This window comes from Phaseolus vulgaris, chromosome 10, assembly GCF_000499845.2.
Source record: "Phaseolus vulgaris cultivar G19833 chromosome 10, P. vulgaris v2.0, whole genome shotgun sequence".
In the NCBI taxonomy this organism is placed as follows: Eukaryota; Viridiplantae; Streptophyta; class Magnoliopsida; order Fabales; family Fabaceae; genus Phaseolus; species Phaseolus vulgaris.
This window is the reverse complement of record NC_023750.2, coordinates 13,924,660-13,996,748: the sequence shown is the minus strand read 5'-3', so window position 1 is coordinate 13,996,748 and position 72,089 is coordinate 13,924,660. Positions and strand designations below refer to the sequence as shown.

General features: G+C 41.4%; 3 protein-coding genes and 1 long non-coding RNA gene across 4 annotated transcripts in view; 1 reads left to right on the top strand and 3 right to left on the bottom strand.

Moving 5' to 3' along the window:
- Positions 1 to 1,313, bottom strand: part of LOC137819476 (uncharacterized) — a 2,310-nt gene extending 997 nt beyond the window's left edge. The window contains exon 1 of the long non-coding RNA XR_011082309.1: positions 714 to 1,313. This is a non-coding gene — a long non-coding RNA (uncharacterized lncRNA). The remainder of the gene's footprint in view (positions 1 to 713) is intronic.
- Positions 1,314 to 8,708: 7,395 nt separating this feature from the next.
- LOC137819629 (SPX domain-containing protein 3) lies at positions 8,709 to 17,117 on the bottom strand. The gene is made up of 3 exons (XM_068623531.1): positions 16,693 to 17,117; positions 9,840 to 10,005; positions 8,709 to 9,402 (listed from the first exon to the last, which is right to left on the bottom strand). Exons 1-3 carry the CDS (start codon positions 16,936 to 16,938, stop codon positions 9,032 to 9,034), a joined length of 783 nt encoding a protein of 260 aa, XP_068479632.1. The 5' UTR covers positions 16,939 to 17,117; the 3' UTR covers positions 8,709 to 9,031.
- A 9,751-nt stretch (positions 17,118 to 26,868) lies between these two features.
- LOC137815067 (uncharacterized) lies at positions 26,869 to 51,154 on the top strand. The gene is made up of 2 exons (XM_068618101.1): positions 26,869 to 27,390; positions 50,852 to 51,154. Exons 1-2 carry the CDS (start codon positions 26,869 to 26,871, stop codon positions 51,152 to 51,154), a joined length of 825 nt encoding a protein of 274 aa, XP_068474202.1.
- A 12,514-nt stretch (positions 51,155 to 63,668) lies between these two features.
- Positions 63,669 to 64,314, bottom strand: LOC137815050 (uncharacterized). Its single transcript, XM_068618078.1, has 2 exons — positions 64,162 to 64,314; positions 63,669 to 64,046 (listed from the first exon to the last, which is right to left on the bottom strand). Exons 1-2 carry the CDS (start codon positions 64,312 to 64,314, stop codon positions 63,669 to 63,671), a joined length of 531 nt encoding a protein of 176 aa, XP_068474179.1.
- Positions 64,315 to 72,089: the final 7,775 nt, after the last annotated feature.

The window sequence follows — 72,089 nt, the reverse complement described above, 5'->3', positions numbered from 1 at the left end:
TGTTTTCCATATAGAAATTGACATAATATGATGTTTGGTATTAATATATTTGCATGTTTCTTTCGCCTGCTTCTTCTGGTTTTCTTCTATGGATCTATTTTCCGCTATCATCCAAAATGGTGTGCTAACTTGTAATTAGATCATAGCAATTAAAACATTACTTTAGCCATGGATGAAATTTAAACTCGTTTTATTATCTTTGCACTGTGGTTTTATCATTCTCATGAGTTTTGGGCAAGATATTGATCAGATAGTCTGTAGTTCATAATCGAAGATGCTGTCTTCTAATTCTACTTGATATATCGGTACTCTGCTATGCTCTTAGACCATACAATGATTCCTGTCAGCAGGATCTAGCTTTATAGGATGTCTACCCTGAAACCAATATATAGTTTTGCCCTGTAAATTACTCTCTTCTTTTGCCCTATAAATTAGCCCTACTAATTGAGAAAATATATGGAATATAGAATGGGATAAAGTAAAAAAACAATTCCTACAGCATTGTCATATATTTATTAGTTTACACTAATACAAATTTAGTGTTAGTAATCCAATTTTAAATACAATAAAACCAAGCATATAAAATAGAAACCTATGCTGCAGCTTAAAACTAATGAAGCAGATATTGAAGTAACAATAACATATGTATTCAGCTACTTAAGTTCTACATAGAGAACCTAAAAAAAGACAAAATTATAAGAGAAGGTACCTACCTCAACTTTGGGGCTGTGGAGAAGGACATGGTCCTGCGAGAATCCAACAGAATCTAAAAACTGGGGAAACAGTTTCTTGGAGAAAAGCATGCACAGAGTCAAAAAAACCTCAATAGTTTCTCTAAGTCAGCTACAACTTCAGGGCCCTTCAACTCCACACAACCGCTTCCACCATACACACTCGCAACTGCATCACCCTGCAAGTGTTTCAAGTTTCAAACCCAAAATTGAGTCGACCTATTTGCGCATGAAGGAATTGATACCGAAGGCCAAGTCTGCGATTGGCCATTTCCGAATAGTCTCGGAGTAAGTGAACCTCAGCGTCTCCTACAACGTCACGATCGATTCGAACAGATTCGCTGGCGCCTGAGCTGGCTTCGCCCTCAAGGTCCGCGCTCTCGACCATTCCTCTTCAGCCTTCTTCCTTCGCCTGAATAAGAGGTACAGAGTCACCGTTGTTCCGGCAGCCATCGCCATAGCGCCGGCGGTCATGGAATCGACAGAGCAGAAGAATGTGCACAAAGAGGTTTGGGGGACGAGACGGAAAATGAAGAGATAAATTGGGGTTTGGAAGATGGTTTGAGTGTGTGAAACAGAAACGTAAGAGAAGACAAGAGAGGAAATTATTATTATTATTAGCGACCGAAAGAAAATCGGTGACTAAATAAAAACATATTTGGTGGTTGCTTTGGTGATTGAAATAAACAATTACATTTAGCGACCGAAAAAAAAACGGTAGTTAAAAATAAACATATTCGGTGACTGATTTGGTGACAAAAATAAACAATTACATTTAGCGACCGAAAGAAAATCGGTGGCTACAAAATAAACATATTTGGTGGCTGATTTGGTGGCTAAAATAAGTAATTACATTTAGCGACCAAAATAAAATCGGTGACTAAAAAATAAACATATTTGGTAGCAGATTCGGTGGCTGAAATAAGTAATTACATTTAGCGACCGAAATAAAATCTGTAGCTAAAAAATAAACATTTTTTGTTGCTAATTCGGTCGCAGATATATTTTTCCTAATTTATTTAAAACAGTCACCACTTTAGCGATTTATGGTTTTGTCACTCTCATTTTCCGTTGCTGATTCGGTCGCTAAACTTACGAACATCATTAACAATTCATTCGGTCGCTATTTCGGTTGCAAATTTGATACTGAAGGTATTCAGTGGCTATTTCGATCGCAAATTGCGACCACTCACTTTCGGTCGCTGAATTCAGTGACTAAATTATTATTTTCTTGTAGTGATTTGCCCTAGTTTCTGCAATTTTATTCTGAGTTCATATTGCGCTGAAAAGTTCCGAAAATACTTACACAAGTAGTGTCATATGTCGTTTGTATCCAATCAAGTAGGCACGTCTGTTCTTGCCGGTTGACTTGATTGCCTTGGTACATTACGATGATCACACGCCCAATTATCTCTGCCTTCGTTCGTGCCTTTCTTTTTTCAAACACCTAAAAATGCAAAGACAATGGGCTCCCTAGAGGTCGTTTGCGCTCCGACGCTCAAGTTAGTACTGGGCTAGGAAACACCGAAACTTAACTGTAAAAAGCTCTCTGTGTAAACTGTGTGTGTATTCGTGTAAGTGTTGCGTACCTTATTAGGTTTTTTTACTGCCCTTTATATACTCTAGGATTTCTACTGTTTCTGCTAACCGCAATTAGGGTTACTGAGGGTGTGCCTTAGTGCCGCTATCACCCACTCTTAGGGAAATCTAGCGCAGGGCTCCCTTACTGGAGTGCAACCTCTGAAGGGATGACCACCTGGGTACCAACTTGTGCACCTAATCTCTGGGGCAATACGTTCTGAGAGTGATGGAGATCAAGTAGAACAGGATTTCACTAATGGAGGAAGAGGCCATCCACCCAAGCATTTAAAATTCTTCCTTCTAGTCTTCTCAAAAATAAAGAAGAAATTAAATAAAGAGAGGACCAAGCCTAAAATAAGACTACAAGCATTCAAGAATGGGCTCCAACTAATATCTCTCTTTGTAATTTCTTTTGTATAAATTTGTAAATAAAATAGAAATAGCTTTAGGAAGGTGCCAAGAGGGAAACCAAAAAGACACCTCTTTTGTAAAGTACCTTAGCCACATAGTTTGTAGGAAAAAGCTAGAAGAAGTGATTCTTCTTAATTCCCTCTCTTGATCAACGGCCAGGACTTAATGCCGCTTGTGCTTCTTTGTTTACGTTAGGCTTTCAAAAATGCGCGCTTCGATCACTGTTCCATCACTTTCAGAAATCCCTTGCACGCTTCATTTTCTTCTTCGAACACTCTTGCTTTCTCTCTTGCGAAAAACCAGAACTTTCAACTCTCATCAATCAAAGGTATGATTTTTATCCATTTATCGCCCCTGTTCTATGATTTCGCTGCTTGATAACTGCCTGAGACTGTTTAAATTTCTGCATTTTAGGTTTATCTATGTTTATTCCTCTGTTCCTCTATTTTTCTGGTTTTCTTCGAGTGTGGGGTTTTTTCTGGTTTTACTAAGTTACGCCATCTCCTTCTTCTAAACCTTCATTTTTTTCTTTTCTTTTCTTGCTTTTTTAGCTTTCTTCGAGATGGCTCGAACGAAAACCACTTCCAACCCTCCACCCAACGTAGATTACAGAGCCTTGTACCCCTGGGCCTCTACTGAGCTTCTCGCTGAGACCTCCTCTCAACTCTAGCGAGGACATGAGGAAGCATCGGGAAGGGGAGCCCGACTGCAAGGGACGGGTATTTGGGAGAGAGAGCGACGCATATGTCTCGGTTCGTCCCAGTGCGAAGGGCAAACTCGTGTGCGCCAATGACCGGGCCAACGATGGAGAGCCCTTCTTGATGGAGATAAAAAAGAAGAGGATTTTACTAATGGAGGAATAGGCCATCCAACCAAACATTTAAAGTTCTTCCTTCTACTCTTCTAAAAAATTAAAGAAGAATTAAATAAAGAGAGGATCAAGCCCAAAGCCAACAAGAAGACTACAAGCATTCAAGAATGGGCTCCAATTAATATCTTTCTTTGTAATTTCTTTTGTATAAATTTGTAAAACATATAGGAGTAGTGTTTAGGAAGGTACTAAGAGGCAAACCAAAAAGACACCCCTTTTGTAAGTACCTTAGGCGTTAGTTTTTAGGAAGAAACTAGAAAGTTGTCTTTTCACACTCCTTTAGGCGCTAGAATAGAAGGATTTGGAAGGTGACCTTTCAAAAGCTTCTCTTGTACTTTGTGACCAGCCCTCTCTATTATAAAAGGGGTGCTTAGGTCTTTGAAATAAAAAGATTGATTTTGTGAGTATTGAACCTCTACCAAATTGGTGAGTGATTGAGAGAGACTTGTGTCTTCTTCTCTTCTAGTCTTATCTTGAGTGAATTCTTGGGCTCTCAAGTGGCGGCAACAACACTCATCTTGAAGCCAACCATCCTTCAAGTGGCGTGCACATTCCAAGAGCTTCATCCAAATAAGTCCATTTTCCCTTCATTCCAAATTACCCATTTTTTTTCTACTTGTTTGCTTTCACTTTCAATCGGTGCAATCTCTTCCTTATGATGTTCTCTTTCATTTGCTGCACTTATATTCAATTTTAATCGGTGCAAATTGGTTGTTCTTGTTGTTTTGGTCACGTCCTCCATGGGTATAAATGCTATATGTTGTGTTCTTGAGTTTCTATCCATGGGTTTGTTGTTCAAAATGGGTTTCTATGTGAGTTTGGCTTGATTTTTGTGTTTTGGTGAGTTCTTGAATGTTAAGAACATTGATCCAATTCTTAAAAAGTGCCTAATCATATTTCAACTCTTGTTGAATCCATAACATGTCCATATCATATTTCCATCATGTTATTGGAATCATATCACTTCTTCTTCTTTTACTTAACTGTCTTTAAACGGATCAAACTCCATCTCCCATTCACTGGCTTCGAGAGGGCGTTGCTAACGAAGATCAATGTGGCCCCCACCTAGCTGCATCCCAACAGCTGGGCCTTCATGAGGGCGTTCACTATATTGTGCAACCACTTTGGGCACCCTCCTTCCGTGGACGTCTTCCTTCATTTCTTTGAAGCCAAGAGCCCCAGGAAGAACCTCTGGGTGAGCTTTAGTGGCGTGACAAGGAGAGTCCTCCTCACGCCTATGATGCGGGGTTCGAGGATGCCCTTGCTCAGGTTGCCTGTGTGCATCCTGAGATGGACACCTCACCCTTCGCGACGTCGAATCGTGTCGTAGATGGGCAGGTCGTGCCTAGGGCCCCTCCTTCTTAGTTTGTATTTGGTCCTCTGATGAACAATGTGCACTCTTCTATTTTTAAATGCTTTGCTTGCTTTCAACTGTCTAAACTGTTTAGCTGCTTTAAACCTTTAAACCTTTAACTGCTTGAACTATTTTCTTGATCTTGACCTATTGAATGCTTCGCCTCAATTTTCATTCTTCGTCTTCGATCATTAACTGTTGCGCCTCGCGCTGACACTTCTAACAACGCCTTTTGACGAATGCTTGAATCTTAGGTAGCACACTTACTTGCCCCCGCCCTACCGTATACTCTTCATTAGCCAGCGGGGGTTTGCACACTAACCTGTAACTGACCTCACCCTCAAACACAAAGGTGAGGAAACTTATGGCGGTCGCTCTTCGAACCTGCTTCATAAGGCATGGCAGAAAGAGACCTTCTAACTGACTTCACTCCTACCTTACTGAGCAAGGAGATACTTTATTGATACCGTTTGCGAGCTCTGCTGTCCTCGCCTTGGCGGTCTCGCTCAAGAGGGAGGCGCACTTCGCGCTATCCCACTTCGAGTTTCTTGGCCCAAGGAGAAATTAGTGCCTGCTCCCTTTCTGTCCTCCATGGGTTTGGGGAAAACTCACCTTCTGGACCGCATTGTCTCCATTACGGTGCTCTCACTCGAGAGAGGGGGTGTTCTCCACGAACCATCCTGCCCAGTCTCGAGACTTCTAGCCCAATGAGAGATTGTGTTGTACAAAGTCAAGGGAGGATTTAACTAGCGAACCTTATTTCTTTCCCCTGGTGTTCTCACTTGAAGGGGAGGGAGGCGTTCTCCGCGAACCATCCTGCCCACCCTTGAGACTTCTAACCCATGGGGAAGGTTTTGAACTGACCTCGCCCTTGCTTGAAATCAGGGGAGGATTTAACTGTGAACTGCGCTGTTCAAACTTGGTGTTCTCACTCGAGGGGGAGGTGTTCTCTGCGAACCTACCTCTCCCGCTCTCAAGACTTCTAACCCAAGGGACAACTTATAACTGACTCCATCTCCGCTCAAAGGAGAAAGAGGATTTTTCTGCTGCACCATTTCGTTCAACCTTGGCGTTCTCACTCGAGGGGGAGGCGTTCTCTGCGAACCTACCTTTCCCGCTCCCGAGACCTCTAACGCAAAGGAACGGTTCGTATCTAACGTCATCTTCGCTCAAAGGCGAAGGAGGATTTCTCTGGTGAACCATTTCGTTCAACCTTGGCGTTCTCACTCGAGGGGGAGGTGTTCTCTGCGAACTTACCTTTCCCGCTCTCGAGACCTCTAACGCAAGGGAACGGTTCATAACTGCATTGTACAAAAATAAGAGAATATACTTCAAACGAAATTTATTGGGTGACCTCATTAAAAAATCCTTATAAGGGAAAAAGAGCGTCCCCTAAGAACTATGTACAATGTTAAAGTTTAACTAAAGTAAAACTTAAGGTTGGTCGCATTCCATGTACGAGGAATCGCGCCTCCCTCCAGCGTCTCAAGCCTGTATGCCTCACTCCCAAGGGCCTCTGTCACTCTAAAAGGACCAGTCCACTTGGGGGACAACTTGTTCTCTAACTGATATGGGTGGGTCTTCCGCATCACGAGGTCGGCGACCTGGAACTAGCGAGGCTTCAGCTTTGAGCTGTGCTTGTACTCCACCCTTCTCTTTAAAGCTTTAGCTTTAATTCTTGCTTCCTCCCTAACTTCATCCAGTTGGTCAGGTTCACCTTTCTCTCCTCGTTGGATTCTTCAGCCACGAAATTCTAGAAGTGTGGCGAGCTCTCCTGGATCTCCACGGGAATCATCGCATCCGACCCATACACCAAGCTGAAGGGTGTCTCTCTGGTGATGGACTGGGGAGTGGTGTGGTAAGCCAACACAATTCTAAGAACCTCCTCTGCCCAGGTTTCTTTGGCCTTCTCAAGCCTTCTCTTCAGACCTCCGAGCAAGACTCTGTTGGCAGACTCGACCTGCCCATTCGTTTGGGGGTGCTCGACTGATGCGAACACCTGCTTTATTCCAACTTCTAAGCATAACTTACCCAACGGGGTTTCTATGTGAGTTTGGCTTGGTTCTTGTGTTTTGGTGAGTTCTTGAATGATTAATAACATTGATCCAATTCTTAAAAATTGCGTAATCATATTCCAACTCTTATTGAATCCATAACATGTTCATATCATATCCATACCATGTTATTGATATCATATCATGGTATGGATATAATATGAACATGTTATGGATTCAATAAGAGTTGGAATATGATTAGGCACTTTTTAAGAATTGGATCAATGTTCTTAATCATTCAAGAACTCACCAAAACACAAGAACCAAGCCAAACTCGCATAGAAACCCATCAAGAACAATAAACCCATGGATAGAAACTCAAGAACACAACATATAGCATTTATACCCATGGAGGTCGTGACCAAAACAGAAAGAACAACCCATTTGCATTGATTAAAATTGAATATAACTGCAGCAAATGAAAGAGGACATCATAAGGAAGAGATTGCACCAATTGAAAGTGAAAACAAACAAGTAGAACAAAAATGGGTAATTTGGAAAGTGAAGGGGAAAATGGACTTATGTGGATGAAGCTCTTGGAATTGTGCATGCCACTTGAAGGGGTGGATTGACTTTAAGATAAGTGTTTCCGCAACTTGAGAGCCCAAGATCTCCCAAGATAAAACTAGAAGAGGAGAAGACACAAGTCTCTCACACTCACTCACCAATTTGGTAGAGATTCTTTACTTTCAAAAATCAATTTCAACTTGTTATTTCAAAGACCCAAGCACCCCTTTTATAATAGAGAGGGTTGGTCACAAATGTACAAAAGAGAAGGAGCTTGAAAGGTCATTCTTCTAGTCCCTTCCCAAACTAGAGCCTAAAGAGAAGGAATAAAGAAGAATCACTTCTTCTAGCTTTTTCCTACAAACTATGTGGCTAAGGTACTTTACAAAAGAGGTGTCTTTTTGGTTTCCCTCTTGGCACCTTCCTAAAGCTATTTCTATTTTATTTACAAATTTATACAAAAGAAATTACAAAGAGAGATATTAATTGGAGCCCATTCTTGAATGCTTGTAGTCTTCTTTTAGGCTTGGTCCTCTCTTTATTTAATTTCTTCTTTATTTTTGAGAAGACTAGAAGGAAGAACTTTAAATGCTTTGGTGGATGGCCTCTTCCTCCATTAATGAAATCCTCTTTTACTTGATCTCCATCAAGTTGTTCACGTGCCATGCATGCAGCTTCCCTAGGAAACCCTAACCCTCATAGGCCTTCGTGGCTTCCAAGACTCTGTACTCGTGTCGCGCCCATTTGCGCAATCCACACCACACGCATGGGCACCTTGTGACCTAGGCTTCCCCCTACTTCTGGGCGTTTTACTGATAACTGATGTGCTTTCTGGGACCCACCTTTCGTGGTCCAATTCAGTTGTTTGAGTCGCCGATGCCCGATGTCACATAGGCCTCACTCTGTTGCCGAGGACACGTCGGCACACCCTGGTGATCGACATCCGACCACTAATCGACACCCTGGCTCGTGCCGCTTGCGAGACACTGGCTCATGCCGCTTGTGGAACCTAGCTTACGTGGCCCACCATTACTAGCAGTCAACGATGTCCGAGGACTGGTCGGTACAATTTTGATAAAAGTTATTTTTTGTTTAGTTCTTACCGTTAATATATGTTAGGTGTTAAAATTGAAGAGAAAGCAAGCTTGAGTTTTCGTGAAGTATTTGGGGGAAACATAAAGATAACATGCCAACTGAACTTACATAAGATAGTTGTTTTATTTGTAATACTTTGAAAACCCAATTTGTTGACCATATCACAGTGAAATAAAATGTAAAAATATCCTAACCAATCATTACTAAAAAACCTTGAAATGACTCCCTACTCATTTCATGTAACTGGTGTGTTACTTCTTCATCAAAAGCATATTGTATATATTTATATTAATATTGATTCATTAATGACTACTAAATTGTCTTCATCCCATTATATCATCCTAACTATGCTTCTATCTATTTTGTGAACCAAAGAAACTGTGTTGTGGCTGTAGCCAAAAGTTTCTAATACATCATCAGTGTTTCACTACACAATGGGAACTGCAGCATTGAGCTGTATGGATTGGATGAGATCAGAGTCTGGCAAGTTGAGGGGAGGCAAGGAAAAAGGACTCTGTGTGGAGCTACCTTTTCTCATCTCTTGCATTGTAAGTAAAGCTGCCACTGTGTTTCTGAATATCCCTTCTTCTGCTACTGTGATGGCCTCTTTTGCTTCCTTTGCTCTTTCTGCTTCTTTCTCAGCTGGGAACACTGCATCAATTATGCATTCACATTCCTTCACAAGTTTTGAAATTAGATCTGTTCTGAAAAAGGGCTGCTCCAGCACTTTCTGAATGAATGGCAAACGCAGAAGCCCCCCTGTCCTCTTGTCATATTTCTTCATAATTTTAGCCAATCCTACAGATTTCATTGTTCTCACTTTATGCAATCATTTGTTATTAGCTACTTTAAATTATCTTAGTGTGCTGATAGGTAGACAATCACTAAATTGTTCTATATTACCACGGTTAAAGATAGGAAGAGAAATTATCTTTTTTACTGAAATATAAATCTAAGTGAAGAGAGAGAAATTTTGAAAGATTATAAATTGATGTACTAACTATATAATTGTCAAAATAACATTTTTTATTTATGGAGATAGATAATTTTGAAAATTAGTAAACTGATGTCTTTAAGTATATACTTGTTAAAATAACATTTTTCATGTGAAGAGATAGATAATTTTGAAAAGTAATAAACTCATGTGTTTCACTATACCATTGTTTAAATTAACATTTTTCACTATCTTATATATTAACAAATTATTGTGTAATATGAAGTTTAGAACATGGTACCTGTGTAATTGATGTTGCTATAATTTACTAAGAGAACCATTTCACCGTGGAAATCAACAATAGCTTTTCTCATTTTCGCCATCTCATCTTTATAATCAGCTTGTGCAGGTTCACTACCATTTGGTCCCCATAAATCAACTACTCTCTTGATTCTCTGTTGGATTTCCTGCACCAAATTTATTTATCTACTTATGAAAAACACTCTTCCCAACTCATATCTTTACAACATTTATTAAGAAATTAAAGTAATTTAATGCTAATAAGTTATTACATTCAAAAGGAAAGGCACTGTTACGTTTTTTAAATAATCATCTGATTTTTGTTTCTACTTCATAAAGTATACATTCATTAAAGATTAAATAAAAACAAGAATATAGTTAATAAAAAATAATTAACATTATTTTAAACTTTGATAAGGACAAATAAATAACACCAAATAAATCTCTTTGTTGTTCACATCTAATTCAACAACAACACATAATTTATACCTATATAAGGGGAATTTCCCTCTTTAACTGTCATTTTATTTTATTTCAATTTTTCTTCATAATTATATTTTATTTTATTATTTTAAAAATATATGAGAGAAGATATTTGTCATTTTGTGAACAATTTTAATTTTATATCTCAAAAGAATAACAGAAGAGATAACACTATTTTTAAATTAAAAAAAAAAATTAAATTCAAAAAAAAAAATTCAAAACTAAACATTGCAAAATGAGGCTTGTTGAGAAGCATTGCACAATTGTATTTTTTTTTTCTGTTTTTTTCATTTTCTATTTTCATATTCAAATTTAAAATATGAGAAATCGTAGTTTCCATCCAGAACCACGAAATCAACCAGTAAGTCTTGTTTTTCAATTATAAAGTAGAAGATGGAAATGCAATGTCTGAATTTACTTCTTTTTTTATTCATTTATGCATGTCTTTGACATTGTATGATGATAATATTGTTATTATTGTACTGACACAAATAACGTCATAAAATATATGAAGACAACAATTTAATCAAACATATAACAAAACTATTAAAGAAAATAACAACAAAAAAAAGAATAGTAGGATTTTGTTCATTGAATAAAAAAATGAAAGGGAGAAACGTACCAAATAAAAGTGTGTCGGTGGGAGTGAGAGGGGTTAGTATATGAGAAAGAGAGGGCTTAGGGAGAAAAGGGAAGACGCATTAGTCTATGAGCAAAAGGAATGAGAAAATGGATCGGGAGAGGGAAGAACAAACAAGTGGAACACTTACGTTTTGGGATTTGATTGAGAGGGTTAAGAATACGGGGGGTGATGGAGGATATGGAGGGGAAGTGGTTGACGGTGGTGGTAAAGGATAGGAACAATTTGACTAAGTCTCTTTGCGGGTCCAAGACAAAGAAAAGATAAACATATTTCATTATATTTTCTTCTTTTGTATATAATATTTTTCATGATTAATGTTGATTGATAGTGTCACGTGTATTGTAATGATAAAAATAAAAAATGCCGATACATAGGGGTGAAAGTATGTTTTCGCTAGTAATAATAAACACGATTTACTACAACTACATTGAAACTTGATGCATGGACCTAACCTAACGCGTAAGAGATAGGAAATGTGGGGCAAAATGTGGTTGTAAAAGTACTAAAACAATTGAACAATTAAAATACATTTTTGAAAATAAAATCTCCCATTTTCAAAATTAATAGGTTCAAGAAATTTAAAGGCTCAGCCAAACACGTTCAACGCTCTTCCAAGTAAAAACCATCATATGCTCTATTTTCTACATTTTACCTTCCCCACTCACTCAAAACATTAGAGATTGGGCATTAATGAGTCATGGGCATTACATAATCTAAATAATTGGTAGCTAATTAGATACCAATTTAAAAAATATTTATCAATAATAAAAATTAATTTAGATATTAAAAAAAGTCTATAAAATAGTATCTAATTTAGTCAATATAACAACTAATTATTTTTTGTCTATAAAATTTGTTTTTATTTAGTGATTTGCTAGTAGTGTTTATTCTTGTTTTAAAATTGTTGTATTATTGATAAATAGTTTCTAAAACCTTGGGTAGCTAATTAGATACCAATTTAGAAACTATTTATCAATAATAGAAACTAATTTAGATATCAAAAAAAATTTAGTGTTTATTGTTGTTTTAATTTCTAGAGCAAAAGTTCATTTATTTCAAATTAATATTAGATCTTGAGACATACACAAGTGTTTTGTCAGACCGACTAACACATAGATTTTGTTTATATATCTTCATCTAACAAACTTTCACTTTGACAAACGATAAAAACATGTGGTCTTAAGCACTTCATGTTATGACTCTAACATTATAAATGTTTATTCTATGTTGAAGATAATGTCTTTTGTGTTTATCTTTTAAGAAGATATCACAAAAATATGTTCACATTCGATCACTTAAACAATGTGCTAAAGTTGTTCCACGTCAATAACTTTTCTAAAACAAGAGAATGACAACCTTATAAGGTCCTACACTTTTCTCCAATTTCGAAAAAAGTTGACTCACGTAGGTCTGATATGGCATCTCATATATTAGAATGTTGTTGAAGAAAAGCTATGCATTAATAATGTTGCATGAAGAACATTTAATACGCCTCTATGTTTAGATGTGGATTGCAACAATTCTTTCTTCTTAATCTCTATATAGAAAATATTTTAAAGGAGAAGGGTTGATGACAATAACTATGAATATAAGCTCTGGTAATCTTCAAGCAATCCTTGCGTCCTAGTTGTAAGACAAGAGCATTGTTTGTGTTCTTTAGCAACATAAAAGAGTACTCTTTATTTTGTATCCATCTTAGGACGTCAACCTCTTTTAGAAAGCAAATATGTAATCTTTTAGATGACTTTCTTTATAATTCGTTGTTTAGCTAGGAATGACTATGATCCAAAACTACTTGGTCTTAGTCATGAGTGGTTATGTTTCAAACAATAATCAATCTTAGTTAGGAGAGGAGTGTTTGTGTTCCAAACAATACTTGGTCATAGCTATTTTCCAAACAATGTTCGATCTTAGCCAAAGGTGACTACATTTCAAACAATACTCAATCTTGACCAAGAGTGAATGCAGTCCAAATAATAATAAGTTTTTAGTAAGAGTAGATGGAGTCCAAAGAATACTTGTTTTCTATCTTAGTAACATTTGTATGCTAGTGAAACTTAATCATATTGATAAAAAATTTAACGTACTTTGAATTTTCAAATGAATCAATATAAAAACATATATTGTAATTCTCTTTCAACTTTAATATTTTTGAATGATATAATATTGATCTACAACTATCTAAAGGATGAGAGTTTTGTTAAAACAAGTTTTACAAATTTTTTATAGTTGTCTATCAACTTAAAGTTGTATCTGACTACTTTTATCAAATAATATTCTTACAAAAACTCATTGATATAATGTATTTGTTAAAACTTCGTCTAAATGCTTTTATTAAATGTTGGTTTTGCAAAAAAAAAAAATTAAAAAATTAAATACACAATTTAAGTCTTTTTTTTATGTAATTTTGCTTATGTTCTCACTGATAAATGGAAAATTTGTATCTCATTTGTATTTCATTATATAATCGATATAATCATATCTATTAAAATAATTATTAAATAATTTATACATAAAAACTAAATATAAAAGTAAAAAATTCATAATATTATAAAAAAATCAATGTATAAAGATGTGTATTTTATTTCCTAAAAAAATCATAATTATACATTTTTTAAAATAAAATAACAAATTGACTAAGAGTGTTTTTAATCATAAAAAATAGGATATATATATATATATATATATATATATATATATATATATATATATATATATATATATATATGAAGATGAATATAATAATATATGGAAATGTGACAAATATTCGTACACTACAAAAAGAGAGGGTTTTAATGCAGATTATTTAGCGGATGTTGATATAATCCTAGGAATTGATTTAATTAACGGAGGTTTTTTTAACCTTCATTAAGTTCTGAAGGTTATTCAAAAACCTCAGCAAAATAACGAAGGTTTTTTTTAACCTTCGTTAAATTCCAAAGGTTTATTCTAAAATCTCAGCAAAATAACAGAGAATTTTTTAACCTTTGTTAAATTTTAAAGGTTTTTTCTAAAACCTCAACAAAATAACAGAGACTTTTTTTTACTTTCGTTGAATTCCAAAGATTTATTGTAGAACCTCAATAAAACACTCCAGATTTTTCAAACTTTAATAAATAACTATAATTAAATCTATTTATAAATAAATAATTAAACACTACATAGTTTTAATATAACTAAATTCTCTAAAATTTTAAATGTGTAACTTTACATTACAAATAAGTATTCTAAAGTTTCAGAAAATTATTTTAAAAACTTAGCAAAATAACCTTAGATAATAAATATATCAACAACTAATCTTGGATAACAAGTATTTCAACAGTATTTGTATATTTTTTTATGATTGATGATAGTTGGTTTATATAATTCCTAGTTTTTTTGTTACGATCTCATACTTCAAAAAACTTTACTTATTTTTTTTTTAACTTTTGATGTATGTATATTTTATTTGCAATTTTAGTTTTAGTTATAATTTTTAATATTTTATTCTCATAATTTTGAAATGTTTTAAATTAAGACATTTATTTTAAAATGCATTTAATAATTAATTTACTGTGAAAGTGAGAAGTGATAAAATTAATTTCTTCTCGCAATATGTTCTTGCAATCTTTAGCCAAGAGCACACGTGACTTTGAAGCCCACATCTGATTAGATAATACAATTATTTAGGATATATAAAGCAGTGATAAACACTAGTTGTTGTCGAGTTAGGTAACAATGGCTTGTAACCCAAGTTGGGATAGTAAGGTGATGGAATAAGCAATATTGGAGTAAGAAGAAGATAGTGTCTTATTTAGTGTTTCTTCTCCTTAGATATAATAGACATAAGTGTGACTAAATTATGATTCCTTGTTAGCATGGTCGTCGTCGGCCATTGAGTCAGTGCTGGAGAGCAGTGTGTCTACGGTAGAAGAGAGAAGCTAGGAGGATCGTTAGAGATGGTGAAAATAGGGTTGAAGGTTATTTCAAACGACAAGTCATTTTATGAAAATTTTGAAACTCATTATATTTTATGGAAGTTCTTAAACCCATGATATTTTACGGAGATTTTTAAACCAATGGTATGTAATGAAGGTTTTGAAACTCATGATATTTTACGGAGATTCTTAAACTCATGATATTTAACATGAGTTTTGAAAGACTTTTCCTGAGGTTTTTTAAAAACCTCGGAAAACACGTTCTCCAAAGATGGTTTAGCGGAGGAAACTGCAACCCTTGATAAATGACTTAATAAAGATTTTAATTCTGGATAATGTAAAAATAAACTCTCATTAAAACTATTTTTTATAGTAGTGATATATCTTTACATACACTTGTTAATATAGTGCGAACATTACTTACAAATACACATGTATTTTTTTATCTCTAACTATCAATCCTTACACCTTTTTAATTTTATTTTTTTACTACTAGTATAATTTTTATTTGATAAATTTTAACATAAAACTTACTTAAAATTCAAAAAATTAAACTTTCTAGGTCCGTTTTAACAAAACATCTTAATTGTTTTAAAGGAACTAATATGAAATATTTTTATAATTTAAAGGGAAAAAATATTGAATACGTACATATATACATATTTATAACTTAATATATTTAAGTGATAAATAAAAATTGAATATATTTAAACACTGATGTGTCCACCTAAAAAAAAATAAGAATTAAATTCACTATTTACCTTTATTAGAAACTGTTTTTAGTTCTTTTTCACTCTAGTCCCTCTTATGTAAAAAAATACTACCTATAAATTTTGTGTTCGACTTCTGATAATGTTACCCTCGTAAAATTGTGCACATAATTTCACTTTTCAATTATATAAGTTTATCCAATTATAGATTATATTGTGCTCAAGATTAACAATTAAAAAAACCAATGGCTCTCGCATGTAAAACCCATTCTTTTTGGTAATTCAAAATATTATATGATGTACGTGAGGAAAATCTTTTCTATAAATATTTTATTTGGAAAAAAAAATAATGAAATTAATTTAAAATTAGTTTACACACAAATGAAAAATAAAAATTTAGAAAATTTATATAAATTATCTCCTTTTTGTTTAAATTAATTTTAATTTATCTCCTTATTGTATTGTTTTAAAAGTGTTTATAAAAAAATGTTCCCATGCTACATGCGAAAAATATAAATCATTGGTTATAATAAACAATAGTAGTTTAGTTTTATTAATTACGTTTTCACAGCTGGTCAACACTACCTCCACTCTAATCATATTCACCAACATAGGTAATGCAAAACTTTCAATCTTTTACACTTAACTAAACGTTCAAAAGAATATTCCTAAGGAATAAACTAGGAGAGTATGATGAAGAACACACACACAAAATAATTCCCTCTGAAAAGACACTTTTTCCTCTAATAATTAAACTATGACATGTAATTGCGTGATTGCTTAAAACAAGGATTATGTACACACTCTCTACTATTTCACACCATCAAATCAAAAGAAATTGAAATAATAGTAGATGTAAATAAAGAATAATATCAAGTAATGACAATAAATAGAAACAATAAGTTTATCAAATGGGTGTTTTGTATTAATATTTAGATATCTCCTTTGGACCAAAAACATGTTTTATTTTTATATATAAAAACTTTATTTAACAAAAGAAGCATACACTAAATTACGATTCAAATATAACATAACTTATGAGAAATTAAAAAAGAATTTGAAAGTGAAAATAGATTAGTCGGGTGTGAGGAAGAACATTACCATGTGGCGAATAATGAAATCCTCCTCTTTCTCCATGAAGAAGCCATTGAACTTGTCTATGTCATTGTTCAACAAGCACATGAACTCATTCTCGGTTTTGCCATATTCGAAGGACCCATTCAACAACGTTGGTGCCTCCGATATGAGACGCACGAGCTTCTTCAATTCCTTGTACGACAAGTACTTGTCCCTCCACTCCGGCAACGACTCCTGAATCTGTTGCTTCAGTCTCTTTCCAAACTTCATAACTTCAAAACCAACTTTTTTAAGGAAAAACAAATAAATAGTGTGAAGAAGATGAAATGCGAAAATGGGTTGGTGTAATATGAAAATGCGATGAAGGTAGAAAAAGAAAAAGGGTTACTGGGGAATTTATTAGCTAAGGTTTGCTAGAATATTAGAAAGCATATGCTTGGCGTGATGAAGTGGCGGTTTGAAAAGGGTATAAAAGGGGTCGTTGAAGGGAGCATGAGAATTCTTAGAAGCATATTCGGTTACTGTTTTACTACTTCATGGTCGTTATTAAGACCAAGACTTTGAAAAATTAAAACTTTCTTGCTTCTTTCCTTGGTGGTGGCAAAATGTGGTTGAGTTTAGTAACCTGGGAACAAAAGGGTGTGGGTTTCTCAAGTGGGTCCCTTACTAATTATTTTATTTTATTGTTATTTTTTTAAAATTTTACTATTATAGTTATAGACACCAGTTTATAATTATTAAAAAAAATATTTTTTATGGATCAAAACTTCAGTAAAAACTACTTTTTCTTCTATTTTTATCAGTAATTTATTTTTAAATTATTAACATATCATGATTCTTATATTATATATGAATAATGTTTGTTAATATCTTTTTCTCTCTCATTTCTACTTTACAATCCATTTTAACAATAAAATATTATATTCAATTAATAATAAAAATAAATAAAATTTTAAAATAAAATAATAATATTATTGGTTGTTAAGTGAAAGTGTATAAGAATTAGAATGGAAAAAATTAAAGTGTGAAAGTATTATTTTTCCATTATATATATATATACATTTTATTTTTAATCGGCAGTTCATTATACATATTTCACTATAACTAGGGAAGGGTTAACCAGTAGACCAGAGAAGTTTTTTTGGTTATATTATCATTTTTATTTTACTTATTATTATTAACATAATTTATACATATTAATATTATATTAACATTATTATTAATATTATTATTATAATTAATATTATATTCATATTATTAATATTATTCATATTATTAATATTTATTAATATTATTCATATTATTAATATTATTACTATTATTATTATTAATATTATTATAAATATTATTATTAATATTATTATAAATATTATTATTAATATTATTATAAATATTATTATTAATATTATTATAATGAATAGTTTCCAGTGTATGATTCTTCAAAATTTGATACTGCAAATGTAACCAAAAAATAAATTAGGATGATGTATATATGTCATAAGTTAATGTCACTTCACACACAACTTATTTTTACTTATTGAAATTCATAAAAACAATCTTTAAGAATTGAATAATAATTTCAATTAATGAAGTGCCTTCTAACTTCAATTAATGAATCAACCTCTAAGACCTAAGTTCAAAGCATATTTAAATATGTATACCAGTTTAGGCTAAACTCACTAAAAAATTTAATTATATCTATTTATTAAGAATTGAGAAAATATATTTTATTGATGTTTTACAATAAATTTTTGACACTTAAAAAAAATTAAAAAACTCTATTATTTTGATGAGATTTTAGAATAAATATTTAGAATTTAACGAAGGTTTTAAAATAAACCTTTGGAAATTAACGAAGGTTAAAAAAATCTTTGTTATTTTATGGAGGTTTTAAAATAAACCTTTGTAAATTAACAAAGGTTATAAAAACCTTCGTTATTTTGTGGAGGTTTTAAAATAAACCTTTGGAAATTAACGAAGGTTAAAAAAACCTTCGTTATTTTGCGGAGGTTTTAAAATAAACATTTGGAAATTAATAAAGGTTAAAAAAACCTCTATTATTTTACTGAGATTTTAGAATAAACCTTTGAAATTTAGCTAAGGTTAAAAAACCTCCGTTATTTTGTTGAGGTTTTAGAAAAAACCTCCATTAATTAAATCAATTCCTAAGGTTATATTAACCTCCACTAAATAACCTCTATTAAAACCTTTTTTTCTTGTAGTGTTTGTTTCGTTAGAGTTGTCACATCACATTTTCTTAAACTCTTACTTTTTTATGATCTTGTAAACAAGTTAAATTAGATTGAATTCTCAACCTATTAAGTAGTCTATTAGTCCTAATTCAACAGAAGAAAAAAAATGAAAATTTAAGCTAGCAAAATACCCTTAAAATGGTATCATTTTGCAACTTAAAAAAATTATCTTTAACTTATTTTAATTTAGTTTTATATTTCTCGGTAATAATATATATTAATAGTATAAACTAAGAGTACATGATTTTTTTTTAAATCAAAACATATTATTTTTGTTAATAGAGTGTTTAAAAAAAGAAATTTAAGCGCTAAATGTAATTTAATTCCCTATTTCTTTTTACAGTTTTCATTCCCCTATTTTTTTTCACAAATTTAGTGACAAAGTTTTAGAAAATAGTTTCTCCTACTAAATCATCCATGGAAACGTGTTTTCCGTAATTTTTTAACTTCAATAAAAATCTTTCAGAATCCATATTAAATACCACGAGTTTAAGAACTTCTATAATATATCATGAATTTCAAAACCTCCGTTAAATACCATAGTTTAAGAACCTCCGTAAAATATCATGAGTTTCAAAATTTGTATAAACTAACTTGTCGTTTAAAATAACCTTCAACCTCATTTTTCACTATCTCTAATGATCCTCTTGACTTCTCTCTTCCACCATAGATACATTTCTCTCTTAACAAATATTAAAAAATCTCCGTTAAATAAATCAATTCCTAAAAATATATTAACCCCGCTAAATAACTTTTTTTTTAAAGTTTTCTTTATAATGTACTATTTTTTCACAATTTAATTAAATATATTATTTCTTGATCATGCGCAAATGTATTAGTCTAAGATCCGTTACTGAAAAAGAAAGAAAAGTAAAATTGTGAGCTGGACAAAGATTGTAGATTAAAATCTCAGATAAAAAATTTAAGGAGACTAAAATTTGAATTTAAGATTTACTAAGATTATAATAATGTATACTTTTTAATTTGATATCATGTATAATATTTATATTTAAGCTAACTTTATAAGTTATAAATCAAATTGAAATCATATAAATAACTATAAATACTTAAATGATAAAAAAATAAAATTAAATGGTCAACATAGTTTAAAAAGGAAAAAAAGAAAGTCCCTAAAAACATTATCATTTGAAAAATTGAAAATTTTGATATTAAGATAAATATTGTTCACATGTATATGTGGTTGGAAGGTTTAGTAAGCAATACTCTCAGTAGAGTAAAAAGGTATCATGTGGGTTGTGGGGGGATAGGATGATTCCTTGGAATCTACTAAGAATCATCCATGGAATAGAAAAAGTGAGCCTTTGTGAGTATTAATTAAAATAAATATATGGGGACTTTGGCAATTGTGAAAGAACCCAAATGAGGAATATCTTTGAGAAAATGCTTTCTTTATTTATATTATTCATTGAGTGGGACATCATCACCCCTATTTCATGGGTCACGATGGTGGTTTTTTTTAAGCAAGAATGGCAAAATCATAGGGTTTGACACTTTTTCTCGCATTGGGTTTGGATTATTCATTAGGGTTCTTAATTTCCTTGCATGCCTCTTGGCTCTACCATTGCAAAGTTATCTTAAGTGCATTTGTTCTTTAAAATAATTATATTTAAATAAATATAAAAGAATCTTTCAAAAGGATATTTCGGTATAATCAGTAGAGGAAATATACTTATAGTCATTTGAGTTGACAAAATTTATCTACATGCATTTTACTTCTAGGCATCTAAAATTAGGGATAACACACGTTAAATCATGGTGGTGTTGAAAGAAATTTTCAATTAATTGAATCAAGAGGGATCGATCCTCTATACATGTTAGAAAAAGTGCTAGATTCCATGTCACAAAATTCCATTGATGTTTATAATAGCTTACACAAGCTATTTTCGTGTATATATTCTTTTGTTACCTAATATCAATTCCAATATTTTGATGATTCCCAGTCACTACAAAAATCATCATAAACATGCACAACACAAGGCATAAGGTGTACTACGGAAACCTTTCTAAAAATATTGATTAAAAAATTATATATATATATATAAAGTTTTAATGGAAAACTAAAATTAGGTCAGGTAAACAACATAATATTAGTTACTTATATGATTATAAATAGTAGGAGATCATACATAAATTATAAATAAGAATGCATTAAATGAATTAGTGTAACTTTGAGCCTAGAAATTATAATATATAAGGAGGTATAACTAGAAATTTTTCTACCATGATTAATCTTTGTTTAGTTTTTGCAAGAAGAAAAAACACAATTGTAATAGAAACTAAATTGTCTGTAGAATTTCTTCTTTCATGCAAAAAAGTAAAGGCATTGTAAGTCAACAAAGAAAGGCACACGAGAAAAAAAAAAGACAAGTACTGAAAAGTAAATTTTTATGTACTTAAAAAGACAAAGAAGAAAAATAAATAAATATATATGCAATAAAAAAAACACAAAAATAGAAAATGAAACAAGTAACAACTTGAGTTTCAATACCAAGATCATTCAATAAATATGTTAACAATTGTATTTCACATGTAACAGTTGTAAAAACACGATACTCCGCTTCAAAAGATGAACGTGCTATAGTGGTTTCTTCTTAGATTTCCAGAAAACAAGGAAGAATCCAAGAAAGACACAAAAACATGTTGTAGAGCGTCTAGTTTCAGACATGTTGTCCAATCAAAACTATTGAATCCTTTGAATTGCAAACTAGAATCACTGGGAAAAAATAAGCCACATCCTAGAGCATTCTTAATGTAATGTAGAACAGGTTGAGCAACATGATAATGATGTAAGAATTAATGGCCTTAACAAGAGGGGAGTGAATTGTTTAAGTAAAATGCAAATACTGGCTAAGAATGAAGATTGATGTTGATTTACAGATCAAAGAATCAGTTCAGCCAAGAAAACAAATTTGTTAAAATTGTTATCAGAAAAACAACCGGTTCAAAATACGATTTAACCGATTGTTTATGGCAACAAAGATGAAATCACAAGTCAAACATATTTTAAATGAGTGTGTATGAGAGAGAGAGAGACAAAAGATCACACAAACAATTATACTGGTTTACTCCTTACCAGAGCTACATCTAGTCGCCAGAAAACCACTGGGTACTCACTAGGTAACCAACAACAAATTACAACACACCACAACCTCAAAGAGGTGATCTTGACCACTCAAGAACACACACCCTTTTTGACTTCACACACAGTCAGAACAACCTTTGACCTTACAGATACACAGTTTACAAGAATTCAAACTAAAGAACAATTACAAGAGAATATGAAACAGATTACACCTGATTACAAGAAATCACAGTTGCTCCTAATCCACTCTTTAACCAAAGCAATATGAAACAAATTACACCTGATTACAGGAAATCACAGTTGCTCCTAATCCACTCTTCAACCAAAGCACAACCCAAGGCAATCTTGCTTTCTTGAATCCAAACTTTCAAAAAATCTTTTCTTAATAACTTGTTGTGTATATTTCAAATAAGAAGGGTAATCATAGTTTTATAGCTCATCAAACTAGTCGTTTAATTAGTTAACCATGAGCCAAAATAGTTTGTAAATAACTGAAAACAGATTTAACAATTTTATGAAAAGTTGTTAAGAAATTCAAAAATCAACTGGTTGAAATGTCGATTTAACCGGTTGAATTGGTTTTGACAGTTAAGTCAACCAGAACCAATACATTTCAAAAGACCCTTCACAGGCTGAGGAAAAACAACCGATTAAAACGAGAAATCAACAGGTTGTTTTTCACTTAGCTTTGAAAAACATTTTTATTTTTTAAAAAACTATATTGATTCAGTTGTGAATTGATTAGGATTGGATCTAGCAAATTCTAAACTACCCAGAAAAAAACCCTAAACACAACAACAAGATCTTCAAGTTGCCTTCATGGATTTGGAGGCATCAAAACTTCATTTTCAACAAATGATCCATTGTAGAAGCACGAAGAAACTGGATTAAGAACTAAACATAATAACATATGTCAGGTCTTGCATTGCTCAGATACAAGAGTATGTCAATAAGAAGTTAGTACGAAGTAAAGTCTTGCAAAGGAGTTCCTTCTTCAAACAAAGATGTCTTTAATCATGGGAGTGGAACAAGATTTTGTTGTGAGCAATCCAGTATCTGCGAGAACATCGAGAGCATATTTTCTATATGAAACATGAATTCCTTTTTTGGAATGGGAAACTTCAAATCCAAGGAAGCATTTGAGCTTTTCTAAGTCTTTAACCTTGAAGGTTTCATCCAGTTCATGTGTAACACAAGAATTATATCATATACACATACTAGTAAGGCAAGGAGACCATTACATGTTCTTTTTATAAACAATTAATGATAAACATTTGATTGTATAAACCCAATTTTTTAAGAAAATAAGATAATTTGGAAAATATTGCCTACTTGCTTGTTTAAGGCCATATAACAACTTGCTTAGCTTGCATACCTAACCTAGTTCAGTACGTTTCATACCTAGAGGAGGAATCATGTAGGCATCTTCATTCAACTCTCCATGAAGAAAGACATTGTTTACATCCAACTGTTGTGATGCCAATCTTGAATATCAGCCAAGGCAAGAAGCAACCTAGCTATAATTAACTTAGCAACTGGAGAGAATGTGTCAACATAATCAATTCCTTCAAGTTGAGTATATCTCTTTGCAACAAGCCTTCTCTTATATCTTTCAACCTTTCCATATGTGATCCTGCCTGTTGACCAGAACGCTGGAAACTGCCTCGTCAAAGGATCGACGTGTGCACCGCTTCACACCTCCGTTCCTCTTCGAGATCCACCTCAAGAACCTGCAAAGAAACAGAGTGGCGCCGCTGCGGCTGATCGCACTCCAACGCCCAAGTCAGTGACCGAATCACCAAATACTAAGAGAACAAGAACCGTGCAAATCCTCTCTCACAGTCAGCTCTATAACTCGCAAGCGTAAAGAGTGTATCTGAACGTGCGTACCTTAGAAAGTTCGTTGAGAACTCTTATATACCTGGTTACTTTCTCTCTCCTGGCAGTTACAGACTTGGACACGTGGCTCGTATCCAACTGTACACGTGCCATCATCTGGAGCCTCCTTGACTTGGGCGCTGCTTCTACTCTTGTTTTACTAAGTTACCTATGCATGGTACTGCCCAGTACATAACCAACTTGGGAGTGCGATCTCTACTGGAACTGGCGAGTTAGGGTGCCTTCATACACCTTTCCTGTGGTCTCGCCGGCCGCCTTCACAATCTGCTTCTCCTTCACCTTCGGCGATGTGCTTTCTCTGGCGATCTCCAATCGCTTGGTCGCCTGAGTTTACATCTGGCGACTTCATCTTTAACCCGGTGATCGCCTATCTTGGTATGCTGGAGATCGGAACACGCCAACTTAATAACTGGCGACTTCACGAGCCCCCCGACTTCCTTCCCTTCTGCCAACCTGGCGCCTTGCCAACACGCCTATACTGTAGCGGGATGCCACGTCATCTCTCTCGACTACCAGGGCGGTACACAAGCCCCCTAGTCTTAAGCGAAGACTCGTCTAGCGAAAAGACTGAAAGAGTCACGTCAACACCGATCTACGTGGCACTGACGCAGAATTCCAAGCGGTTGTACTTTCTGCTGCTCTGACGCTCCACCAAACCCCTCGTTCATCACTCGACACGTGTCTTCATCAACGGTTACCTTCAGTTATCGTTTGCGCTTCCCAAACCCATTTTCGAAAAAAATCTTAAACCCATTTTCACTCAATACTGTTCCATCACTTTCCCTCGCATTCACGAACGCTCTAACCTTCTTCTGCAAAAAACTCTCAGCGCTCTCCAACATTCTGAATCACCATCAACCTTCATCGTCTTCCTGATCATCAAAAGGTACCTACTTTCCTTCTTCTGCTGGGTTTCCTTGCATTTTAACCGATTCGCATCATCCTGTAACTGCCTGGTGCATACGCTGTGGGTTGCTTTTTCCATTTCTCCTTCTGTGTAACTTAGGGCTTCGTCAATCATCGCAACGAACCTACGTTCGTTCGTTTTTCACCTTCCTTCCATGATCGAGTCAGCCTTTGTAACCCCTAATCATTTTTCCTTTTCTTCTTCCTTTGCAGCTGCAACAATGACTCGCACAAAGATCACCCCGAATCCTCCCCCTTCATCAAGAAACCCCCCTTCTCAAGCACACGACCCACCACGAGTTCGTGGCGCTTCATCTTCCCAGGCTGAGAGGCCTGCGTCTTCCTGTCCTAACCTGGCCCAGGCGACTCCATCTATCGCCGGAGGAGCCCCCGTTCCCTTGCCAGACTTCAAAACCTTGTATCCCTGGGCCAACTCGACCCTTCTGAGGGAGACATCTTCTGTGAACACTGCGGGAGCAGCTTTGCGGCTGACTAAGGGGGATGAGCTTCATCAATCATTCCATAAGGAGCACGACAAAAAGATGATGGTGCTGCCTTGCCCCCCCCGATCTGCCTGTTTGTGCCGATGACAAAGTGAGTGCCGACGGGCCCTTCTGCTTCGTCTACACGACCTTATTCAAGAAGGTGAAGCTCAAGTTCCCTTTCACCCGATTCGAGAGGGAACTCCTTACCGAGCTCAACATTGCCGCCGCCCAGCTTCACCCTAACAGCTGGGCGTTTGTTCGAGCTTTCCAAGTGATGTGCGACCACCTGGGGTTGCCCGCATCCGTGGATGTATTCCTATTTCTCTTCGAAGCCAAGCACCCAGGGGACCGCCTGTGGGTTAGCTTGAACGCGATTGCTGGGAGGTCCATCTTTGCTATCTTCCAGCAATCCTACAAGGACTGGAAGGGGAAGTTCGTCCAGGTGCGCCCTAACGACAAGGACGCCTCCCTACTCGACGACTTCCCTTTGTACTGGGTGGACAAGGGGAAGAAAGAGTCCAAGAGCTGCTTCAGGAGACCCAGAAGTCCTGACAGCATGGGAGCGTTGGACCGAGATCTCTGCCTTTTCTGGAAAAGGGTCGCGGATGCCAACATCACCTTCCTTACCACCACCCTAATCTGCTTCGAATTCTACGAGGACCAACTCGAAATTCGAATAGGTTAGAACATTCACTATTGTTTTAATACTGCTGCTATTTGACTGTTTCTGGGCGTCTTGTGCGTTATGCGCAAGACTTTGGTTTTATTTTTCCTGCACCGATTATCTGCTATGTTGCATACTGCCTTGTGCACTTATTTTCTCCTTGAGTTAACCCATGCATTTTCGTTTCATGCAGATAACATGTTGGGCAAAGGCATGCTTGCTGAACTGAGGGCGCTCGCCCGAACCCACGGGTTGGCGACGGGTTCTCAAACGGTGCCCAACTCGGTGGTGGAGACAACCATCGTCCACGGGCGATCGCCACCTAAGGAACCTGCCCAACGCAAGAAATTGGTCCTCAAGAGGCCCAAGAGGAAGGCTCCCCAGGTAGTCCAAGAGGATGAGGAAGAAGATGACGAGGTCACTGAGGATGGCCTCATTACTAAGAGGAAGAGGGTGGCACCTTCTTCACCACCTGCACCACCCCCTCTTCCCTCGTCAACGCCACCATCCACACCTGCTCCTCCTCCATCATCGCCACCCCCACAAGCTCCTGTTTCACCAGTCCAAGCTATCCCACTAGCCACTGCGTCGCCTACGGTTGAGGCCCAAGAGCCAAACTTCATGGAGGACCCCCCGAGCGCCTCCACGCCACATATATCAGCGGGAGGGGGTCCCCCTTCAAATGCCTCAACCGCAGAGGTTGCTCCAATCGGGGATGAGGTCGCTCATACCTCACCGATTCTGATCACCGAATCCCCGATTCCGTCGCCACGCCAACAAGCGCCCACTGAAGAACCTGCTAAGGAAGGTGGCGACGAGAACCCACAACAGGCCCCCACAGCGCCTCTGGTGCCTCTACAAGCAGCAAACCTCCCCCTTGAGGTCACGAGGATGTGGGAGCCTCTATCTGTTAAGCTAAAGACAATAGCAGAAGACATCCCAGCCATCATCACCAGAGCTGTGGAAAGCTCTACTAGGAGGCTCCAAGACGACCTCTTCAACCTCAAGACCGAGAACAGCACCATGAGGGTTGAGGTGGAGAAGTTGTCTTTCAGCTTGACGCTGGCGGAGATTGAACACTCCCGAGTGGAGGACGCCATGAACACCGAGCTTAGGTTGGCGCGCAAAGAGGCCACCGATCTCCGCCACAAAGCGCAACAACTTGCTCAAGAAAAGATCGAACTAGAGAGCAAGATTGTGCCTTACCGCGTCAAGGTGGCTGACCTAGAGGCTCTCATGAAGGCCGACGCCGTTAAGGTGCAAAAACTAGAGAAAAGGTCAGCCGACCGAGAGACCCTCCTTGGGCAGGTGGAAAAGGCAAGGGACGACGCCATAGCTGATCTCGCCAAAGCCAATGAAGAGAAGGGAAAGGTAGCTGCTGAATTGGCCCAAGTGCAAGCGGAATCCAAGAAGGTTGCTGAAGACCTTCTCCAGGCTCAAGAGACCAATGAACAACTCAAGAAACAGGTTGAAGAGCTGGAGCGACAAAATAAGGAGCTGAAAGAGCAAACTGAAGATCTCAAGAAGAGGATTGAGGAACTTCAGAAGCAGATTGAAGAACTCAAGCTAAACTCTGCTCAAATTCTGGCCGCTGGATTCGAAGCTGCACGGGAACAATTTGCCTGCTTGTTCCCCGACCTGGATCTTAGCATGGTGTCGCTGGATAATGAAGTGGTGGATGGAAAAGTGGTGCCCGCCGAAGACTGATTAATTTAATTCATCCATCGCTTTCATGCTCTCCCTTGCATTATAACTTGTAATAGACTTTATGTCCTTTTGTATATATGTTTTGAACTGTTATTCACTGTTAATGACAAAGTCTACGTTTTTTTTTCTTCCTTTGACTCTTTCAATCGCTTCAACTTTCCTTGCGTGTTTAACTTTCAACGAAATAACTCAGTAATCTCGTAGGCACGATCTTTGACTTAACTGCTTCGAACCACTTCAACCTTTAAGCAATAATCACTTTATCGATTCGTAAACTTAAGGCAAATAACCTTATCGTAAAAACATTCCTTAAGCAACAAACTTTGACTCAGCTGCTGGTTTAAACACTGCTTCACCCGATCTGCTCCACCAAAACGGGTCCTTTAACATTCTCGCCATCGTTTGAACTTTTCCTGGTCACCAGAAACTCTTGGCGATCAGCTTCTCTCTGGCTTCACGCCTTGGCCCTTGCTCTTTGATCTGGGGGTAGAGATGCCTTTCGGATCCTTCTCTGCCTCCTTGTGCTCCAGAGCAAGAGACCGGGTGGCTAGGCGTCCTCTTCGAACCTACCTTAGCCACCTTTAGAACTTCTTCCACCCTCTACACCGTACCTGAACTCGTTCGAGACGAGAAGGATTTTATCTTGCCTGAACTCGCTCATAGGCGAGAAGGTCTTTAACTCGCCTGAACTCGCTCATAGGCGAGAAGGGCTTTTACTCGCCTGAACTCGCTCACAGGCGAGAAGGTCTTTAAATCGTGCCTCTACATTGCCCCAGGGGTTACATCTTCTCGCCCCCAGAAACACTGAGGACTTTTACTTGCCTCTACATTGCCCCAGGGGTTACATCTTCTCACCCCCAGAAGCACTAAGGACTTTTTCTTGCCTCTACATTGCCCCAGGGGTTACATCTTCTCGCCCCTAGAAACACTGAGGACTTTTTCTTGCCTCTACATTGCCCCAGGGGTTACATCTTCTCGCCCCCAGAAACACTGAGGACTTTTTCTTGCCTCTACATTGCCCCAGGGGTTACATCTTCTCGCCCCCAGAAACACTGAAGACTTTTTCTTGCCTCTACATTGCCCCAGGGGTTACATCTTCTCGCCCCCAGAAACACTGAGGACTTTTACTCTTTCTCGCCTGCACTCGCTCGACGGCGAGGAGGTCTTTTACATGCCTCGGGACGCGCGCGGGCGTTGAGGTCTTTTAACTGGTGCCTCCGATCACCGAAAGACGATGAGGACTTAAAAAACTTTAACTGATGCCTCCAATCGCCGAAAAACGATGAGGACTTAAAAAACTTTAACTGATGCCTCCAATCGCCGAAAAACGATGAGGACTTAAAAACTTTAACTGATGCCTCCAATCGCCGAAAAACGATGAGGACTTAAAACTTTTTAGAAAGCATGCAAAATATCCTTAACTCGCCTTAAATCACGTATAAGTGACAAGATCTTCTCCAAAACTTTTCTGGAAAACAGCAATCATGCAATTTGAAAACGCCTTATACTTCGTAAACTCTTCTTTTATTGGGTGGCCTCATTAAAAACCCTCCTTAGGGAAAAAAGAGTGCCCCCTTCAAACTGTTTTATCAGAAACATCGTAAATAACTTTTATGTTCGTCTTTACTTACAAAAGTTCTCAACTGTAATACAACTTCAAGTGCGTGGCGTTCCAAGTGCGAGGGATCGCCCCCCCTTCCAGTGTCTCTAAGCGGTAGGCGCCGTTCCCGAGCGCCTCGGTTATTCTGAACGGTCCCGTCCACTTAGGCGACAACTTATTCTCCATCTCGTACTGGTGGGCTTTTCTCATCACCAGGTCGCCTTCTCTAAATTGCCTTGGCATCACCTTCGAGTTGTACCTTCGTTCAATCCTTCTCTTCACCGCCTCAGCTTTCAGTCTCGCCCCTTCCCTGACCTCGTCCAGTAGATCCAGGTTCAGCCTTCTCTCTTCATTCGAGTCTTCCTCTACAAAGTTCTGGAATCTCGGCGAGCTCTCCTGGATCTCTACTGGAATCATCGCATCACACCCATAGACCAAACTGAACGAGGTCTCATGGGTTCCTGACTGCTCGGTGGTGTGGTACGCCCAGACTATACGGGGCACCTCCTCAGCCCAGCTTCCCTTGGCTTTTTCTAGCCTTCTCTTCAAACCTCTCAACAACACCCGATTAGCTGACTCCACCTGGCCATTTGTCTGAGGGTGCTCGACGGATGCGAACACTTGTTGAATTCCCACCCCTTCGCAGAGCTTCTTCAATAGGTGGCTTGCAAACTGAGTCCCATTATCCGACACCAGGCGTTTAGGCACTCCAAACCGGCACACGATGTTCTTCCACACGAAACCTTCGATCTTGTGTGCGGTGATCTGGGCCACTGGTTCTGCTTCGATCCACTTGGTGAAATATTCAATCGCCACCACCAAGTACTTCATCTGCCTGATCGCCAGCGGGAAAGGTCCCAGGATGTCGATTCCCCAGGTATGAAACGGCCCAGGGCTATAGATCGACTTCAACTCCTCAGGAGGCGCCTTATGCCAATCGGCGTGCTGCTGGCATTGTTTGCAACATTGGGCATACTTCTTGCAATCTTCTCTCATGGATGGCCAGTAGTATCCTGCACGGAGAGTCCTCGCGGCCAGAGCTTGATCACCGACGTGGCTTCCGCATATACCTTCGTGGAGCTCCGCCATGATTCTTGTGCACTTCTCGCCATGTATACATTCCAGGAGCGGGTGAGTGAACCCAAACCTGTACAGATCGCCATCAATCAGGGTGTACTTGCTAGAATTCTTCTTTACCTTCCTAGCCTCAGTCGGATCCAGCGGGAGAAGGCCATCCGCCAGGCACCGCTTGTACTGGGTTATCCAAGTGTCTGGCTCATGGGTAGCGCAGACCTGCATCACGTTCACCTTCTCTCCACGGCAAGCTCTAATTCTCGGCGATCTCAGAGTTTCTTGCGTCAGGGACTTATGGCTTCTCGCGGCTTTCTCCGTCGACTTGCTGATCTGAAGGACCAGGTGATCTGCCACAAATGCTCTCGGCGTCTTCAGAGTTTCTTGAATCACCGTCCTCTGCCTACACCCCTTGCCTGCTGGCGAGCTTAGCTAGCAAGTCAGCTCGGGCATTCTGCTCTCTGGGCACATGCACTACTTCAAAAGAGGCAAAAGAACTCTTCAACTCCTGCACATATTCCAGATAGGCCGCCATTTGTGGATCTTTAGCCTGGAACTCGCCTGTTACTTGCCCTGTGACTAGCAGCGAGTCACTCTTAGCCATCAGCACCCTAGCTCCCATCTCTTTGGCCAGCAAAATTCCGGCGATCAGCGCCTCATACTCCGCTTGATTGTTACTGGCTTTGAAGGCAAACCTCAGAGATTGTTCGATCAGCACGCCGTTGGGTCCTTCCAATATGACTCCAGCACCGCTACCCTGCTGGTTCGACGATCCATCCACCGAAAGTACCCAACGGAAATCGTCCCCTTCAACTCGCGTTGCCTCAGATGAGAGCTCGACCACGAAATCTGCAAAGATTTGCCCCTTAATCAGGCCTCGGGGCTCATACTTGATATCGAACTCTGACAATTCCACTGCCCACTTCACCATCCTTCCTGCAACGTCAGGCTTCTTCAAGACCTTCTGGATGGGCAGGTCAGTCATCACCAGTATTGTGAAGCTATGGAAGTAGTGGCGCAACCTCCTCGCCGAAAATACCACAGCCAGCGCAGCCTTCTCCAGGGCCTGATATCTCGTTTCGGGGCCCTGCAACACCTTGCTCACAAAATAGATAGGCTTCTGAGCCTGATCTTGATCCTGGGCGAGCACCGCACTCACCGCTCTCTCAGTCACAACAAAATACAACCTGAGAGGGGTTCCCGCCAGCGGTTTGCACAGAACCGGCGGGCTCGCCAAATACTCCTTCAGCTTGACGAAAGCTTCCTCGCACTCTTTCGTCCAAACAAACTTATTGTTGCGCCTCAGGCACTGAAAATAGGGATGGCCCTTCTCCCCGCTAGCGGACACGAAGCGGGACAGGGCTGCCATCCGACCTGTTAGCTGCTGAACCTCCTTCACCGTAGCTGGGCTCCTCATCGCCAAGATGGCGGCACACTTATCAGGGTTGGCCTCTATGCCTCTTTCAGTCAAGAGGAAACCCAAAAACTTCCCAGCTTCCACGCCGAAAATACATTTTTCTGGATTCAGCTTCAATCTGAACTTGGCGATCGTCGTGAACAATTCCTCCAAGTCGGCAACGTGCTTGCTTTTTTCTGGCGAGGTCACGACCATGTCATCAACGTACGCTTGCACGTTCCTTCCCAGCATCGGTGCAAGTACTCGATCCATCAGCCTCTGGTACGTGGCCCCCGCGTTCTTTAGCCCAAACGGCATCACCTTGTAGCAGTAGCACGACCTCTCCGTCATGAAGGCTGTTTTCTCTTCGTCCATGGGATGCATCTTAATCTGATTGTACCCCGAGAAGGCATCCAGGAAGCTCAACAGCTTACACCCCGCAGCACTGTCCACCAGGGCGTCTATGCTTGGTAAAGGATACGAATCCTTTGGGCAAGCTTTGTTCAGGTCGGTGAAATCGACGCACATGCGCCATTTCCCGTTGCTCTTTTTTACCAGCACGACATTCGCCAGCCATTCAGGGTACTGGACCTCCCTGATGTGGCCTGCAGCGAGGAGCTTCTGAGTTTCATCTCTAATCGCCTGCCTCCTTTCTTCGTTGAATTTTCTTCTTCTTTGTCGCACTGGTCTCACCAAGCTGTCCATCGCCAGATGATGGCACAGGAAGTCGGGATCAATCCCGGGCATGTCCGAAGCAGACCATGCAAACGCGTCCAGATGCCGCTCAATCACCTTGGCGATCTGGTCCTGGAGCTCGACCTCCAGAGATCTTCCCAACTTGAAGATTTTTCCCCCGATCTCTTTCTCGAGCCACTGCTCGACAGGTTTTGGCCTAGATTCTCGGGCGATCACCGCCCTGGCGATTCCCTGTTCTCTCGCTTCCTCAGGGCAATTCCGCGCCTCTTCCTCCTCCAGACCAGCGTCCCCCTCCCCTAGCTCAGCGTCCACCATCTCCACGTCCCTTCCGGCGGCCTCGTCCGCTACCGTCGATCTAGGCTTCACACCGGGAGGTGGGGTGGTTGTTACATAACTCACTGATCTCTTGTTTTTCAGGCTATTCTCATAGCACTTTTTCGCTTCTTTCTTATCAGACTTGATCGTGATCACCACCCCCTCCATAGACGGCAACTTTACCTTCATGTGCCGAGTCGACGGAATGGCACCTATCCTGTTAAGTGTGGGCCTTCCCAACAGGATGTTATATGCTGAAGGAGCGTTTACGATGAGGTACTTGATTTTCTCCGTTCTCGAACCAGCCTCATCTGTAAACGTGGTTCTCAACTCAATGTACCCCCTGACCTCCACCTGGTCACCAGCGAACCCATATAGGCACCCTCCATAGGGCCTTAGCTGGTCAAGGGGCAACTCCAGCTACGTGAAAGTCGGCCAGAACATCACGTCTGCCGAACTTCCTTGGTCCACCAGAACTCTGTGGACCTTCCTTCCCGCCGTCACCAACGAAATGACTATGGGATCGTTGTCATGGGGCACAACGTCCCGAAGATCCTGCTTGATGAACGTAATGTCTACCTCCGGCGAGTGATCTTCAAACATATCCACTGTCATCACCGACCGCGCGTACTTCTTCCTCTGCGATGCGGTGCATCCACCACCTGAGAAGCCTCTTGCGATGGTGTGGATTTCCCCGTGGATAGGCATTTCGTGTTGCTGGGCTTCTCCACCTGCTGGCTGGGAACTCGACGCTCCCCCCGTCCTCCTATCCAGCAGATAGTCATTTAGGAATCCGCTCTTAACCAGATCATCGAGCTGATACCCTAAGGACAAACACGAGTCCAAAGTGTGGCCAAAGCCCTGGTGAAACTCACACCAGGCGTCCGGCTTTGGTCCCAGCACCTTGTCGCCCACCTTCTCAGGCGCTTTCAACCTGGCAGATATGTTGGGAATGGCGATCAGGTCCGCCAATCCCATAACAAACTTGTGCTTAGGCGGGCGATTGTATTCCCGGCATGCTGGTTGCTGGCGCCCCTGGCTCCTCCCCTTGTTCCTCCTATCGTAAGGATGGCGAGTCCTCTGGTCCTTCCTGGCCGCCGCCGCTGTTTCCAGCACCCTTTGCGGCTGGATTCTGGTCTGGGCGCGTGGCCTAGCGGGAGCCACGCTCCCCCTCTTCTCAGCGACCTCACTTTCGTCGGCGATGTGAGCCACCGCAAGTCGCTTGACCTCAACAAACGTTGCAGGGTGAGCCCTGATCAAGGCTTCGCAGAATGGTCCCGGCAGCACGCCCTTCTTGAATGCATAGACCAGCATTTCTTCATCTTTGGCCGGCGATCTGACCATCTGCGCTCCAAAGCGATTCAGGTAGTCTCTGAGGGACTCTCCCTGGTACTGCCTTATATCAAACAAATCATAAGACACCCTGGGCGGTGCCTTGTTCACGATGTATTGCTCAACGAAAACCTTCGAAAACTGCTGAAAACTGGTTATGTGACCGTTAGGTAGGCTCACAAACCACTCCAACGCCGTTCCCTGGAGCGTGCTTACGAACATCTTGCAATACACGGCGTCTGACCCTCCCGACAGCATCATCTGCGTATGGAACGTGGTCAGATGGGCCTCTGGATCCTCCACGCCGGTAAAGACAGCCTTGACAGGGACCACGCTCGTAGGAATGGGCGTATCAGTAATCGCCTGAACAAAAGGCATAGGGAAAATGCGAGGTGGCGACGACGGCGCCACCTCTTCAGCAGAAGAACGCCCTTGCTGCTCCTGAAGAGCTTGACGCAGCTCCTCAGTCACCTTGCTGAGCTCCTCATTCCTGGCGCGAGAGGCGACCAGGTCCTCATGCATTCTTGCCTGCTCTATGCGCGAGGCTTCCATAGTTGCCTGCAACGAACGCATCATCTCTGCCATCTGCGCCATGGTCATGGCAGCGGCGCCTTCGGCAGCGACGGGCGCAACTGAACTTGAGCGATTGCTTCTCATTTTTCTCATGAAACTCAGCGAATCACAGAATGCAGCGGACAACACTTACTTCAGCGACGATTGAGTCAGCGATCAATCGGAGAAAACTGTGCGAAACTCCGCGAGAAAACTCAAGAACACCGCAAACCTTCAAAGAAGCTTGTAACTTCACCGAACAAATCGCGCGAAAACAGCAGGAAAACCTTTCTTCACCGATCGAAAACCCAAACGAACGGTGTAAAATGCGAATTCACCGAACAAATTTCAAGCAAATAGCGAACGATGGTTGCACCAGCACACAACCACGCAGAAAACTTCGAAAACCTCCAAGAACTCACGCTGTGGATGGGAGCAAGTTTTACACGGCCCCACGGTGGGCGCCTGATGATCCTGCCTGTTGACCAGAACGCTGGAAACTGCCTCGTCAAAGGATCGACGTGTGCACCGCTTCACACCTCCGTTCCTCTTCGAGATCCACCTCAAGAACCTGCAAAGAAACAGAGCGGCGCCGCTGCGGCCGATCGCACTCCAACGCCCAAGTCAGTGACCGAATCACCAAATACTAAGAGAACAAGAACCGTGCAAATCCTCTCTCACAGTCAGCTCTATAACTCGCAAGCGTAAAGAGTATATCTGAACGTGCGTACCTTAGAAAGTTCGTTGAGAACTCTTATATACCTAGTTACTTTCTCTCTCCTGGCAATTACAGACTTGGACACGTGGCTCGTATCCAACTGTACACGTGCCATCATCTGGAGCCTCCTTGACTTGGGCGCTGCTTCTACTCTTGTTTTACTAAGTTACCTATGCATGGTACTGCCCAGTACATAGCCAACTTGGGAGTGCGATCTCTACTGGAACTGGCGAGTTAGGGTGCCTTCATACACCTTCCCTGTGGTCTCGCCGGCCGCCTTCACAATCTGCTTCTCCTTCACCTTCGACGATGTGCTTTCTCTGGCGATCTCCAATCGCTTGGTCGCCTGAGTTTACATCTGGCGACTTCATCTTTAACCCGGTGATCGCCTATCTTGGTATGCTGGAGATCGGAACACGCCAACTTAATAACTGGCGACTTCACGAGCCCCCCGACTTCCTTCCCTTCTGCCAACCTGGCGCCTTGCCAACACGCCTATACTGTAGCGGGATGCCACGTCATCTCTCCCGACTACCAGGGCGGTACAATATGCATTACATTTGATTCTACAAACCCATTTACATCCAATAGGTTTTCTTTTTTCAGGGGGTAGCCAAGTTTTATTTTGTTCAAGCGCTTGAATTTCTTTTGTGATAGGGATGTTTAACCACAACATTGTAAGTTTGAGGTTCATTATTAGCATATATATTCAAAGTATAATGTAGTTGTTTATTACATAGATTTTCATATTTATAATAGATGATATAAAATGAATATTTGTGTTCTTATTTGCATTCATATTATTCATAATCCAATAATGATAGTCTTGTAAGAAAGCAGGAGCTCTGCAATTTCTTATGGAACTCCAGTGCAATTATTTGGATTGTTTTTATTTTGTTCATGAGCTTGATTGATATCTATATTTTGTTTTACAACTGTACCGTCCCGTCCCCGGGCGTTGACCAAAGTCAAAATCAAAGTCAAAGGTCAACGTATGGGGGGGCCCCTCGAGGGACCCAAGGAAGAAAGTCAACGAATCGACTGCTTGAGGCGTCGCCAGGGTGGGGCATCGCCAAGGTAAGGCGTCGCGAAGACGATGCATCGCCTAGTGTAGGCGTCGCCTTGGTGAGGCGTCGCCAAGATGAGGCGTCACCTGGGGCAGGCGTCGCCAAGGTTAAGGCATCGACGGTGCCGCCTCCCGATGCCCATAGGTAGGAAAATACCATGGAAGGGGCGACACCGCGAAAGGCCTCAGCACTTCAGAGCAGTGATAAAGAGAAGAGGAAGGTGGTTTCAAAGCCATAGTTCTAATACCAGAAGGAGGTAACCTGACTCGTGAAGTACCCATGCCACCGCTGGGAGACCCTGGGGCCGATACAACCCATGAGAGGGCCACGCCCAAGGGAGAACCACGTGCATGATACGAGAGAAGGGTAGATACACTCCCAGGGTGAATGACTAGAGGCTGGGGCGCATGAGTTGACACCCTGAAAGTCATCCCACGCGCTAGATGCAATTCAAGGAAAGAAGTCTCGCACAAGGGAATAACCCTAAGTTGGGTTACGGCGCTGTGAGGCCCTCTGCGTAGAGCAGCGATCAAGTCAAAAGAACACGTGGCAATAAGCACTGAAAACATCAAGGCTTTCCTAAAATTTCGATAAGGTATGTGTTTCACCAAACACCAAACTCACATGGAAGTTCCATCTATTGCCAATTGAACCGATTAAAATGTATATAAAAACAAAAGCACCGTTTAAAAAGCTCAAGAATAGAATTGAACCGAACAAAACAACTAGAAATGAAGAAGAAACAAATGGATACAACCAAGGAGAAGATGAACCGAAGCAAATTCAGAAACAAACTAAAATACCGAATGAAAGAAAGAAGAACTTATGGAGATGAATAATTTGGTTTGATGATCACGCCACTTGGATGGTGAAGGCTCCAAGATAAGTGAGCTAGTGCCGCCACTTGAGAGAACCAAATGCACTCAAGATAAGACAAGGTGAAGGAGAAGACAAGTTCTCACAATTCTCTCTCAAATTGAGTAGAGTTTCTCTATTACCAATTTCAATTCTGATTTTTACAAAGGCAAGCACCTTTATTTATAGCCTAAGAGGTGCTGAAATGAAAAGCTAATTAAACTCAAATTACCCCCTAAATGACATAAAAATGGCGCCAACTTAGAGCATGAGGAAGGTGTGACTTCCTTTCTTAGTTTGGCACCTCCCTATTACGCCTACATCCCTTTACTAAGCTCACACCCCCCAAGCTTCCTATAATTTACCTAAACTAAAAACCTAAAGATGCTTTTACAAAAGAGGTGTCTTATGTTTCCCTCTAAGCACCTTCTAACACAAAGATATTACAAAAAGAGAAAACAACCTTCCATTATTTCCTAATGCCTTGAATTGACTTCTTGTAAGCATTTGAGGTGGGCTACCAACTCCTTGAGCATCTAACACTTGAGCCTCTTCCTCTTCTTGTCCTTGAGTATTGGCCTCCATTTGGTCTTGATCTTGATCTCCATCATACTCCCCGAGTTGGAGAGAATTCGACCACGAATTTTGGAGACCTACAGAAAAAGGAGTTAGATCACTGATATTAAATGTATGACTACCAAGGTATGTATCATGCATATCTAACTCATAAGCATTGTCATTAATCCTCTTAAGGACTTGAAAAGGTCCATCACCACGAGGCATTAGTTTGGACTTCCTTTGAGTAGGAAAACGATCTTTCCTCAAGTGAAGCCAAACCCAATCACCCTCATCAAACAACAATGCTTTTCTCCTTTTATTGGCAAGCTCAGCATACTTGCCAACCTTCTTCTCAATTCTCATCTTGATGTCTTTATGCAAAGTTTTCACAAAAGAAGCCTTTTCATCCCCATCTTTGCACAAGACATCCTCAAGTATGGGAATAGGAAGAAGATCAAGAGGTGTTAAGGGGTTAAACCCATAGACAACCTCAAAAGGAGAATGTGAGGTGGTGGAATTTACTACACGGTTATAGGCAAATTCAACATGGGGTAGTAAATTCTCACACACTCTAGGATTCCCGGAAATGAAGCATCTCAATAGTTGTCCCAAAGTTCTATTTACCACTTCGGTTTGACCATCGGTTTGTGGGTGACAAGTGGTAGAAAATAAAAGCTTAGTACCAAGCTTACCCCACAAGGTCTTCCAAAAGTGACTCAAGAATTTGGGATCTCTATCGGACACAATAGTTCTAGGAATCCCATGCAAACGTACCACTTCTTGAAAGAAGAGGTTTGCAATATGACATGCATCATCCGCTTTGTGACAAGGAATAAAGTGAGCCATCTTTGAAAAACGATCCACTACCACAAAAATGGAATCCTTTCCCTTTGATGTCTTGGGTAATCCTAAGATGAAATCCATAGATATGTCAACCCAAGGCATTGAAGGGATAGGGAGAGGAGTATATAAACCATGAAGATGCATCCTAGATTTAGCCTTGCGGCAAGCTATGCATTTATCACACAAACTATGAACATGTTTATGCATATGAGGCCAATAGAAATGTTCATGCAACACATCCAAAGTTTTAGCAACCCCAAAGTGACCCGTTAATCCTCCCTCATGTGCTTCTCTAACAAGAGATAATCTAATAGAGCTTTGAGGAACACAAAGACGTTTTCCCTTAAAAAGAAAGCCATCTTGTATAAAAAAATCATTGTGTCCTCCTTTAAGACACTCTTGATAGATAAGAGAAAAATCAAGGTCATCATGATAAAGATCCTAAATGTGATCAAAGCCAAGATATTGAGAACCCAAAAGAGTAATCAAGGCATATCTTCTAGAAAGTGCATCGGCCACAATATTTATTTTGCCTTGCTTGTGTTTGATCACATAAGGAAATTGCTCAAGGAATTCCACCCACTTAGCATGCCTCTTGTTAAGTTTGTTTTGGATTTTCAAATATTTAAGAGATTCATGATCACTATGAATCACAAACTCTTTAGGAAAAAGATAATGTTGTAAAGTAAACAAAGCCCTAACAAGTGCATATAACTCTTTATCATAAGTGGAATAGTTGAGATGACTTCCCTTCAATTTCTCACTAAAATAAGCTATGGGGTGGCCCTCTTGAAGGAGAACAACCCCAATGCCTATACTTGAAGCATCACACTCAATCTCAAAGGTTTTAGCAAAATTAGGAAGGGGTAAGATGGGAGCATTAGTCAATTTTTCCTTTAAAATATCAAAAGCCTTTTTGTTGTGCTTCTCCCCATTGAAAAACCACATCCTTTTTTACTATATCATTGAGTGGTGAGGCTATTGTACCAAAGTTAGGTACAAATCTTCTATAAAAAGAAGCAAGTCCATGGAAACTTCGGACTTCATTCATTGATTTAGGTGTAGGCCAATTTTGAATGGCCACCACCTTAGCTTGATCCACATGGACCCCTTTGCTACTCACAACAAACCCTAGGAATTCTATTTGATCAAGTGAAAACATACACTTAGCAAGGTTAGCATACAAACGTTCCTTCCTAAGGGTTTCCAATACTTTTCTAACATGCAACCTATGGTCATTCAAAGATAAGTTATAAATGAGGATATCATCAAAATAAACAACAACAAACTTACCAATGAAAGGTCTCAAAACATGATGCATGAGGCGCATGAAAGTACTTGGTGAATTAGTTAAACCAAATGGCATAACTAACCACTCATATAACCCAAAGTTGTTCTTAAAAGCCGTCTTCCATTCATCACCCGGTTTTATATGGATTTGATTGTAGTCGCTTTTAAGATCAATCTTTGTAAAAATTTTGGAACCATGCAATTCATCCAACAAATCGTCAAGCCTAGGTATGGGATGCCTATACTTAATTGTAATGTTATTAATAGCCCCACAATCCGAACACATACGCCATGTGCCATCTTTCTTAGGGACAAGGATAATAGGCATAGCACAAGGGCTCAAGCTATCTTGGACCCAACCTTTTTCAATCAAAGCCTCTATTTGTTGGCGAATTTCATTGGTTTCACTTGGATTGGTCCTATAGGCTGGACGATTAGGTAAAGAAGAGCTCGGAATCAAATCAATTTGGTGCTCAATCCCTCTCAAAGGTGGAAGTCCTTTGGGAGGATCTTGAAACACATCTTGAAACTCCTTTACCAAATTATCCAAGCAATGAGGATTATCACAAGTGGTTCTAACTTAAGAGGTCTAGGGATAGCTAAGAAGATAGGATTGTGAGCCACTATTTCCCTTTGAACCTCATGCCTAGACACAAGAAGTGTAGGCTTAGGACTTTTTTTATCTTTTTCACTCTCCCTCTTTTTCTTCATAATGATTTGGTCCTCATGGACTTCTCTTGGAGAGAGAGATTTTAAAGTAACCTTGTGACCATGGAAATCAAAAGAAAGTTTGTTGGTAAAGCCATCATGAAAAACTTTTCTATCATATTGCCAAGGCCTTTCCAAAAGAACATGGGTTGCTTCCATGGGCACAACATCACATAATACCTCATCTTTGTATTTTCCAATAGAGAAATGGATGAGGACTTGCTTATTCACAACTATTTCGCCTACTTCACTAAGCCATTGCAATTTATAGGGTTTTGTATGAGAGATAGTAGGCAATCCAAGCTTGTCTACTACTCTTGTACTAGCCACATTAGCACAACTACCCCCATCCACTATTAAGGAACAAATGTTGTTTTGAATAAGACATCTTGTATGGAAAATATTTTCCCTTTGACTTTCATCAAAAGGTTGTGAAACTTGTCCAAGAAGTCTTCTCACAACTAACAAATCTCCTTCAAGTGGACTCTCACTCTCATTCCCACTAGAGGCACTAGAATGTGAAGAATGCCTAGGTGAATCCGAATCATGCTCACTCATGACAATGCCATTATGCACAAACATATTCCTTTTAGAAGGACAATTGGCCGCAATGTGACCATAACCCATACACTTAAATCATTTCTTACTAGACGATTTAGTTGGTGATTTAGGCCTAGAAGTAGAAGGCTTAGATTCTTTTAGTTTGAAAGAAGAATCTTTGGAAGGAAATTTAGAAAAAGACTTTTTGTTCTTCCAATAATTGTTGTAGTAACCATCATTGGGAGCATTTTTGAAAGAATTTTTCTTAGCAAGTTGGGCTTCCACCTTCATTGCAAGATGAAATAAAGAACCCAATGATGAATACTCTTGTAACTCAACAATATCTTGAATATCCTTCCTTAGACCACTCACAAACCTAGAATCCTAGCTTCCTCGCTTTCTTTCAAATCAAATTAAGTAAAAGCGTTTCTAATTCTTTGTAATAAGCATCCACACTTAGCGTGCCTTGTTGAAACCGTTGGAGTTTCAACATGAGGTCTTTCCTAAAGTGTGGTGGCACAAACCTAAGGCGCATTTGATCCTTTAAAGAGTTCCAAGAGTCCACGGGAGGACCCTTGTGATAGATAATGTCCTTTACAACACCATGCCACCATTTCATGGCATAATCACTAAATTCTAAGGTGGCTAGCTTATATTTGTGGTCATCTAGGATCTCATGGAGGTCAAAAATCTGTTCACATTTAGCCTCCCAATCTAGATACACATTAGGATCACTATCCCCATTGAAACTAGGAATTTTGACCGAAGGGAGCTTGGCCTTTGCATCTCGGTAGTAGCCATCTTCACGTTTATCTTCATGAGCATGAGGTCTATATCCATGAAAGTGGGGTTGAGGTATCCTTCTTCTATGTTCTTCTTCATGTCCATGATCATTGGAAGAGCCTCTAGATGAAAGTCTATGAGAATGTCGTGAACCATGGTGAGAATGAGAAGGTCTAGCTTGCTGCACGTCCATTCTTTGCAATTGTGCCTCCAACCGTCTAATAGTGCGGTGAGCTTCTTGTAATTCCCCAAGAAAAAAAGCTTTACTAGGCGAACGCTGTTTGCAAGACTCACCACTGGAATATGAAGCCATTTGTAAAAGAAAAAAGCAAACAAAGTTAAGAAAACAAAGTTAGCAAAATAAATTGGAACCAAACTGCCGAAGTGAAGTGTCACTTAAAATCACTCTCAAAGAAAGAATACTCTCTGCACCAAGCTGATCTTGAGGCCTTGAGTAATCTCAAATGAAATATGTCAAAGCAAGAGCACACAATGATGAGAATCAAATAAATGAGGCTTTTATTAATGGAGGAAGAGGACATCCACCCTCACATTTGAAGTTCTTCCTTCTAGTCTTCTCAAAATTAAAAGAAGACATAAAATAAAGATGAGGCCCAAGCCCAAAGCCCAAGCCCAAGCCCAAGAAGGCCAAAGCCCAAAGAGCCCAAGTCCATCCCATGAGGGGCAAGGCCAAGCTTTGAAATACTCTTGTATAGTTTTAGGAGGTGTGGTTATTAAATAAAGGTGTGTGAAGATGTAAAATAAAGTCACATTGTCCATGTGACTTAGGAGAGTGGTGTAGGTGTAGTTTTTGGGAGGTGTCATAGTAGAAAAAGGTCACACCTCCCATGTGACTTGTTTTTGGTGGGAATTTCAAATGAGTTTATTTGAAATTTCCCACCTATTTTTCAGCACCTTAGGCTATAAATAGAGGTGCTTCCTTTGTAAAATTCAGATTGGAATTAATCTAAGAAAACTCTACTCAAATTTTGAGTGAACTTTGGAGAGCTTTGAGCCTTCTTCTCTAGTCTTATCTTGATGGATCATTGGAGTCCTCAAGTGGCGGCATCACTCTCATCTAGGAGCATTCCACACTTCTAGTGACGAGATCATCCAACATTCTTCCATCTTCATGAGCACTCTCTTCTCCTTCCTTTCTTCTCTTTCTATTATTTTTGTTAGCTTGTGTTCTTGAGTTTTGGTTTGGTTATCTTTCATTTTCCAGCAGCTGTTCTTATTCTTTTCTGTTTTGGTTCGGTGCATTTTAATTTCCAGCACTTCTATTTCAGTTTGCTTATCTTTTGTTCCATTTTGTTCGGTTCAATTTGACTATAATTGGAACTTCCATATGAGTTTGGAATTGGTGCTAGTTTTTGGAGAGTTCTTGACTTAGAACAATGATCCAATTCTAAGAAAAAGTGCCTAACTATTGTCCAACTCAAGGTGATTCCTAAGAAGGTCAAGAATCATTCTCTATATGGCTAGTGGAATCACATCATGTGGTATCATGAGTCTTAGGTTCATTCTTGTTTAATTGTTGAGTTGTGTGCACTTTATTTCAAGAGCTCTTTAATTTTCTTGCAATTTAAGTTTCTGTTTTAGAATTTTAATTGAGTATTCTTGCTGTTTTTCTTATACACCAAGTGCTTGTGAAAAGGTTTATGGCACTCATAATTCTTATGAGTATGGTTGCTCTTTTGGAATGGCATTATCCTTCCTAGAGTTTACCTTAAGCTTCCTTTCACTTGTTGTTAAAATTTGTGATGTGTCTTTTCATTTTGTAATCATGTCAAGTTTTGTCTTAGTCATGTTATTCCATATTTGTCATTACTTCTAGTAGTACTTTTATTGTTTTGATTGTTTCTTGCTTTGGTGTCATATAATTTTCTGAATTGATGTTGATCCTTTGTGCATTTTCTTTTTAGAATTGAGTTCATACTTGTATTCTAGACCTATACAAGTTCCAATACATCATTTTCTATTATGTCTTTGGTAGTTCATCATCCTGTTTTTTTATTCCTATTAGGATTCCTCTGTTTCTGAAAAAAAGTGCTTACTGTTTTTCCTTATTGCAATTGATTTACTTACTGGAAAATTCTGAAATTCTGGATTTGAGATATTAAAAGTGTTAGAAAAGAATAGAAAAAAGAATCATTCAAAAATACGAAGTACACAAAAAATGATAAATAAAATAAAAAAAGTGTACAATTCTGCCGAAAAAAATACGGTAATCTGGCAGCGATTTTGAAAAATTTATTTCTCTCAATTGGCTTACTGTTTTTAATTGATTCCAGTGCCATTATTGAGTTAACATCTTGAAGTTTCTGTGGTTTAAATTTCATAATCCAGTTCGCTCTACATCATTCCAGTTAAATCAGTGAATATCAAGCACAGTTTGCCTTTTAAAAAAAAAAATTTCCAGTAGCTAATATTTTTGTTTTCTTCATCTACTCTAGAACTTTTCCTTAAGTATTCTTTTGTGTGCCTACTTTTCTCATTGAGTTCTTTATTTTCTTGATTGTCTTTCATTCTTACTCTTTGAGTTTGTCTCACATATAGTTTTCCTTTTGCAATTACCTTTCTTTGCTTATACCTTTTCTTGTTTGTCTTTATTGTTTCATTGGTTTTGTGGTGGTTGCTTTTGAGATTGGTGTGCTTGCTTTGACATCTTTCATTTGAGGATTCCAAGGCCTCAAGATCTGATTGGTGCAAGAACATTATTTCTTTGAGAGTGATCTCTTTTTTCAGCCTCATTTCACTTCGGCAGTTTCATTGCCAAGCTCACTGTTTTTGCTAATTTTGTTTCTTAACTTGTTTGCTGTTTTTGTGTGTTTGCTGTTTTTTATTTGCAAAATGGCTGGCTATTCAAGTGGTGCATCTTACAAACAACATTCTCCTTCCAAAGCTTCAGTCCTTGGTGAAGAAGAACATAGAAGAAGGAGGCATCACCATCATTCTCATGAAGAGAGCTATAACCGTGACCAAAGATATCACCAAGTGTCCAACATTGCTTGTAAAAAAGTCCCTAGTTTTAATGGTGATAGTGATCCTAATGTGTATTTAGAATGGGAGACTAAGGTTGACCATTATTTTCATGTGTATAAGGTCCAAGATGACCAAAAACTTAGATTAGTTTCTTTATCCTTTTTGGGCTATGCCAAAGAATGGTGGCATAAAATTGTAATGGACATTATATATCGCAAGAAACCTCCCGTGGTTTCTTGGAATGCTTTGAAAGAGTGTATGCGCGCGAGGTTTGTTCCTCCTTCTAGGAAGGAACACTTGTTGAAGTTCCAAAGGCTTCCTCAAGGACATAGGATGGTAGATGAATACTTTAAAGATTTTGAAACAACTTTGACTAAAATGAATATGCATGCTAATGAAGAGTCAAAGATTAAATGGTTTGTACGTGGTTTGAAAAGAGATATTAGAGATTTTGTAGAATTAAAAGAATATTCTTCTTTAAAGAGCGTGTTTCGCAAAGCCATCAAGGTAGAATCATATCTTTTGAACAAAACTTTCAAATATACTCATGATGATGATTTCTACAACTCTTCTAGGAAGGATGCAAACAAAATTTCTCCTTCGAATTTTTCCAAACAAACCATGTTTCCAAACAAAGTTTCTACTACAAATCTTTCTACTCCTAAGTCACCTACCAAAACTTCAAATATCAAATGTTTTAAATGTTTAGGTTTTGGGCACATAGCTCTTCATTGTCCACAAAAGCAAATCTTAAAGATCAACAAGGTAAAACAAGACCTAACTCACCCACCTACCACAAGTAAACAAGAAAAAGACAAAGAAGGCCAAGTTGACATGGGTCTTATCCTTTCACCTCCAAGGTGTTTTCCTTCCTTATCTTTTTCATTACCCAAGGTTCCTATTTCACCAGCATCTTGGTTAAAAAATGTTAGGGATGATTTGTTCATACCTCCTAATGGTTGTCACCATTTAAGAGGTCTTTTTCCAAAACATCACATCATTCCCAAACAAATTTTTCCAACTTGGTCGATTTATAGAACCTCCTTTTCTGAAATCCCATTATTTACAAATGCTAAGTCATGTTTACATTTTTCTTCCACTTTTAATTGTAAAACTAAACTGACTTTGTTATATGCAGGGATTCAGAATTCGTGGACGAATTCTCTCCAACTCGAGGAGTATGATGAGAATCAAATAAATGAGGCTTTTATTAATGGAGGAAGAGGACATCCACCCTCACATTTGAAGTTCTTCCTTCTAATCTTCTCAAAATTAAAAGAAGACATAAAATAAAGATGAGGCCCAAGCCCAAAGCCCAAGCCCAAGCCCAAGAAGGCCAAAGCCCAAAGAGCCCAAGTCCATCCCATGAGGGGCAAGGCCAAGCTTTGAAATACTCTTGTATAGTTTTAGGAGGTGTGGTTATTAAATAAAGGTGTGTGAAGATGTAAAATAAAGTCACATTGTCCATGTGACTTAGGAGAGTGGTGTAGGTGTAGTTTTTGGGAGGTGTCATAGTAGAAAAAGGTCACACCTCCCATGTGACTTGTTTTTGGTGGGAATTTCAAATGAGTTTATTTGAAATTTCCCACCTATTTTTCAGCACCTTAGGCTATAAATAGAGGTGCTTCCTTTGTAAAATTCAGATTGGAATTAATCTAAGAAAACTCTACTCAAATTTTGAGTGAACTTTGGAGAGCTTTGAGCCTTCTTCTCTAGTCTTATCTTGATGGATCATTGGAGTCCTCAAGTGGCGGCATCACTCTCATCTAGGAGCATTCCACACTTCTAGTGACGAGATCATCCAACATTCTTCCATCTTCATGAGCACTCTCTTCTCCTTCCTTTCTTCTCTTTCTATTATTTTTGTTAGCTTGTGTTCTTGAGTTTTGGTTTGGTTATCTTTCATTTTCCAGCAGCTGTTCTTATTCTTTTCTGTTTTGGTTCGGTGCATTTTAATTTCCAGCACTTCTATTTCAGTTTGCTTATCTTTTGTTCCATTTTGTTCGGTTCAATTTGACTATAATTGGAACTTCCATATGAGTTTGGAATTGGTGCTAGTTTTTGGAGAGTTCTTGACTTAGAACAATGATCCAATTCTAAGAAAAAGTGCCTAACTATTGTCCAACTCAAGGTGATTCCTAAGAAGGTCAAGAATCATTCTCTATATGGCTAGTGGAATCACATCACACAATCTTCAAAGCACTTCACCACAAAAACCAATGAATAATGAAAGACAAGCAAGAAAAGGTATAAGCAATGAAAGGCTATAACAAAAAGGAATACTAGATGTAAGACAAACTTAAAGAGTAAAGAATAAAAGACAAGCAAGAAAATAAGGTACTCAATGAAAAAAAAGGCACACAAAAGATACCTGATCCTGCCGGCAACTTGAACGTGGGTGAATCGCTTCGTAACACTTTCTGCCCTGTCTTCGCGACTGCGTCTCCTGAAGAATCACCTTCTGAACTCTCTCTCTCTCTCAGATGTCTTCAAAGTGTGACCTGCAAAATGCACAGACGGCGCCTCTAGCGGCCGTTTGCACTCCGACGATCAAGTTAGTTCAACAGAACCACCAGAAACTGGAAACTTAGTAAAAAATGTGTGTGTGAGAAAAAACTTGCACTCTGTTTTTTCTATCTCTTTCTTCTTTTTTCCTCTCTCACTCTGATTCTGTCTTTTATCTCTCTTTCCCTGCTTCTGGGCATAACAGAATTCTGTTATGCTTTTCTGGCATGTGTCAGAACCCTGTCGTGCTTTTCAGAGAAAGCGTACCTTCAGAATCAGCAATGGGGAGCGTGAGAGTCTGCGCATGTCTGCGCTTGGCTGCGCCTGTCTGTACCTTTAGCGGTACGGAGTGCTCTTTTGTCTGGACCGCACCCCTCTCAGATGGTGACACGTGGAGGCCTGCAACTCACGTCTAACCACACACGTGTCACTTACTGGAAGGGCTCTAGCGCCTCTCTTTGTCTGCCTAAGCTACACCCTTGCGGAGTAACTCAGGATGCTTCTCTTATCCGGGCAAATTGCATACTCTTAGGAGAACGTCGGGTGTGGCTGGTCTAGGCGCACTCTCCAAACGTTACTCTCTGTGTAGGCGACTTACCCTTCAGGATGACACGCACGTAATGGGTTGAGGGAATCACCAATCACCGACTGGCTTACTAGTTCCCTCAGGCCACTCTCGTGCATGATTCCTTGAGGTGTGCCCATGCGAGGTCCATGCGTAACGCTCTCGCTGGGAACCTTAGTCCCAGTCTAACTGCGTGTAACACGAGACCCCGATGACAATACACCCGATGACTGATCAGTGTTTATTCGCTACTCGCGCTCTGCCTCCAGGCGTGAGTCTGGGAACTGGTCTGCTGGTGGTCACTTGGCTACTGACCACCGATCACCATTCTGGGTGATCTGTCCCCCGACCTCTCTGTCGCCTGATCTGTCGGTGGTAACTTGGTTACTGACCACCGATCACCTCTCTTGGCGATCGTCCCCCTACCTCTCTGCCACCTGGTCCACGTGTCACCCTGCGAGTGGTCCACGTGGTTCTCTGATGCTGATGTCATCGACTACCGATGACCGATCGGATCACAAGCCCCCCAGTCTCGAGTCGAGAACTCGTTCTCAGCGAAGAGACTAAGTGGTCGTGCCCTCAGTCCACGTGGCAAGTGGGGCCGCCTCACGTGCCACCTCACGTGCTGCTTCTTTAACGTTTGGGCTTCCTTCCTTAATCTCGCGACACGTGGCACCATCAACGGCCAGCGTTGTGCGTCGCTAGCGCTTCTCTTATTCAAAATGGCGCGCCCTTCCACTGTTCCTTCATCTTCTTCATTTGACTCCCAAACTCTCTGCGAACCTTTCTTCTGCGCACCCATCTTTCTTCGAATTCTCTGTGATCCTATACTCCTACGATCATTCAAAGGTATGGTTTTTCTTTTCCCTGGCCCCCTTTTTGGTCATCTTTACCGATTGCATTTACCATTCTAGTTATCATGCATTCACCTTCCCCGTTTTTCTTCTTCTCAACCCGCGCTAGGGTTTTTCTCATGTTTCCGCTTTGGCTTCTGCCTTCCCTTCTTTCTCCTTTACCTGGGCATTTCTTCCTCATTCCCCCTCTCTGTTTTTCACCGATCCATCCATCACTCTCTCCCTTTCTATTTCTGACCCTTCGTTTTTCCTCCATTGCAGCTATCTCTCGATGGCTCGCTTGAAGCAGACCGCTCGCATCCTTGCCTCTTCTTCTGGTGCACAGCCCTCCGCGAGTGCACCGCTTCGCCACCGCCTGTTGTCACCTCATTCCATGACAACGCCAAAGTCTATGACTGGGCCCCTCTGGTGTTGCTATCTGAAACGTCCATCTTGCTACCTGAGGACCATCTTAACTCGCTTCTGAGCCACGACCCGGATGAACCCTCGTGTTCCATAGACAGGGAAAACGACTTCCACATCCGAGTCCGCATCCCTCCCCGAGGGATGCCCATTTGCGCTGACGACAGGGCCACCAATGGGGTGCCCTTCGTTTTTGTTTACTCCGCGATCTTCAAAAGGTTGAGGCTGCAACTCCCCTTCACCTTCTTCGAGAAAGAGCTGATGATGGAGTTGAACGTCGCGCCCTGCCAACTCCACCCCAATGCCTGGGCCTTCATCCGGGCGTTTCAGATTCTGTACAACTACTTTGGGCACAACGCCTCGGTGGAGGTGTTCCTCTACTTCTTTGAGGCGAAGAAACCAGGGGATAGGTTTTGGGTCAGCCTGAACGGGGTTGCTGGACGGGTGCTTCTGGGCCTGTACCAGCAGTCCTTCAAAGACTGGAAGGGCAGATTTTATATGATATCCGCCACCCCACAAAGCCCTCATCTGCTCGAGGGGTACCCCCTCTACTGGGTTCCCCAGGTTCAATTTAAGAAACCCAAGGATCTCGAGACCATGGCCCCCTACGAGCGCGAGCTGTGTGGGCTGCTCCTGGGGGCTAAGTATGACTCCGCTCGCCTCATCAAGGATGAGTTTGATGTGGTTTCCCTGAAGAAATATATAGGTAGTTCTTTCTCTGCCGCCCCTTAGGACACTTATACTTCCTCATGCATGCTCTTATACTTTTCACCTTGCTTGCGTCTCTTAGCTGTCTAATTTCCCTCTTTCTTGCCTATGCAAATTCAATGTCAGGGAAAGATAGGAGGTTGGCGGTGTTGGAGCTCGCTAAACGCCGAGCGGCCAAAGGGACTGGCTCTTCCTCTTCCACCACTGAGCCAATCGAAGCCCCTCCGCTCTCGGTCGCGCCAGCCGAAGGCCCTGAGCAAGGGAAGAAAAGGAAGAGACTGGTGAAGGCTTCCTCGCTGGTACCTACTGCTGCCGCTGCCTCAGTGGAAGAGGAAAGCTCAGGCTCCCCCCTCATTCACCGCCAGAGGAAGAAAGCAGTAGCCGAGGGGGTCTCGTCTCTCCAGCCTGGAGGGATAGAGGTGGTAGAGGTAGAGGAAGGTTCACCACCTCCCTCTCCCTCTACTCGACCGGCCCCAGAGCCCGCATGTCCTCCTTCTCCTGGCCAAAAATCGCCCCCAACCTCTCAACCACCAACTTCCCCCCCAGCAGGCCAATCACCTGGTCCATCCGCTCACCCTGCTGGGGGTGTTTCTGCTCAAAAAGAGTGTGCCCCGCCTCCAATGACAATCTCCACCGCCAATGCTGAACATGGTGGGTCTGGCTCGCGCCCAAGCAACACTGGAGCCAACCATGAGAACTTCAGCAGAGTTATCTCCATGGTGCGACAGCACATCAGCAATGGGGAGCTCGTCGACTGGAGCGGGGAGGAGATAGACGCACACCTTGCCAAGCAGGTGGTGCTCTCGCTGGAGTTCTCCAACCAGCATCGCAAGCAGAAAGCCCTGGAGAAAAGGGTGAAGGAACTTGAGCACGACAACGAGTCGCTGCACAGTGACCTTGAAGCCGCTCAGGGGTCTGTCGAGCTGATGCGAGGCATGGTGGAGAAGGCCAGGAGGGAGTACTTGCTGCAGGTCCAGGAGACCATCAAGATGGAGATCTTGATGGGGCAGACTGTTGGTCCCCTGGACTGGAAGGTGGCAGAGTTACAGGCTGAGAATTCCTCTTTGCTCGAACGGAGTCAGATGGTGGAGGAGTTAGAGGCTGAGAACTCCTCCCTACGCCAATAGGATTCTCAGCGGGTAGAGATGCTCAAGGCCGCCAAGGAGGCAACTGCTGCCGCCGAAAAGAAGCTTGAGGAGGCAGTGGGCAAGCTGTCTGAGGCTGCCTCCTCCCTTGCTACCCTTACCACGCAGAGGGATGCTGCAGAGGCTTCGAGGCGAAGTCTGGAGGCGGAGAAAGAGGACTTGATGAACGTGGGCGCCGATTCCCTCATTGATGGATTCGAGCTGGCGCTCGAGCAAGTCCGCTGCGTCCTTCCAGAACTGGACCTTGCGCAATTCAGCATTCATCACTCGGTGGTAGATGGGAAACTTAAGCCTCCTACTCCCTGAATCTCTTCCTTCTGTAATTTTGACTTCTTCTGTACAAAGTTTCATTTTGTAACCTTATGTTTCTGCACCATTCAACTCTTTGTAACTGACAATTGTATGAACATCTCTGGTGATATACCTTGGTTTCAATTGTTCAATTTTTCTTTGTATTTTCTTCGGACTCCACTTACCTTTATGTGCGCGACTAACTGTTAGCTAGTTTAGGTTCAGCGCGATCTTGGGCTTTGCCTTTCCTTTCGCACACGACTAAGTGTTAACCAGCTTAGGCTTAGCGCGATTTGCTTCTCTTACTCTTTGCGCGCGACTAAGTGTCAACCAACTCAGGCTTAGCGCGATCTGCTTATCTTACTCTTCGCGCGCGACTAAGTGTCAACCAACTCAGGCTTAGCGCGATCTGCTTCTCTTACTCTTTGCGCGCGACTAAGTGTCAACCAACTCAGGCTTAGCGCGATCGGCTTGATCTCGACTGGCTATTCCCTCAGCTTGGTGTTTAACAGTCCTCGCGCGCTGCTTTGCACTACTAGCCAATTACCGACAACTCATCGGTGATCGCTCTTTAGTCCTTACTTAGCTTTCTCTGTCGCTCTAGCGCTAAGTGCATAAAGGACCTTGACATCGATCGCTCAAAGTGATGCCTCGTCTTGGGAAAAGAAAGTGTTTCTCGCTAACCCCTTTCCCTTTCCCCAAGGTCATCACCCTTTGGCGAGTTGAGTCGCTCATTCCCTGTCTCACTCCTGGGGTGAGAAAGGTTTCTGACTGAGAGTCTTACTGGGCCAATATTGGTGTATGCCAAGTGGGTAAGGACGTTTTGTCAAAACCTTTCCTTTCCCTCTCTTGGTCTTACTAGCACCCCTGGCTTTTCAAACCTTTCTGCTTGCGCTCACACCTGGGGTGAGGAAGACTTAGATCGGTGCCAGTACTTGCGCCTAGGGCAAGTAGGGCCTAACCAATCACCTGCACTTGCACCTGGGGCAAGGAGGATTTTAACTTTAATACCTGAGCACACTTGATATGCTGGAAATTTTTCTTTAATTGGGTGGCCTCGTTAAAAACCCTCTTTAGGGAAAAGAGTGCCCCCTTGTCTGTTCGACTGTTTCCACCATATACAAAGCCTGTGTCTTTTAGCGCGAGAACGCCATTACAGTACAACTTTAACTGAAATAAAATTTTAAATGGGTGGCGTTCCACGTTCTGGGGATTGCTCCTCCCTCCAAAGTCTCTAGGCGATAGGCTCCGTTCTCTAATGTCTCCACCACTCTGTACGGGCCTGTCCACTTCGGGGATAACTTATTCGGCATGTCATTCTGATGCGCCTTTCTCATCACCAGATCACCTTCCTGGAAGCGCCTGGGCCTCACTTTAGAGTTGTGCCTCCGCTCGACTCTTCTCTTTACGGCTTCAACACTGACTCTGGCCTCCTCTCGCACTTCGTCTAGCAGATCTAGATTCACCTTACGCTCTTCATTAGACTCTTCAGCAACGAAGTTCAAGAATCTGGGGGAGCTCTCCTGTATCTCTACAGGAATCATGGCGTCTGTCCCATAGACAAGGCTGAAGGGTGTCTCATGGGTGCTGGACTGTGGGGTGGTGTGGTAAGACCACACAATTCTGGGGACCTCCTCTGCCCAGCCTCCTTTGGCCTTGTCTAGCCTCCGCTTCAGCCCCCTGAGCAGCACTCGATTTGCTGACTCCACCTGCCCATTTGTTTGTGGGTGCTCCACTGACGCGAAAACCTGTTGTATCTTTAGCTCTTCACACATCTTCCTCAACTGATGACTGGTGAACTGGGTGCCATTGTCGGAAACCAGCCTCTTGGGTATTCCGAAGCGGCAGACAATGTTCTTCCAGACGAAGTGTTCGACTTTCTGTGCGGTGATGTGTGCAACTGGCTCTGCCTCCACCCACTTAGTGAAATATTCGATAGCCACAATGAGGAACTTCATCTGCCTTGTCGCCAGGGGAAAAGGTCCTAGGATGTCAATCCCCCATGTATGGAATGGCCACGGGCTATGGATGGACCTCAACTCCTCAGGGGGTGCCTTGTGCCAATCTGCATGCAGCTGACATTGTTTGCATCGCTGAGCAAACCTTATGCAATCTTCCTTCAGCTTCGGCCAGTAGTACCCCGCGCGGAGTACTCTACTTGCCAAAGCGCGACCACCTACATGGCTTCCGCACACCCCCTCGTGCAGCTCAGACATGAGTCTGGTGCACTGCTCGCCGTGTACACAGATCTGCACAGGGTGAGAAAATCCAAATCTAAATAGGCTTCCATCTATGAGAGTAAACTTACTTGAACCCCTCTTTATTCTTTTGGCCTCTGCCAGATCGAGCGGGAGTACACCATCTTCTAAGTATAGCCGGTATGGCGTCATCCAGGTGTGGGGTTCCTTCTCCGCGTGGACCTCCATCGACTCACCGATCTTTGAGGGTCGCGATCTCACCCTCGGCGCTCTCAGCGTCTCTTGAGTCAACGACCGATGACCGATCGTTAGACGCTCCATTGACTTGTATACATGAAGCACCTGGTTGTCTGATACAAACGCGCGCGGCACCTTCAGGGACTCCTGAATGACAGTCCTCTGCTTTCCCCCTTTGCCTGAGCTGGCCAGCTTGGCAAGCAGGTCTGCTCGGGCGTTCTGCTCTCTTGGTACATGCACTAACTCAAACTCAGTGAAGGACGTCTTCAGGAGCTGCACATACTCCAGGTAGGCTGCCATCTGGGGATCCTTTGCTTGGAACTCCCCCGTAACCTGCCCAGTGACCAGTAACGAGTCGCTCTTGGCCAGCAGATTTCTTGCTCCCATTTCCCTTGCTAGCAACATTCCTGCGATCAGGGCTTCGTACTCCGCCTGATTGTTGCTAGCTTTGAAGGCGAAACGGAGGGACTGCTCGATCAGTACTCCGTTTGGCCCTTCCAGGATGACCCCAGCGCCGCTTCCTTGCTGATTAGAGGAGCCATCCACCGATAACACCCATCGGAAATCTAGCCCTTCTGCAGGTGTCGCGATGGATGATAGCTCGACTACGAAGTCCGCGAACACCTGCCCCTTGATCGGTCCTCGGGGCTCATACTGAATATCGAATTCCGACAATTCTACTGCCCACTTGACCATCCTTCCTGCCACATCAGGTTTCTTCAATACATTCTGAATAGGCAGATCAGTCATCACCACCACTGTGAAGCTGTGGAAATAGTGTCTGAGTCTTCTGGCTGAGAATACCACCGCCAGAGCAGCCTTCTCGAGGGCCTGGTACCTGGTTTCAGGGCCTTGCAGCACCTTGCTGACGAAATAAACAGGCCTCTGGGCCTGGTCCTGCTCTTGCACCAGGACTGAACTGACTGCCCTCTCCGTAACAGCAAAGTATAGACGGAGAGGGATGCCTACCTGGGGCTTTCGCAAGACTGGTGGACTTGCCAGATATCCCTTCAACTTAATGAAGGCCTCCTCGCACTCCTGCGTCCAGAGAAATCTGCTGTTGCGCTTGAGACACTGGAAGTATGGGTGACCTTTCTCCCCACCAGCAGACATAAACCGGGACAGTGCTGCCAAGCGACCGGTGAGCTGCTGCACCTCCTTCACCGTCGTTGGGCTCCTCATCGCCACGATCGCCGCACACTTCTCCGGGTTAGCTTCGATTCCTCGCTCTGTCAAGAGGAAACCCAAGAACTTCCCAGCCTCTACACCGAATATGCATTTCTCAGGGTTGAGCTTCAGCCTATACTTGGCGATGGTGGCGAATAGCTCTTCCAGATCAGCTGCATGATGCTTCTTCTCTTGGGACGTAACCACCATGTCATCTACATAGGCGTGTACGTTTCTCCCCAGCATGGGCGAGAGCACCCTATCCATGAGCCGCTGGTAGGTAGCCCCCAGCATGGGCGAGAGCACCCTATCCTTAGCTCGTAACCTGCCCAGTGACCTTGTAGCAATAGCAAGACCGTTCCGTCATAAACGCGGTCTTGCATTCGTCCATTGGGTGCATCCTGATCTGGTTGTATCCCGAGAAAGCGTCCAAGAAGCTGAGCAACTTTCCCCCCGATGCGCTATCGACTAGGGCATCTATACTGGGTAAGGGGTAAGAATCCTTGGGGCACGCCTTGTTGAGGTCAGTGAAGTCCACGCACATTCTCCACTTGCCGCTTGCCTTCTGCACCAGTACCACATTCGCTAGCCACTCGGGGTACTGGATTTCTCTGATATGCCCTGCGTCAAGGAGCTTCTGCGCTTCGTCGTGGATCACCTTCCTCTTCTCCTCGTTAAATTTCCTTCTTCTCTGCCGTACGGGTCGAACCATGGGGTCCATTGATAGACGATGGCAGAGGAAATCGGGGTCGATTCCTGGCATGTCGGATGATGACCATGCAAAGGCATTCATGTGCTTCTCAATCACACGCATGATCAGCCTTCGTTCTTCATCAATGAGGGATCCCCCCAACTTGAATTTTCTTCCCCCGATGTCCACCTCGACCCATCCTTCAGCTGGGTGGGGCCTCCTCTTACTGGCAATGATCGCTCTCGCGATCCCTGACTCGCGAGGAGTGATCGTGCCTTCCTCTTCTTCCTCGACTTGGGCCACCTGGGAGCCCCACACCGCAGCGTTCTCCATCCTCTGAGCGCCTTGTGTCTCCCTGACCGCCAATCGCTCTTCATGCACGCCTGGTGGTGGTTTTGTGGTGACATGGCACACACTTCTTTTTTGCTTCAAGCTGTTCTCATAACAGCGTCTTGCCTCAGCCTGATCCGACTTGATGGTTATCACGGCCCCTTCCATCGACGGTAGCTTCAACTTCATATGCCTTGTCGATGGTATTGCGCCCAGTCTATTGAGCGTTGGCCTCCCCAACAGGACATTGTACGCAGAAGGGGCGTTCACCACCAGGTACTTTATCTTTTCAGTGCGGGCTGTCGTTCCGTCAGTGAACGTTGTCCTCAGCTCGATGTATCCCCGCACTTCTACCTGATCCCCTGCAAAACCGTAGAGACAACCAGCATACGGTCTCAACTGATCAGGGGACAACTGTAGCTTGTTGAATGTTGGCCAGAACATGACATCCGCCGAGCTTCCTTGATCTACGAGTACTCTATGCACTCGTCTTCCTGCTGTGACGAGAGAAATGACCACAGGGTCGTTGTCGTGTGGGACAACGTCTCGTAGGTCGGCCTTCCTGAAGACAATGTCCACCTCAGGGTAATGACTCTCATTCACTGCATCTACCGCCATCACAGATCGAGTGTATCTCCTTCTTTGTGAAGCTGTGCATCCCCCACCAGAGAAGCCTCCAGCGATCGTCTGCACTTCCCCATGCACAGGGACTTCATGCTGTTGCTCTCCAGTTTGGGATCCTGACGCGCGATCACCCTGTGGCTCACGCAGGTAATCTGCTAGAAAACCAGACTTCACCAACTCTGCCAGTTGGTGTCCCAGCGCCAAACAGGAATGAAGTGTATGTCCAAAGGCCTGATGAAACTCACACCATTCATTCTTCTTCCTTCCGAGTACCTTGTCTGTCTTCTCTGGTACTCGTAGTCTTGCTGCTACGGCAGGAAGGGCGATGAGATCCGCCAACCCCACCATGAAGTTGTATCTTGGGGGCGCGTTATTCTCCCTTGCACGCCCCTTACTCTGGTCTTTGCCTGGTGCATAGGGACGAGGTTTTTCCCGCACCTTCTTCCCTTCTTTGGTCTCATGCACCCTCGCTTGCTGTGGTTTTCCTTGCCCTCCACGCGGTCTGGGTGGTGCAGCACTTCCCCTCTTCTCAGAAACTTCTGTTTCTGCCACTATGTGCGCCACCGCACGCCGTCGGATCTCTGCAAAAGTGCTGGGATGGCTCCTGATGAGAGACTCACTGAAAGGGCCAGGCAGCACTCCCTTCTTAAATGCGTGCACAAGCATATCTTCATCTTTGCTGGGTAGTCTAACCACTTGTGCTCCAAAACGGTTGAGGTAGTCTTTCAGCGACTCCCCCTGGTATTGGCGCACGTCGAACAGGTCGTAGGACACCACCGCAGGTGCCTTGTTGACGATGTATTGCTCGATGAAGAGCTTCGAGAACTGAGAGAACGACGTGATATGCCCTTCTGGTAAACTCACGAACCACTCCATGGCGATTCCGCTCAGGGTGCTCATGAACATCTTGCAGTATACAGCGTCTGAGCCCCCAGACAACATCATCTGGGTGTGGAATGCCGTCAGATGCGCCTCCGGGTCTTCTACCCCTTTGAACGACGCTTTTACCCCCACCAGGTTGGAAGGCACCATGGTTCCCATAATCTCGGGGGAGAATGGCATGGGAAATGCCCTTGGAGGTGAAGGCTGCCTGGACACCCTTTCGTCAACGACGTGCTCCCTCTGCGCCTGCAGCGTTCTTCTCAACTCTTCGTTGACACGATTCAGTTCGTCGTTCCTGCTTTGCGACGCAGCCAACTCCATCTGCATCCTTTCTTGTTCGACTTTCGACGCTGCAGCGTTATCCTGCAGCGTGCGCACCATTTCCAGGACCTGCGCCATTGTCACAGCTCCTTCGTCAGCGGATGGCGCAGGTGATGGTTGTCTGTTTCTAGGCATCTTCTCTATCAGAGAAACTGATAAAACTCTGGTGAGCTTAAAAACTGTGGTATATGTGGGACAACGATTCACTCGGGCCCCACGGTGGGCGCCAAATGATCCTGCCGGCAACTTGAACGTGGGTGAATCGCTTTGTAACACTTTCTGCCCTGTCTTCGCGACTGCGTCTCCTGAAGAATCACCTTCTGAACTCTCTCTCTCTCAGATGTCTTCAAAGTGTGACCTGCAAAATGCACAGACGGCGCCTCTAGCGGCCGTTTGCACTCCGACGATCAAGTTAGTTCAACAGAACCACCAGAAACTGGAAACTTAGTAAAAAATGTGTGTGTGAGAAAAAACTTGCACTCTGTTTTTTCTATCTCTTTCTTCTTTTTTCCTCTCTCACTCTGATTCTGCCTTTTATCTCTCTTTCCCTGCTTCTGGGCATAACAGAATTCTGTTATGCTTTTCTGGCATGTGTCAGAACCCTGTCGTGCTTTTCAGAGAAAGCGTACCTTCAGAATCAGCAATGGGGAGCGTGAGAGTCTGCGCATGTCTGCGCTTGGCTGCGCCTGTCTGTACCTTTAGCGGTACGGAGTGCTCTTTTGTCTGGACCGCACCCCTCTCAGATGGTGACACGTGGAGGCCTGCAACTCACGTCTAACCACACACGTGTCACTTACTGGAAGGGCTCTAGCGCCTCTCTTTGTCTGCCTAAGCTACACCCTTGCGGAGTAACTCAGGATGCTTCTCTTATCCGGGCAAATTGCATACTCTTAGGAGAACGTCGGGTGTGGCTGGTCTAGGCGCACTCTCCAAACGTTACTCTCTGTGTAGGCGACTTACCCTTCAGGATGACACGCACGTAATGGGTTGAGGGAATCACCAATCACCGACTGGCTTACTAGTTCCCTCAGGCCACTCTCGTGCATGATTCCTTGAGGTGTGCCCATGCGAGGTCCATGCGTAACGCTCTCGCTGGGAACCTTAGTCCCAGTCTAACTGCGTGTAACACGAGACCCCGATGACAATACACCCGATGACTGATCAGTGTTTATTCGCTACTCGCGCTCTGCCTCCAGGCGTGAGTCTGGGAACTGGTCTGCTGGTGGTCACTTGGCTACTGACCACCGATCACCATTCTGGGTGATCTGTCCCCCGACCTCTCTGTCGCCTGATCTGTCGGTGGTAACTTGGTTACTGACCACCGATCACCTCTCTTGGCGATCGTCCCCCTACCTCTCTGCCACCTGGTCCACGTGTCACCCTGCGAGTGGTCCACGTGGTTCTCTGATGCTGATGTCATCGACTACCGATGACCGATCGGATCAATATCTATGATGGTATCTTCTTTGTCTTTGAGGTCTTTCATTTAGCATCTCCAATCTTTGGAGTCTTTCCTCCATTTAGCACAAGTGCAAGCTTATCCGCCAGTATCTTGGAAATAATCTTAAATTTGAAATTAGCAACAACAATTGGCCTGTAATCTTTAATGGAGTCAGCACCCTGAATCTTAGGAATAAGAGATACTACATTACTGTTCATTCCAGGGAGAACCTAGTTTTCTTTAGAAAACTATTGAACAACATTGGAAACATCTGTCCCAATAATTTCCCAACAAGAATGATAAAAAACACCACCAAAACCATAAGAACCAGGAGCACTATTACCATTAATATTTAAAACAACATTCTTCATTTCCAAAAAATCAAGACATTTATTCAACATCATATTCTCCTTAGAGGAAGCTAGCTCAGGAATATAAGAACCAATAAAATCTCCCATATTACTTGTATCTAAAACATTACAAATAGACTCAGCATAAAGATTTTTATTAAAGTCCAAAATATGATCCTCAATGAGTTTAGGATCCTCAGTAACCTCGTTACCAATCCATAGACGATGAATCCCACTAGAATTATTTCTCCTCTTGACCACAACATGGAAAAAAGCAGTATTTCTATCTCTATCTTTAAACCATAACATCTTAGCCCTTTCTTTCCAAAACAAATATTGACAATGAAGAGCATGATCAAGCTTCTGCTTAGAAATCTTTTCTTGACAGAGAAGCCCATCAATATCAGACAAACTAGTAGTCTCTAAGGTTTGTTGAATACTAAAGAGGAGACCTTGCTTAAGAAGAATTGCATATTCCAGTCTCGGAGCTCAATTTTAAACCTTTTTAACTTATGTTGCAAAATAAACAGGACAACCAACAACCTTATTAGCCCAAGAATTATGAATAAGCTTCATACATGAAGTTTCCTAAAGTCACATAGAAAACAAACAAAAAATGTTAACCTTCCTTAAAGAATTACTAGCAAGACTAGCAAGAATAGGGGAATGGTCAGAACAATTTTTAACAAGAACCTGATAAGTATAAGAATCCCATTTATCCAGACACACTACATTACATAAAGCCTTATCCAGTCTTCTATGAATTTTGTGCAACTCTCTCCTCCCATTACACCAAGTATAACAAGGTCCAGTAAAAGACATACAAGAAGATCATTAGTATTAATCCAATCAAGGAATTCATTACAAGAAACCTGATTAGGAGTCACCCCCCTTTGCAGTCATCAACCGAGAGCACAACATTAAAATCTCACATAATACACCAAGGCCCTGTGAAGAAACTAAGATCCCTCCACAATAAACGTCTAACCAAGAATGTGTTAGCACCATAAACACCTGCAAAGCTAAAGCAATTATCATGCAGAAGACAAGTTAAAAAAAAAACTGATCATTGACCAAGAAATTTTGGACAAGATTTGGAACCAACTAACACCAAAGCTTAGCAGCTTTATTATCAATAGGAGATGTAGCCACCAAATGCATATTAATAGATTTGAAAAGAACATCGAAAGCATCAGTGTATGACATCATAAATTCAGCAAGAAAAACAAGGAGGAGTTTATGTAGTTTAAGTAAACTAATCAACATCTCCAAAGTTTTGTGGTTTCCTAGGCCTCTAACATTCCAAAAAATTGAAGAGACCTTCATTACGACTTTTTAGAAAGAACTGTCTAGGATGCATAAGGCGAGGGAGGCAGCTAGCGAAGAAGCCCTTCAAGTCAAAGATCTAAAACATCGCGAGATTGCCCTTTACTTGGAGGCGGCGGATCTCCGTCAATTTGAACTCGCGACCAAGAAGCTTTTGTTCGAGAAGTCCCAGGAAGCTCTGAGGGCTCATGCCAAGGTCTTGGACCTCCGAACTGAAGTAATTGGCTTGAAGGAAGAGGGGGTCTGTCTGAAGGAGAAGACAACCAATCTTGAGGAGGAAACAACCCAACTCAAGGAGAAATCGACGCATTTGGAGGAGTAGTTTGCCAAGCTGAAGGAAGAGTTAACCCGTAAGGAAGAGCTTACCAAGGACGCCGCCGAGTCTTATGCCGTGGGATTTGAAGATTCTATGGCCGAGGTTGTATGTGCGCATCCTAGGGTGGATCTCTCCCTGACTGGGCTGGCGAAGAAGGTCGAAGATGGGCATCTGGTGGATGCTTGACCTGCGATGATTTCTCTTTGTAATCTATTTGGTTGTCTAAAGTACAATTGATAACTTGTAAAAAAATTTCTATTTATAAAATCTGCTTTCTGCCTAATTTGCTCCTTTGCATTTGTTGTTAGCCGCTTTGCTTGTGTTAAATTAGTCTAACAACGCCTTTAGAGCCTTTCTAACTTTAGTAGCACACTTTTTTACCATTCGCTTGACCTTAACCTTTCTTCGACGTATTGAGGTAGAGGCGGTGCTTGCTTGAACTCTTACTTTGCCCTATCCTTCGTTAAACACATATAAGGAAAATGTTGCTCTCGACCTTGGCATATAAGGCAAGGGAGATCTTTAACCAGGAACCATACTATTCTCGACCTTGTCTTACAAGACAAGGGAGATCTTCAACTAGGAATCATACTATTCTCGAACTTGTCTTACAAGACAAGGGAGATCTTTAACTAGGAACCATACTGTTCTCGACCTTGTCTTGCAAGACAAGGGAGATCTTCTCCTTTGCTGACCTCGTCCTTGCCGTATAAATGCAAGGGAGGATTTTATCTCGGAACCTTACTGTCTCGACTTTGGCGTTCCCACGCAAGAGAGAGGCTGATGGAAGAGGCCCCAACACCAATCCATTGAAAGGCCACCAAAATGTCAAATTGAGGCAACCACTAGAGTTATGGTCAAAGAGGGGTCAAGAGGACGCATTCTACATGTCATAAACTCTAGTGTAGAATAGTTTTTACATTTTTGTCAAAAGTAGCATAGTTTAATTCTTTTGTATTTTTGTTGAAACATGCAAAGTGGTACCTAAAATGCTAACCTAAGTTTAATTAGAGTTTCCTACTCCTAATTAAACTTAGGTCCAACCCACATTTAGCCTAAGTGGAGCGTAAGGTTCTAGAACTCCTAGCACATGGAAGAATTCTAGAACCTACCTCACATGTGCTGAATTTAGGAGCCACCTTCCCATGTAACAACATTTGAATTTCCCTCCAAGTCTCTTTTCATATTCAGCCCACTCTTGCTATATATAGAGGAGCTTGGGTCATGTATATTCAAGATTAATACATGAGTGAATTGCTGCCAAAATTGTGCCAATATCACTCTTTGCCCAAAACCTCCTTGGTTAGGCTCTTAATCTTCCTAAACCGTCACCTTCCAAGTAGAGTTGGCCTCACCTCTCTCAAATCCTACTTCTCATGCACCTTCAAGGTCACCACCACTCCTAAGAGGACCTTGTTCCATCTCCAATCCATGAAGCTTCCGCAATTCATCAACAAAACCGAAAATAGGAAGACCCAAATCCATTAGAGGCTCACTAAGAACCATACTATTCCCAGTCTTGGTGTTTCTAACCCAAGGGAAAGGTTCACTTACTGACCTCGCCTTAGCCGCATAGAGGCAAGGGAGGATTTTATCTGAGAACCTTACTCTTCTCGACCTTGGCGTTCCCACGCAAGAGGGAGGCTCACTAAGAACCATACTATTCCCAGTCTTGGTGTTTCTAACCCAAGGGAGAGGTTCACTTACTGACCGTACCTTAGCCGCATAGAGGCAAGGGAGGATTTTATCTGGGAACCTTACTCTTCTCGACCTTGGCATTCCCACGCAAGAGGGAGGCTCACTAAGAACCATACTATTCCCAATCTTGGTGTTTCTAACCCAAGGGAGAGGTTCGCTTACTGACCTTGTCCTTGTCGTATAGAGACAAGGGAGGATTTTATCTGGGAACCATACTATCTCGACCTTGGCATTCCAACGCAAGAGGGAGGCTCACTAAGAACCATACTATTCCTAATCTTGGTGTTTCTAACCCAAGGGAGAGGTTCACTTACTTCACTGTACAATACATTTGCAAGAATATATCTTTAACTGAAATTTTATTGGGTGACCTCATTAAAAAACCCTGATGAGGGAAAAAAAGTGTCCCCTAAACTTTGTACAATGAAATAATCAACTGAAATAAAATTTTAAATTTGCTCCGTTCCAAGTTCGAGGAATCGTCCCACCTTCTAGGGTCTCGAGCTTATACGCTTTGTTCCCAAGTTCCTTTGTCACACGAAATGGACCAGTCCACTTGGGAGACAACTTGTTCTCTAACTGATAGGGATGGGCTTTTCGCATCACCAAGTCGGTGACTTGGAACTACCGAGGTCTCAACTTGGAGTTATACTTGTACTCCACCTTTCTCTTCAAGACTTCAACCTTGATGCGAGCCTCCTCCCTGACTTCATCCAGTAGGTCCAGGTTCACCTTTCTTTCTTCGTTGGATTCTTCAGCCACGAAGTTCTGGAAACGTGGTGAGCTCTCTTGGATTTCTATAGGAATCATCGCGTCCGAACCATACACCAAGCTAAAGGGTGTCTTTTTGGTAGTGGATTGGGGAGTGGTGTGGTAAGCCCACACAATTCTAGGAACCTCTTCTGCCCAATGCCCCTTGCCTTTCTCCAGCCTCCTCTTCAGACCCCTGAGTAGAACTCGGTTGGCAGACTCGACCTTCCCGTTTGTCTGGGGGGTGCTCGACTGATGCAAACACCTACTTTATTCTAAGCTTTGTGCACAGCTTGCCCAACTATTGGTTTGCAAATTGAGTGCCATTATCGGGCACCAAACGTTTTGGAACTCCAAAACGACATACTATGATCTTCCACACAAAGTGCTGGACCTTGTGGGCTGTGATTTGCACAACTGGCTCAGCCTCTATCCACTGGAAACCACAAGGTACTTCATCTGTCGCAAGGCTAAAGGGAATGGCCCCAGAATATCGATTCCCCAAGTATGAAATGGCCATGGGCTGTGAATCGGTCGCAACTCCTCTGGGGGCGCCTTGTGTCAGTCAGCATGTTGTTGGCACTACTTACACCGTTGTGCATACCTCGTGCAATCTTCCCTCATGGTTGGCCAGTAGTATCCTGCACGGATGGCCTTCGATGAGAGAGCTCGACCATCGATGTGACTCCCGCATATCCCCTCGTGAAGTTCCGCCATAATGCGCGTGCACTGCTCACCACTTACACATATCAGGATAGGGTGAGTATACCCGTGTCTGAACAAATCCCCGTCGATCAGGGTGTATTTTCTTGAATTTTTCTTGACTACTTTGGCCTCTGTGGGTTCCAGCGGGAGTATCCCATCAGCCAAGTAGCGTCGCTAGGGTGTCATCCAGTTTTCGCCTTCTTCAACTAGGAAAACATGCAACGACTCTTCCCTGGATAATGCGTATGTGCTTATTCTGGGCGTTTTCAGCGTTTCTTGAGTCAAGGACTGGTGACTCCTCTTAACACCTTCTCAAGTGCTTATTTGCTGAACTTCTGCCATGCTACCTCAGGGTCTCCTATATGACTGTCATCTGCCTACCCCCCTTGCCTGAATTGGCGAGTTTTGCTAGCAAGTCAGCTCGGGCATTCTTTTCTCTGGGGACATGTACTAACTCGAACATCACAAAAGTCTCCTTTAGAATCTGGACATACTACTATGAAAGATCGCCAAATCGGGACATACTACTGGACATACTACTGTGGGGAACTACATCCGCCAAATCGACCTTTCTAAAGTAAAGATCGGGTTCAAGAGCGTCATCTTGATCCCCTGTTTCCAACTACATCAAAGCCCTCGTATACCACTTGCGTTTGGTGGCTGTGCTACCTCCTCTAGATAACCCTCCTGATATCGGCATGGATGGGGACTTCATGCGTCTTGTCTCTCGGGGCTCTTTCCCCTTGAGGTTCTCCTTGGTTAGGCTCGAGGTACTCCCTCAGGAAGTCGTCCCTCAGGAGCTCGACCAACTGATAACCCCACGCCATGCATCGTTCAATGTCGTGTCTAAATCCTTTATGGAACTCACACCACACATTCTTTCGACCCCCCAAATTGTTGTCTGTTTTCTAGGGGAACCTCAACTTTTCTTATACTGCTTGTATACTGATAAGCTCCTTGTACGATATCGGGAACTTGGGACGATACTCGTCCTCCTTGCTCCTAGCTTTGGCCTTGCCCTTCTTTTACAGGGCGTGCCTAGTGTCTTTTTTCTTCTCGTTGAGGTCTCATGAACCCTCAGGGGCCGAGAAGCCTTGCTGGTTTCTTTCGGCTTAGCCACCCGAGGTTGTGGGCCATTATTCCTAGTCGCCACTGCTTCCTCAGTGCTAATGTGGGCGACTGCTCTTCGCCTGATCTCGAAAAAGGTTTCTGTTGGGTTCCTGATCAAAGAATAACAGAACGGTCCAGAAGCAACCCCTTGCTCAAAGGCGGACACCATGACATTCTCGTCGTGAATTTAGAGCTTCACAGTAAAAGCCCATAATCGATTATGTTCTCGCCGGTTGACTCAGCCGCCATTGACTTCAAAGGCAGATGGTGGCTCCTCCTATCTCCTTGTGGTTTCCGCTATTTCCTTGGGTAACTGGGAGTAGCTCTTTTGAAACAGAGGGGGCCCTATCTGTTGATTGCACTCCGACGATCAAGTCAATACTGTTAGAATATGTGGCCTTAAACGAGAGGGGGGTGAATTGTTTAAAGGGGGTTTTGGAAAAAATTTTAAGCTAGAATGAAATCCTTTGCAAGAAACCAGATTAGGAATTTAGTTAGCCAAGAAACAAAGCACAATTCAACAAAGCACCAGAAAAATAATCAGTTGCTTCTGCGAAACAATCGGTTGTTTATACCAGTAAAACAATACAAAAATGAATTTAAATGAGTTTAAGGGAAGAAAGAGATACACAAACAATTTATACTGGTTCACTCTTAAACCAAGAGCTACATCCAGTCCCCAGAATCCACTGGGAAATCCACTAAGCAATCAAATACAGATTACACACAAAACCACCAAAGAAGTGACCTTGAACCCCTCAAGAAACACACTTCCTTTGGCACAACACACACCAAGAATGTTGATCTTGACAACCTCAAGAGCACACAACACTCCTTGGCTTACAACACCAAAAATTACAAAGTATTCAGAACGAATTACACTTGTTACAGAATGAACTGAAATCAATACAGATGTAATCCTATTCCACTCTCTCTTGAGAAAATCAAAGCTGAATAGTGAATTATCAAATCTTGAAAGAAATCTCTCTCAAATTGAAAAACTCAAATATGTTTTTCTTGTTTTTTATAAAACATAAACAAACTATTTTAAGCTTTCAAAGATTGGTCAAAGCATTTAAAACAGGAGCGCATTCAATTTGAAAATAATTTAAAGCACATTCAACTAACAAAACAAATTTTGTTAGGATTTTCAAACAAACAATCGATTGAAAGCACGAAACAATCGATTGTTTTGGTTTGACATCAAGTCAACCAACCAAAACAGTTTTCAACATTTTCAAAAACACCTAAGAGTAAAACAATTGGCTGTTTCGACAAAATAACAGGTTGTTTTTCACTTAGTTTACACTTTAATCTTAAAAGATTTGAAAACACTTTAGCTTTAGATTCAACAAAGAGTGGATTACACAGATAAACTACCCAGATCCTATCCTAAACACAACAACAACTTTAGTCTTAAATCAAACACTAGGATTTGGATTATTCAAAGCCTTTTATCACACTTGATTCAACAATCTCCCCCTATTTGATGAAGACAAATTCTTGGTTGCTTGTGTTGGACTTGTTTGAATCTGAAGCAGTTCCTGCAAAACAAAGATTAAGCAATATACAACATCTATGGCAGCAGATTTAAAATAGCACATAGCTTGTGTTTTGCTTAACCAATACAGCAGAAAAAATCATCCAAAAAGGCAAACCATACAGTATCAGCAGCAGCAGCAGAAATAACAATCACTTAAACAAACCAGATAGAGTTTGCAAGACAACACAACAACATAAAATTCTCCCCCTATTTGTCTTCACAAATAGACTATAAGAAGAGATAAAACATAAATTGTTCCAGATAAAACATAATTTAAAAAAAATAGTAATAAAACTGTTACAAAGCAAAAACAATCGGTTGTTTCGAGCATTCAACCGGTTGTTTTTCTTCAGTCATCCTTGCCATATTGCAGCTCAAAGATCTGGTTCTGAACAACTTCAATCTGTTCATCCAGGGTTTGAAAGTGAGTGTCCATGCTCTAGAATCTGTTGTCAATGCTCTGAAAATTTATCACACAAAGATCATGGAGATTTCTTTGATTTTCTGCAAAACCATCAAGTCTATCCACCATGTATCTTTCAAAAAAAGACATTGAAGGAATCTCATCCCCTTGATATCTTGCATTTGTTTCAGCATCAAAGTTAGATGTAGGCTATTCTTCATTGTGGATATCCATATCAGCAGCTTGATCTTCTTCATCAAAATCAGCAGTTGCAGCACTAGAGGAACCACCATGATCACCTTCTTTGCTCACCCATCTTCCATTTATCTTGGTGAATCCCATTTTGATTAGTGAACCATTGTTCACTTCTTGTGTTGATTTTACCAACTCAGAAGTTTCATCTTCAAGATTCACTTCAAAATAGAGAAGAAATTTAGAGATTAAAACAATATAGGGATAATGGTAGTCACTTAACCTCATGGACTTTTGCATATGTTCTTTGATGATATGAACCCAGTTGATCTTGATTTTCTTTATGATGCAGTAGATATAAACAAGATCCTCTTCTGTTAAAATAGAATGGTTGCTCCCCCTTGGAGTTAGAATCCAAGTGACAATGAGAGCCAACACCCTTTCATCTAACTTCAATCCTCCAATAGAGCAAGTTCTTACTTGAGCTTGTGGATTCTTCAAACAGCTTTTGTAGTATTGAATCTTGTTGAAATCTTCCACAACACCAAGATTTCCTTTATTGATTCTAAGACCAGCATATTTTAACCCAGTTACAGCAGCCCATACATCATGGGTAATCTCCATATCTACACTTTTAACATGTGAAACAAGATTGTTTCCTTCAAACTTTAAGTTTGTGTAGAATACCCGGATTAAATCTTGATAAATGTTTCCCTTCATCTCCAAGAATCTTTTCAGCAACTGATCCTTAAAAAGCCTTCTCACATTGTCCAGTTTTTTGGCTTTTCAACCAATCAAAGGAGACAACTTTTGCATTGTTGATCACTTTTGTACTTGTCTCAAAGCGATATCTCTACATAAGTTCATTATCCCCTAAAAACCAGCCCTCAAGCCTTCCTCTTGACCTTACAGCCCTTGTTTTGATCCTCTTGGATGTAGGTGGAGTGGATTCCATGACAGCAGAAAAAAGAGACAAAGGCACACACACAAGGAGAGAAAGAGATGTTGCAAGAGATGGCTCAATTGGTTGTTTTTGTGAAAGAAAACAGTTGCAACAGATTTTATAGCAAATTAGAGACTTTCTTTGATCCTTTAGTGATTGTGGGTTTCAGTCTTCAAGACAAGAGACTAGTCCAAGCACTGCATAGAGAACGTCAGAAAAGAGCAGAAAAACACATGGTCAGCACATGTGATCTTTGACTAGACATAAAGTGATGAATTTGTGTCTTCTTCTTTGCGGTTTTGAAGGTGAATTGCGAAAGCTCCATGGATTGATCATGGAACAAGGATCTCACGTAGAGAGCTGGACTCCTTGAAGGTGCATGCTAAGTATGAAGAGTGAGTGGTGAGGCCATCTCACTTGGAAGGTGACGGTAGGAAGATTAAGTGATGGAGATCAAGCTCAAGAGGACATGGAGGCCAATCAACAAGATCAAAACGAGGTGGAGGCACAAATGGAGGACGCCCATGGAGGTCAAAGTCCACCTCAAAGGATTACAAGAAGCATGTTCAAAGCTTTGGGAGCTAGAGGACATTTATTTTCTCTTTTTGTAATTTCTTTAGTTGAAGGTGCTTAGAGGGAAACATTAGAAACCTCTTTTGTTTTAGCATCTTTTAGGCTTTAGTTAGGAGCTTTAGGAGGGGGGGTGTATTAGTAGATAGGTGTAGGAGTAGAATAGGAGGTGCCAAAGTGAAGGAAAGAGTCACACCTTCCTCATGCATGGTTTAGGCGCCGGTTTTAGCTAGTTTTAGGAGGGAATTTTTGAATTGTTTAGCTTGCATTTTCAGCACCTTAGGCTATAAATAGAGGTGCTCTCTTTGTAAAATTCAGATTGGAATTAATCTAAGAAAACTCTACTCAAATTTTGAGTGAACTTTGGAGAGCTTTTGAAGCCTTCTTCTCTAGTCTTATCTTGATGGATCAATGGAGTCCTCAAGTGGCGGCATCACTCTTATCTAGGAGCATTCCACACTTCTAGTAGCAAGATCATCCAACATCCTTCCATCTTCATGAGCACTCTCTTCTCCTTCCTTCCTTCTCTTTCAATTGTTCATGTTGTCTTGTGTTCTTGAGTTGTTTGGTTCGGCTTTTCTATTTTTTCCAGCACCTATGTTCTGTTCTTGCCTTTTAATTACACTTTTGTTCGGTTCAAATGTTTGCTTATTCAATTCTGTTCAGTTCCTTTAATTGTACCTCTCTTTGTTGATTCAATTTGACAATATGTGGAGCATCCAAATGAGTTTGGGATTTGGTACTAGTTTTTGGTGAGTTCTTGTCTTAGAACAATGATCCAACTCTAAGAAAAGTGCCTCTATAATGTCCAGCTCAAGGTGATTCCTAAGAATGTCAAGAATCATTCTCTATATGGCTAGTGGAATCACATCATGTGGTATCATGAGTCTTAGGTTCTTCTTGTTTAATTGTTGAGTTGTGTGCACTTTAATTTCAAGAACTCTTTAATTTCTTGCAATTTAAGTTTCTGTTTTAGATTTTTACTTGAGTATTCTTGCTGTTTTTCTTTTACACCAAGTGCTTGTGAAAAGGTTTATGGCACTCATTCTTCTTATGAGTATGGTTGCTCTTTTGGAATGACATTATCCTTCCTAGAGTTTACCTTAAGCTTCCTTTCACTTGTTGTTAAAATTTGTGATGTGTCTTTTAATTTTGTAATCATGTCAAGTTTTGTCTTAGTCATGTTATTCCATATATGTCATTACTTCTAGTAGTACTTTTATTGCTTTGATTGTTTCTTGCTTTAGTGTCATATAATTTTCTGAATTGATATTGATCCTTTGTGCATTTTTCTTTTTAGATTTGAGTTCATACTTGTATTCTAGACCTATACAAGTTCCAATACATCATTTTCCATTATGTCTTTGCTAGTTCATAATTCTGTTTTTTATTCCTATTAGGATTCCTCTGTTTCTGAAAAAAGTGCTTACTGTTTTTCCTTATTGCAATTGATTTACGAACTGGAAAATTCTGAAATTCTGGATTTGTGATATTCAAAGTGTTAGAAAAGAATAGAAAAAAGAATCATTCAAAAATTCGAAGTACACAAAAAATGATAAATAAAATAAAAAAAGTGTACAATTCTGCCGAAAAGAATACGGTAATCTGGCAGCGATTTTAAAAACTTTATCTCAATTAATTGGCTTACTGTTTTTAATTGATTCCAGTTCCATTATTGAGTAAACATCTTGAAGTTTCTGAGGTTTAATTTTCATAATCCAGTTCGCTCTCTATCATTCCAGTTAAATCAGTGAATATCAAGCACAGTTTGCATTAAAAAAAAAATTTCCAGTAGCTAAATTTTTGTTTTTCTTCATCTACTCTAGAGCTTTTCCTTAAGTATTCTTTTGTGTGCCTACTTTCTCATTGAGTTCTTTATTTTATTGCTTGTCTTTCATTCTTACTCTTTGAGTTTGTCTTACACATAGTTCTCCTTTTGCAATTACCTTTTCTTTGCTTATACCTTTTCTTGTTTGTCTTTATTGTTTCTTTGGTTTTGTGGTGGTTGCTCTTGAGATTGGTGTGCTTGCTTTGACATATTTCATTTGAGGATTCCAAGGCCTCAAGATCAGATTGGTGCAAGAACATTATTTCTTTGAGAGTGATCTCTTTTTTCAGCCTCATTTCACTTTGGCAGTTTCATTGCCAAAGCTCACTGTTTTTGCTAATTTTTAACTTGTTTGCTGTTTTTGTGTGTTTGCTGTTTTTAATTACAAATGGCTGGATTTTCAAGTGATGCATCCTAAAAGCAGAATTCTCCTTCCAAAGCTTCAATCCTTGGTGAATTACATGAAGCTCAAAGAACCATTAGACGGTTGGAGGAGAAATTGCAAAAGATGGAGGTGCAACAAGCTAGACCATCTCCTTCAATTCATGATGAGCATCATAGACCTTCAACAAGAGTTTCTTCCAATGATTTTGGCCGTGAAGATGAGCAAAGGAGAAGGAGAACTCCTCCCCAAGTCCATGGACAAAGACATCATCACCAAGGGGAAAGAATTCACTACGGCAATGGCTTCTATCATGATGCAAAGTCCAAGCTTCCTTCGGTCAAGCTACCTTGTTTTAATGGTTCTAGTGATCCAAATGTATATTTAGATTGGGAGGCTAAGTGTGAACAAATTTTTGAGATCCATGAGATCCAAGATGAGCATAAGCTTAAGCTAGCCACCCTAGAGTTTAGTGATTATGCCATGAAATGGTGGCATGGAATTGTAAAGGACACTATTTATCACAAGGGTCCTCCCGTGGACTCTTGGAACTCTTTAAAGGATCATATGCGCGCTAGGTTTGTGCCCCCACATTTTAGGAAAGACCTCATGTTGAGAC

Coding starts and splice junctions, on each gene's coding strand:
- LOC137819629 (XM_068623531.1), bottom strand. CDS start 16,938: ATGAAGTTTGGAAAGAGACTGAAGCAACAGATTCAGGAGTCGTTGCCG. Junction 10,006..16,692: donor ATTTCATTATTCGCCACATG/GTAATGTTCTTC, acceptor AATTTGGTGCAG/GAAATCCAACAGAGAATCAA. Junction 9,403..9,839: donor TAGCAACATCAATTACACAG/GTACCATGTTCT, acceptor TGAAATCTGTAG/GATTGGCTAAAATTATGAAG.
- LOC137815050 (XM_068618078.1), bottom strand. CDS start 64,314: ATGGCCATTTCATACTTGGGGAATCGATATTCTGGGGCCATTCCCTTT. Junction 64,047..64,161: donor ACTTTGTGTGGAAGATCATA/GTATGTCGTTTT, acceptor TGTTTGCATCAG/TCGAGCACCCCCCAGACAAA.
- LOC137815067 (XM_068618101.1), top strand. CDS start 26,869: ATGTGGGAGCCTCTATCTGTTAAGCTAAAGACAATAGCAGAAGACATC. Junction 27,391..50,851: donor TGCAAGCGGAATCCAAGAAG/GTTGCTGAAGAC, acceptor TTCTCCAACCAG/CATCGCAAGCAGAAAGCCCT.